The sequence below is a fragment of the Pristiophorus japonicus genome, chromosome 6, assembly GCF_044704955.1.
Source record: "Pristiophorus japonicus isolate sPriJap1 chromosome 6, sPriJap1.hap1, whole genome shotgun sequence".
Taxonomy (NCBI): Eukaryota; Metazoa; Chordata; class Chondrichthyes; family Pristiophoridae; genus Pristiophorus; species Pristiophorus japonicus.
In genome coordinates, this window is record NC_091982.1 from 237,395,263 (window position 1) to 237,467,351 (window position 72,089).

The 72,089-nt window shown below is 46.5% G+C and overlaps 1 protein-coding gene across 1 annotated transcript; it reads right to left on the bottom strand.

Moving 5' to 3' along the window:
• Window positions 1-20,321: 20,321 nt before the first annotated feature.
• LOC139265418 (succinate receptor 1-like) lies at window positions 20,322-60,660 on the bottom strand. Its single transcript, XM_070882416.1, has 3 exons — window positions 60,588-60,660; window positions 27,675-27,822; window positions 20,322-21,344 (listed from the first exon to the last, which is right to left on the bottom strand). Exons 2-3 carry the CDS (start codon window positions 27,675-27,677, stop codon window positions 20,322-20,324), a joined length of 1,026 nt encoding a protein of 341 aa, XP_070738517.1. The 5' UTR covers window positions 27,678-27,822; window positions 60,588-60,660.
• Between the last annotated feature and the right edge of the window lie 11,429 nt (window positions 60,661-72,089).

Here is a 72,089-nt window from a genome sequence, read left to right on the forward strand (position 1 = left end):
TTAAGTTCTGGACCATGGTCTCTGAATTAACTGTTTCATTCTCCATCCTAATGCAGAATTCCACCATATTATGGTCACTCTTCCCCAAGGGGCCTCGCACAACGAGATTGCTAATTAATCCTTTCTCATTACATAACACCCAGTCTAAGATGGCCTCCCCCCTAGTTGGTTCCTCGACATATTGGTCTAAAAAACCATCCCTTATGCACTCCAGAAAATCCTCCTCCACCGTATTGCTTCCAGTTTGGTTAGCCCAATCTATGTGCATATTAAAGTCACCCATTATAACTGCTGCACCTTTATTGCACGCACCCCTAATTTCCTGTTTGATGCCCTCCCCAACATCACTACTACTGTTTGGAGGTCTGTACACAACTCCCACTAACGTTTTTTGCCCTTTGGTGTTCTGCAGCTCTACCCATATAGATTCCACATCATCCAAGCTAATGTCCTTCCTAACTATTGCCTTAATCTCCTCCTTAACCAGCAATGCTACCCCACCTCCTTTTCCTTTTATTCTATCCTTCCTGAATGTTGAATACCCCTGGATGTTGAGTTCCCAGCCCTGCTCATCCTGGAGCCACGTCTCCGTAATCCCAATCACATCATATTTGTTAACATCTATTTGCACAGTTAATTCATCCACCTTATTGCGGATACTCCTTGCATTAAGACACAAAGCCTTTAGGCTTGTTTTTTTAACACCCTCTGTCCTTTTAGAATTTTGCTGTACAATGGCCCTTTTTGTTCTTTGCCTTGGGTTTCTCTGCCCTCCACTTTTCCTCATCTCCTTTCTGTCTTTTGTTTTTGCCTCCTTTTTGTTTCCCTCTATCTCCCTGCATTGGGTCCCATCCCCCTGCCATATTAGTTTAACTCCTCCCCAACAGCACTAGCAAACACTCCCCCGAGGACATTGGTTCCGATTCTGCCCAGGTGCAGACCGTCCGGATTGTACTGGTCCCACCTCCCCCAGAACCGGTTCCAATGCCCCAGGAATTTGAATCCCTCCCTGCTGCACCATTGCTCAAGCCACGTATTCATCTGAGCTATCCTGCGATTCCTACTCTGACTAGCACGTGGCACTGGTAGCAATCCCGAGATTACTACTTTTGAGGTCCTACTTTTTAATTTAGCTCCTAGCTCCTTAAATTCATTTCGTAGGAACTCATCCCTTTTTTTACCTATGTCATTGGTACCAACGTGCACCACGACAACTGGCTGTTCTCCCTCCCTTTTTAGAATGTCCTCCACCCGCTCCGAGACATCCTTGGAACCGGTTCTGGGAGAGGTGGGACCAGTACAAACCGGACAGTCTGCGACTAGGCAGAACCGTAAGCAATGTCCTCGGGGGAGTGTTTGCCAGTGCTGTTGGGGAGGAGCTAAACTAATATGGCAGGGGGATGGGAACCAATGCAGGGAGACAGAGGGAAACAAAATGGAGACAGAAGCAAAAGACAGAAAGGAGATGAGTAAAAGTGGAGGGCAGAGAAACCCAAGGCAAAAAACAAAAAGGGCCACTGTACAGCAAAATTCTAAAGGGTCAAAGTGTAATAAAAAGGCAAGCCTGAAAGCTCGGTGCCTCAATGCGAGGAGTATTTGGAACCCAGGAGGGGCTCTGAGCTAGTTAGAGTGGGTGAGAGCTCAGATGAACAGGACCCCAAGAAAGAATGCAAAGGCAGGAGGCAACAGAGCAGAGTAGCACTGGGGTAAGGGTAAACCACAAGGTGATAGGAAGGGACAATATGTATGAATATAAAGGGGCTGCAGGAGGGGTCAAAACTAAAAATCATGGTTTAAAAACTAGTATTAAAACACTCTACCTAAACATTTGCAGCATTCGAAATAAAGTAAATGAGTTGATGGCACAAATCATTACAAATGGGTATGATTTGGTGGCCATTACAGAAACATAGTTGCAGGGTGGCCAAGATTGGGAATTAAACATACAGGGATATCTGACAATTCGGAAAGATAGACAAGAAGGGAAAGGAGGTGGGGTAGCTCTGTTAATAAAGGATGATATCAGGGCAGCTGTAAGAGATGATATTGACTCTAATGAACAAAATGTTGAATCATTTTGGGTGGAGATTAGAGATAGTAAGGGGAAAAAGTCACTGGTGGGCGTAGTTTATAGGCCCCCAAATAATAACTTCACGGTGGAGCGGACAATAATCAAGGGAATAATGGAGGCATATGAAAAAGGAACGGCAGTGTCATGGGGGATTTTAACCTAGATATCGATTGGTCAAATCAAATCGCACGGGGTAGCATTGAGGAGGAATTCATAGAATGCACACGGGATTGTTTCTTAGAACAGTATGTTACAGAACCTACAAGGGAGCAAGCTATCTTAGATCTGGTCCTGTGTAATGAGACAAGAATAATAAACGATCTCCGAGTAAAAGATCCTCTCGGAATGAGTGATCACAGTATGGTTGAATTTGTAATACAGATTGAGGGTGAGGAAGTAGTGTCTCAAACGAGCGTACTATGCTTAAACAAAGGGGACTACAGTGGGATGAGGGCAGAGTTGGCGAAAGTAGACTGGGAACACAGACTAAATGGTGGCACAGTTGAGGAACAGTGGAGGACTGTTAAGGAGCTTTTTCGTAGTGCTCAACAAAAATATATTCCAGTGAAAAAGAAGGGCGGTAAGAGAAGGGATAACCAGCCGTGGATAACCAAGGAAATAAAGGAGAGTATCAAATTATAAACCAATGTGTATAAGGTGGCCAAGGTTAGTGGGAAAATAGAAGATTGGGAAAATTTTAAAAGAATGACTAAGAAAGCAATAAAGAAAGGAAAGATAGATTACGAAAGTAAACTTGCGTAAAACATAAAAACAGATAGTAAAAGCTTTTACAGATATATAAAATGGAAAAGAGTGAATAAAGTAAATGTTGGTTCCTTAGAAGATGAGAAGGGGGATTTAATAATGGGAAATGTGGAAATGGCTGAGACCTTAAACAATTATTTTGCTTCGGTCTTCACTGTGGAAGACACAAAGACCATACCAAAAATTGCTGGACACGGGAATGTGGGACGGGAGGACCTTGAGATAATCACTATCACTAGGGGCGGTAGTGCTGGACAGGCTAATGGGACTCAAGGTAGACAAGTCCTCTGGTCCTGATGAAATGCATCCCAGGGTATTAAAAGAGATGGCGGAAGTTATAGCAGAGGCATTCGTTATAATCGACCAAAATTCTCTGGACTCTGGGGAGGTACCAGCGGATTGGAAAGCAGCTAATGTAACGCCTCTATTTAAAAAAGGGGGAAGACAAAAGGCAGGTAACTATAGGCTGGTTAGTTTAACATCTGTAGTGGGGAAAATGCTTGAAACTATCATTAAGGAAGAAATAGCAGGACATCTAGATCGGAATAGTGCAATCAAGCAGACGCAACATGGATTCATGAAGGGGAAATCATGTTTAACTAATTTACTGGAATTCTTTGAGGATATAACGAGCATGGTGGATAGAGGTGTACCTATGGATGTGGTATATTTAGATTTCCAAAAGGCATTCGATAAGGTGCCACACAAAAGGTTACTGCAGAAGATAAAGGTACGCGGAGTCAGAGGAAATGTATTAGCATGGATCGAGAATTGGCTGGCTAACAGAAAGCAGAGAGTCGGGATAAATGGGTCCTTTTTGGGTTGGAAATCCGTGATTAGTGGTGTGCCACAGGGATCGGTGCTGGGACCACAACTGTTTACAATATACATAGATGACCTGGAAGAGGGGACAGAGTATAGTGCAAAAATTTGCAGATGACACAAAGATTAGTGGGAAAGCGGGTTGTGTAGAGGACACAGAGAGGCTGCAAAGAGATTGAGATAGGTTAAGCGAATGGGCTAAGGTTTGGCAGATGGAATACAATGTCGGAAAATGTGAGGTCATCCACCTTGGAAAAAAAAACAGTAAAAGGGAATATTATTTGAATGGGGAGAAATTACAACATGCTGCAGTACAGAGGGACCTGGGGGTCCTTGTGCATGAATCCCAAAAAGTTAGTTTGCAGGTGCAGCAGGTAATCAGGAAGGCGAATGGAATGTTGGCCTTCATTGCGAGAGGGATGGAGTACAAAAGCAGGGAGGTCCTACTGCAACTGTACAGGGTATTGGTGAGGCCGCACCTGGAGTACTGTGTGCAGTTTTGGTCACCTTACTTAAGGAAGGATATACTAGCTTTGGAGGGGGTATAGGGACGATTCACTAGGCTGATACCGGAGAAGAGGGGGTTACCTTATGATGATAAATTGAGTAGACTGGGTCTTTACTCGTTGGAGTTCAGAAGGGTGAGGGGTGATCTTATAGAAACATTTAAAATAATGAAAGGGATAGACAAGATAGAGGCAGAGAGGTTGTTTCCACTGGTCGGGGAGACTAGAACTAGGGGGCACAGCCGCAAAATACGGGGGAGCCAATTTAAAACCGAGTTGAGAAGGAATTTCTTCTCCCAGAGGGTTGTGAATCTGCGGAAATCTCTGCCCAAGGAAGCAGTTGAGGCTAGCTTATTGAATGTATTCCAATCACAGATAGACAGATTTTTAACCAATAAGGGCATTAAGGGTTATGGGGAGCGGACGGGTAAGTGGAGCTGAGTCCACAGCCAGATCAGCCATGATCTTGTTGAATGGCGGAGCAGGCTCGAGGGGCTAGATGGCCTACTCCTGTTCCTAATTCTTATGTTCTTATGTTCTTATGTTCTAATAGCCAAGAAATGAGTCATTGATATTAGAGGACAAACGCAATGGATCTGTGTAAAATTCCACTCCCCACTAAAACAGCAGCCAATGGAATACTGTATGAGCATGTTAAACATTCATCTGGTGAACAACATCACCAGCAAATTCCAAGCTGATAATTTACCAGAAACAAAACTATTCAAATAAGCTGTAAAGTGCTTGAGATTAAAAAACAGAGGGAAAATAAGGAGCAGCATTGTGTGGATAGTTGGAAAACAGTTTAAGAGAAGCAAGTTTCCATAGCAGCATGTAAATTGGCCAGTAGAAGCAAATTAATTGCGGTAAACGGAACCATTGTAAAGTTTCCCAAGATGAGATACCATGTTTGACTTTACAGATACTAAGCATGTTTGGAGGAGCTCAGTATCAGTAACTGTGTGCCCACACACATTGTAGGGAGCAGGGGGTGTGGTGGCGGGGGGGTGGGGTGGCGGGGTGAAGGCACAGATTAACCACGGGGCGGATCGGGCTGCAGCCCCAGGCCCACCAAATAAATGTTGGATGAGGTCTCCCAATTAGGCTGAATAGAATAGACAATGAGAGGAAAAACAAGCCCGAGGAAACTATTGTATATTGGCCGAACGTGTACATATCTATTTTTGCAGAGACAAGGGTCTCTATTTGCGCCACAATCGGGCGCTGTTTTTTTGGCGTCCGCTGGTTTTTTGAGCAATCATGATTTTGCAATTTTCCTCCAAGTTTGTATGACGGCAGCAACTGCCAGCACCGGTTTCTTGTCGCAAGATTTGTTGCAGGTCTGGTTGAAAACTGATTTCCGCGCCGTTTTTGGCCTTTAACTGATTTTCGGCAACAACAAATGTTTTCAGCACGGCGCACAGTGGCCTTAAGTACCGGTCAGAAAAACCCTACGTTAACTTAAGGAAATCGGGGCTGAGTATATTTCTGAGTTTTTGGAGCGAGGGAAGAAGACAATTTAAAACACAAATTCATGATGATTTTTACAGAGGGAATTCGGAAAATAACTCGGAAAGTTCATTTTTCCCACAGAATGTTTTTCAGAGTGGAAAAATTGTGACTCCACCCCTGCTCCACTACGGAATCTCTGCTCACCGGGCTCCAGGCACGGGTCGGAGGAGTGCCGGCCGGCTGCAGGATTGCTCCCTCGGCCGGACACAAGCACAGGAACTCGGCGCTTGGATTCCACCCACAACCTCCCCCACCCCAAGCCCCCGGGCTCAGCTTGTAAAGAAGAATAAAAATTAAGGGTGCACATTTTACTATGCCTCATGTATCAAGGTTGGTTTACATGCATGGCATGGCATATGGAGGCGACGGAACACACCACGACGCCGTCGTCGCACAAACCAGATCGCTCGGGCATTATTGGGGAGCAGGCCATACCCTGATCGAATCTACAGGGACAGGCGCTCATACCTACACCTGAGTGAGGCAGACTGCATTCGCAGGCTGCAATTTAGAAAGGAGGTCATCACCGAGATCTGCCAGCTAGCCAGGTCAGCCATACAGCCAAGAAGTGGCAGGAGGACTGCCCTATCTGTGGAAGTGAAGGTCACTGCAGCACTTGCCTCCTATGCTTCTGGCTCATTTCAAGCAGCAACTGGGGACATGTGCTGCATCTCGCAGCATGCCACATATTGTTGCATTCAACGCTGCACTGTATGCCAAAAGGGACCAGTTCATCAATTTCCCTGTGACCATGCAGGCAATGCGAGACAGGGCTGTGGGCTTCTCCAGAATTGCTGGCTTCCCAAAGGAACAGGGTGCGATCAACTGTACCCACATCACCTTGAGAGCACCCTGACGACTCTGATGTTTATCGTAGCAGGGTTCCATTCCCTAAATGTGCAGCTCGCCTGCTGCGATCTGCATCGGATCATGGCCATCTCTCCTCCCCCTTATTCAATGACCTTAGCGCTGTGCGCCCCTCTTGCCCCTGTTGTTGCCTCTACCCCTACCCATGCCCGTTGTCTCAGAATTCTGCTTCCTCACCCTGAGCCCAAGGGTTTTTCTGCGCGAAGGCACATTTGTTGTTGGTGGGGTTAGACAGGGACAGACCTAGCAGACAGCATCGTGGAAGGCCCAGGTTCATCGCCGGACTCTTCTTCAGCCTGTGGATGAACCCGTGGCACACTACCTGAGGTTGGTCTGGAGATTGGAAGGTGAGTGTCAGCAGTTGGTGCTGCCAATTGCTGTTGGGCAATGACAGCCTGGATGTGTCCACTTATTGCAGCAGCCATCTCCGACATTCCCTCTTTAATCTGTCCCGACACTGCACCAGCTGCCTCTGACATTCTCTCCCTAATCTCCGACATCCCCTCCCTCATCTCCGACATCCCCTCCCTCATCTCCGACATTCCCTCCCTCGTCTCCGACATTCCCTCCCTCTTCTTCGACATCCCCTCCCTCATCTCCGACATCCCCTCCCTCATCTCCGACATCCCCTCCCTCATCTCCGACATCCCTTCCTTCATCTGTCTCGACACTGCTCCCATTCCTACAGACAGTGTTGCTACTTCCACTGAAAGTCCCCCGAATTCTACCCTCACCCCACGCATGGTGGCCAGTAGCAATCCGGTTAGCTCCCTACTCATTCGCATGATCTGTCCTATGTCCCCTGCATCCTGCATTTCAGGTTGAGCTCTCCTTCCCACCCTCCTCGGCCGTCTCGCAGGTGTGGCTTGCTGCAACCCACTGGGATTCGCAGCCTCAGACTCTACCCCATGAAATGTCGCGTCAGTTGTATCGCTCAGCAAAGGGCTTGGCATCCTCATGGGGTTCACTTGTAACCATCTCGTCATTGGGGTCTTCCTGATACCCTTCATTGTCCAGCTCATCCTCGTCCTGAAGTGGATGAAGAATATCTAGACTGACGGCTTCCTGATCTTCTGCTTCAGCTTCTGTCTCTTCCTGATGCTCAACATCTGCAAAACATAACAGAGCTGATGCTTGGTTAGCAGCAGGGAAGTGGGCAGAGGGGGCAGGGTGATATGAGTACCTAAGAACATATGAACATCTCCTTCTGGTCATACATCAGAAGGAAAGGCTGAACAAGAACAAAGGCCTCTTTTCAACAACCCTATTACTCCCCTGCAGTGGCCAAAGGGGAAGGAGAAACGTTAAAGTCTTCCACTGGTTGGAGATGGAACTCTGTGTCTCTCCCGTCCTTGGAATCTCATCTCCTCATAACCTACCAGTACTCTGGAACTTTTGTTTGGCATCTTGTGGTACAGGGGAAGCCACTTTCAGTTGCACCCCCTGCCCCCCCCCCACCCCCAGCTCCCCCCCACCCACCCCTCCTCAGTGGCGTGGAGAAACATTCATGTTTCTGTCCATGCTCAGAACCAATAGGAAAGTAAAGTTAAACAAACTGTGATAAAAAGAAAAATGAAAACTACGTGTGAGAAATGTATGAGGTGCTAACTTTCAAAAGTTTGAAAAATTAGCGGCAGGCGATAATGCTTTCAAATTTAAAAAAAAATTGGCGTTAGCGCTCCAGGAAGGAAGTGGATCGCTAAATCAAGCGCTCCACTTCCTGCCTGGAACGCCAGAGGTAGCAGGCGGGGCGGTAGGTGTGCAGCCCTGCTCACTGGGCCCTTAAAGGGAAGGGGCATCGCTGCAGGCTCTGCAAAAGAAGGACTTACCTTCGCCCCGCCAGCAGCCGCGATCCGGCCTGATCAGCCGATGCACTGCAGCAGGCTGCCGGGTTGATCGATTGCGGGCAACAAACAGAAAAATAAATTAAACCAGAGGTTTGAAATTGTTTTTTACTTACCTCAGCCACCTCGCCTCCTGACGAATGCCTGCTGCAGCTGCGGGTGTTTTCAGAGGGGTCAAGTTTCGGCCTGAGTTGCTCCTGTTTTTTTGGACCAACTGGTTTAGACTGGAGTATCTTAGAAATTGCAGTTCTCGGCATTTAGTTTGCTCCAGTTCTAGTCAGTTAGAACAGTTTCAGTTTGGAACAGAAGTTTTCTTTTCAAAAAGGGGCATATCCGGCCACTTACACCCGTTTTGAAAGTTTAGGCAGTGAAAACTTATTCCAAACTAACTTAGAATGGAGTAAGTGTAGATTTTTGTACGCTCAGAAAAACCTTGCCTACACTTAGAAAATCAGGCGTAGGTTACAAATCAGGCGCAGGGAATGGTGGGGGGGTGGGGGTTTAAAGGGAAGTTTACAAACATTAAACACTTCAGTTTTACAAATAAAGAGCCATCATCAATAATAAATGATAAATACATTAATAAATCAACCAATAAATCAATCAAAAAAAATTAATAAAAAGTTTAAAAAATTCAAAAATTAATAAATAAAACATTTTCTACTTACCGACTGCAGCACCAGGAGCCCTCCAACAGCGTGCTGGGACACCCCCCCAGTGTGTCTCTGTCAGTGTCTCTATCTCTCTGTCTGTGTGTGTATCTCTCACTCTCTGTCTGCCAATGTCTGTGTTTCTGACAGCGAGGGGAGAGGGAGGGGGGGGGAGGGGGAGGAGGGGGTTGGAGGAGGGGAGGAGAGGGGGGTGGAGGGCGGGTGGAGGGAGGGGGAGAGAGGGGGGTAGGGGAGAGGGAGAGGGGGAGGGGGAGGGAGGGAGAGGGAGAGGGGGAGAGGGAGGGAGAGGAGGGGGAGAGGGAGGGAGGGAGAGAAGGGAGGGGAGGGAGAGAAGGGAGGGAGGGAGGGGAGAGAGGAGACGGAGGCTGAACAGGCCGGGCCCGGCTGGGCCCAAGACTTGATTTAAAGGTAAGTGGCCAGAGGTCGGGCCGGGTCCGGGGGCGGGGGGGGGGAGCAGGGGTCTGGTCGGGTCCGGGGTCGGGGAGGGGGGGGGGTGGGGGTCGGGTCCGGGGTTGGGGGGGGAAGCGGGGGTCGTGTCCGGTCCGTGATCGGGGGGGAGCGGGTCCGGGGTCAGGGTCAAGTCGGGTCCGGGGGCTGGGGCAGGGGAGTGGAAGTCTGTTCAGGTCGGGTCCGGTCCGGGGGCCGGGGGGGAGCGGGGGCCAGGTCGGGTCCGTGATCGGGGGGGGTCGGGTCCGGGGTCGGGGGGGGGGAAGCGAGAGTCATGCCCGGTCCGTGATCGGGGGGGGGGCGGGTCCGGGGTCGGGGTCGAGTCGGGTCTGGGGGCTGGGGCGGGGGAGTGGAAGTCTGTTCGGGTCGGCTCCGGTCCGGGGGAGGGGGGGGGAGCGGGGGTCGGGTCGGGTCCGGGGTCGGGGGGAGGGAGCAGGGGTCGGGTCGGGTCCGGGGTCGGGGGGGGGTCGGGTCCGGGGTCGGGTTTGGTCCGGTCCGGGGGAGGGGGGGGGAGCGGGGGTCGGGTCGGGTCCGGGGTCGGGGGGGGGTCGGGTCCGGGGTCGGGTCGGCTCCGGTCCGGGGCAGGGGGGGGGGAGCGGGGGTCGGGTTGGGTCCGGGGTCGGGGGGAGGGAGCGGGGGTCGGGTCGGGTCCGGGGTCAGGGGGGGGGGGTCGGGTCCGGGGTCGGGTTGGGTCCGGGGGCGGGTGGGGGCGGCAGTGGGAGTCTGTTTGGGTTGGGTCCGGTCCGGGTCGGGGGCTGAGTCGGGTCCGAGGGCTGGGGCGGGGGAGTGGAAGTCTGTTCGGGTCGGGTCCGGTCCGGGGGCGAGGAGGGGGAGCGGGGGTCGGGTCCGGTCTGGGGGCGGGGGGGGAGCGGGAATCGGGTCCGGTCCGGGGTCGGGTCCGGGGTCGGGTTGGGTCCGGGGGCGGGGGGGGGCAATGGGATTCTGTTTGGGTTGGGTCCGGTCCGGGGGTGGTGGGGGGGAGTGGGGGTTGGGTCCGGTCCGGGGGCGCAGGGGGAGGTCGGGTCCGGGGTCGGGTCGGGTCCGGGGGTGGTGGGGGAAGCGGGAGTCGAGTCGGGTCGGGTCCGGTCCGGGGTGGGGGGGCAGTGGGGGTCAGGTCCGGGTGGGGGGAGAGTCGGGTCAGGAGGAAGCAGGAGCTGGGCGTGGGAGGTGCAGCCTGATCCACGCAGCCCCAGTAAGGCCATTCGGCCAGGGCTAGGGGCTGCGTGCTTCGGGCCCCTCCCACTCAGTTTTGGGCGCCTGGAGCTACTGCACATGCGCGCCCACTGTAGCGCGCCTGTGCAGAGGTCCCGGCACTGTTTTCAGCGCAGGGACCTGGCTCCGTCCCCCACAGCTCGTGCTGCGCCGCATCCAGCTCCAGAGGGCCTGCAGGGAGCTGGAGAATCGGTAAGTAATTTTTAGGCGCACTTTCTGGCGCGAAAAATGGGCGTCCAGGTCAGGGCTGTGCCGTTCTAGGCGCGGCCCGAAACTTGGGTCCTTAACCCAACTTTGGGTCCAGGGCGCTACTAGGGTGGTGCGCGCGGCGATGACGTCACAATCTCTATGCGAAGTAGATCGGGGCGCAACGCTGTACCGCCTCTGCAAACCTCCCGCCGAATATTAATGGAGTCGAACTTCTCGCCGCGCCCGGTCGATAAGTCGTTATCATCCCCCGGAGGCGATAACGGGAGGCGCTAAGGAGGCTAATCTCTAGGCCAAAATCTTACAGTTAATCTGGGCACTATCAGGTTATTAAATCATGTGCACACTTGGCAGAGCCGCTACTGTGTTTGCTGAATTTTTTCACCCATGATATAGCCAAATCAATCTTTTCATTGGGGTATGCCGATTGGCTGAAGACAAGCATTAAGGCTGCAGATTTATCGCAAGAGAACACCGCCCCATGAATGTAACCTTTGCTTTTCCTGAATCTCACTGGGAAGAGTGGCACTGCCTTCACAGTATTCATTTTCCAATCAATTTTTTGTTTAATACCGAGAGGCATGAAGATCCATTTAACTCGGACTTGTGAGAACTGGAGGGCATGAATACAATTAACAAAAGCTTCAAGCATCAATAGAAGAATTCCCCTTTCCCTTCCCACCACAGAACGTTATTTCCAATGCATAGGATAGATATTTAATGTGCTGCCCACCTGTAAAGCTCACGTTGCCCATCGGCCGCTCGAGACACCACCCGATTTTAATTTCTCTGGTTTCAATAGAATCATAGAATAGAATGGTTACAACACAGAAGTGGGCCATTCAGCCCGTTGAACCCATGCTGGCTCTCTGCAAAGAGCACTTCAGAATGGAAAATCAGGCTGTTTCTGTAACTTAGCGACCCGTCTGTTTTACACCCTGGGCACCAAGATGAAACTCTACCCCAATGTGTCAAATCACATCTTCGAAACGTACTGGGTGAAGATCTGGTTCGGAACACGACTGAGACAATAAAGGTTAAGCCCAGATACTGTTACTCAATGCTATAGAAAAAAGGCGACGTCTAAACTGATGAGATTTTGGAAATACCTGGGTTGAAGATATGACAATGAATGCAGTCATTTCACTATTTTAACAATATTTTTATTGGCTAACATATCACAGTGCAACTTGAACTGTCAAGAAACACAACTGGTCCGGGATGAATAATAAGATTATAAGAAATGCCAGAACAACACACAAGGCCATTTGGTCCATCTCGTTGACACCATTATGACTCCATGCTTGATTATTCAAACATGAACCTTTCTCCCACACCAACTGCTGTTCCTCTGCTTCAGGAATACTCAGTTCCTTCTGTAACTTTTCTGGAAAAGGAAGTGAGCAGCGTCCTTAATATCTCTAAATCTCTCCCGGTTTTTCAACAGATGTTGATCCAGCTCCATTTTAAAAGGTACCAATTGATCCCAATTCAATCACCAGCTCCGGATATCTGTTCCACACGTCCACTGTCCTGTGGAGGAACAGAACAGTGTTTTCCTGTTCTCGAAGCTGGCGTGAGATGATGTGAAATGATATGGGTTGCGTAGAGTTTGCCACAAGATGAATGGTTTATGAACTGTGGAAGGAATGGGTATAAGTTTACACAATTTCACGATCGAGGCACAGCAAGAGGCCATGGACTAAAAATGGTTTAAAAGAAACCTTTGGGACTGTTGGACTGGAAAAAGGGCACTAGCCTGAGGTAGGAGTGACTCATCACTGATTAATGCAATTTCTGCGGTCAAGAGTGGGACCTGATTAAACATCGAGACAAAAGGTTTTGGTACAATCAAGCGGTGGAGCTCCTGGATTAATTGGCCGGATGGGAAAAATCAGTTCCCTATGGAGACTACAAGTCTGCGAAAACCCAGGACAACAAAGGATCCCACAAGGCATGCACTTTTGGATAATGGGTCACAAAAGATAAGGAATTATCTTTTGCCCTGCCGATTCCATGCACCGAAGTAAGTGTGAATTGTGGCCATCCAAACAGATCCAGACCCATCATCACAGCCATCGAGACTCATCCAGACACATTGACTGAAAAGCAGTCCAACAGGAGATGTATTCATCAAATGGATATATATGTAAGAGCTGAGAACAAGAGCTCGGGTTGAGAAGGAGAACATCAGATCAACAAGCAGAATGAGAAGGAGGGAACATCAGAGAGGAACAGCAGGTCAAAGGAACAACGACCACAAGCCTACAATCGACAACAGCAGCAACTGGCTGGATGGGTGATTGTGTGTTTTCGATCAATTCTCTAAGAAGTCTTGTGCTGTAATTTTTAGTTGGTTTTTGTGTAATAAACTAACAGTTGGGTTTAAGCCTAAACTTTGGGTTACGTGGAGTCCTTCCTGTAATTCCCGAGGTCCAGGAATCAAAGTAGAGTGGAAAACGAACACCCTACATGGGTGGGGTACATCTGATGGCCTTTTGCAGTTCCATGCTCTGAAAATTCATCTCAATATATCAACTCCAAATGAAGGACAAAGACTAACAAAAATGATTATGCTTGCACACAAGTAATACACCAAAGCTTCCAACCAGCAAATTGTCATTTATTTTAATTCAACATCACAATCGTTTTTTCGGACCATATTAATGTGCAGATAACTGAGTTAGAAAACTAAAGCTGTATATCTATAATATTCCCAAATGGAAATCTTCAAATTACAAAAATATTCTTATCTTATATTTTGATTGCACTGAGATTAGAATAGATAGCTTTGGAGGGCAAGGGAAACTGGAGGCTAAAAGCCAGGATAGGATGGCCTTCATCTATGCCAAGATGTCTAAGATTCTATCATCTGACATGCTACGATATAACACAAAACAATTTGACATCACTGTGTCACATCATCGCAATAAATATCATGTATAGCTGTTCCTATTCCTTAGTAATCTGAGTTAGTTGGATAGTTATACTGCTGCGATATATATACATTATTAATTATTTGCTGCTAGTTACTAGTGAATGTCATGACAGTGTTCTCTCCTTCAAAACTATCTGTATTTGTATTGTTTAAAATATTCATTTGTTTTCCTCTTTTGAGCACTCTTTTTTAAAATTAATTCACGGGATGTGGGATGTGGATGTGGGCATTGCTGGCAAGGCCGGCATTTGTTGCTCATCCCTAATTGCCCTTGAGAAGGTGGTGGTATAAGTTTACTAATCTTCAGAAAGATGCAGACCATGAACTAAAAATTGATTGATAAAAACTTTGGAATTAAACTGGACAATCCTGGGGTCAGGAACCAAAACTGACTTCATGCATAACAACAATGGAGTTGCTACGTGAGGCCCTGAACTTGATTGACCAGGGTGGGGAAAACTGCCAATGCGTAATCAAATTTTGTGCCAAGTGTTGTCCTTTCCCACTATAAGTTCCGAGGTCTAAGAATCAGAGTAGAGTGAACAAAACAAACACCCTACAATGGTGAGCCACCTTCTTGAACCGCTGCAGTCCGTGTGGTGAAGGTGTTCCCACAGTGCTGTTAGGGAGTTCCAGGATTTTGACCCAGCAACCGTGGCGGAACGGCAATATATGTCCAAAGTCAGGATGGTGTGTGACTTGGATAGAATCTTACAGGTGATGGCGTCCCCATACGCCTGCTGCCCCTGCCCTTCTAGGCGGTGGAGGTCACGGATTTGGTAGGGGTTGCCGAAGAAGACTCCTCGGCGAGTTACTGCACTGCATCCTGCAGTTCATTCTGTTGGCAGCCACGGTGCGCCGCTGGTGGAGGGGGTGGAGGGTTCTGCGTGTTTTTGTTTAACAAATGAGCTGATGTCCTGGGCCAATAATGATCACTCAATAAACATAAACGAGCAGCGTCGGAGAGGCGACCGTGGGGAGGCCTATAAAGGCCCATCGTGGGTGGGAAGCGACAGTCAGAGCAGCGTCGGACAGGCGAGCATGGCTTGGCCGATGAAGGCCCAACATAGGCGAGAGGCGACAGTCAGAGCAGCGTCGGACAGGCGAGCGTGGCTTGGCCGATGAAGGCCCTACATAGGCGAGAGGCGACAGTGAGAGCAGCGTCGGACAGGCGAGCATGGCTTGGCCGATGAAGGCCAGCTGGTGCAGCTGCAGGGGGAAGGCAAAAACGAAGTAGAAAGAAATCGAAAGGTGACGTCACAGCCAAGGGGTTAAGTGATTGGCTGGTGATTGGTAAGTAGTTTTTCTTTTTCTTTTCTTTATCAGTAAGTGACCTTTAGCATTGTTGTTGCCAATTTAAGTTTATCGAAGGGTTAATTCAGGGCAGGACAGCTCGGACACATGTTATGCTCCTCCTGTACTATTTGGGAAGTCAGGGACGCTTCCGGTGTCCCTGACGACTACATGTGTGGGAAGTGTATCCGCCTGCAGCTCCTAATGGACTGCATTGTGGCACTGGAGCTGCGGGTGGATTTACTCTGGAGCATGCACGATGCTGAGAATGACGTGAATAGCAGGTTTAGCAAGTTGGTCTTACCGCAGGTAAAGGGTATACAGCCAGATAGGGATTGGATAACCAACAGGAAGAGCAGTGCGAGGAAGGTAGTGCAGGGGTCCCCTGCGGTCATCCCCCTGCAAAACAGATACACCGCTTTGGGTACTGTTGAGGGGAATGACTCATCAGGAGAGGGCAGCAGCAGCGAAGTTCATGGCACCGCAGGTAGCTCTGCTGCACAGGAGGGCAGGAAAAAGAGAGGGAGAGCTACAGTGATAGGGGATTCAATTGTAAGGGTAATAGATAGATGTTTCTGCGGCCGCAACCGAGATGGTATGTTGCCTCCTTGGTGCAAAGGTCAAGGATGTCTCAGAGCAGGTGCAGGGCATTCTGAAAAGGGAGGGTGAACAGTCAGTTGTCGTGGTGCATATAGGTACCAAAGATATAGGTAAAAAAAGGGATGAGGTCCTACAAGACGGATTAGGGAGTTAGGAGCTAAATTAAAAAGTAGGACCTCAAAAGTAGTAATCTCAGGATTGCTACCAGTGCCACGTGCTAGTCAGAGTAGGAATAGAGGATTGCTCAGCTGAATACGTGGCTTGAGGAGTGGTGCAGAAGGGAGGGATTCAAATTCCTGGGACATTGGAACCGGTTCTGGGGGAGGTGGGACTAGTACAAACCGGACGGTCTGCACCTGGGCAGGCCCGGAACCAAAGTCCCAGGAGGAGTGTTTGCTAGTGCTGTTGGGGAGGAGTTAAACTAATATGGCAGGGCGATGGGAACCTATGCAGGGAGACAGGGGGAAGTAGAATGGGGGCAGAAGCAAAAGATAGAAAGAAGAAAAGTAAAAGTGGAGGGCAGAGAAACCTAAGGCAAAAAGCAAAAAGAGCCGCATTACAGCAAAATTCTAGAGGGACAAAGTATGTTAGAAAGACAAGCCTGAAGGCTCTGTGCCTCAATACGAGGAGTATTCGGAATAAGGTGGACGAATTAACTGCGCAGATAGCAGTTAACGAGTATGATGTAATTGGCATCATGGAGACATGGCTCCAGGGTGACCAAGGCTGGGAACTCAACATATAGGGGTATTCAACATTTAGGAAGGATAGACAGAAAGGAAAAGGAGACGGGGTGGCATTGCTGGTTAAAGAGGAAATTAATGCAATAGTAAGAAAGGATATTAGCTTGCATGATGTGGAATCGGTATGGGTGGAGCTACGGAATACCAAGGAGCAGAAAACGCTTGTGGGAGTTGTGTACAGACCACCAAACAGTAGTAGTAAGGTTGGAGACAGCATCAAATAAGAAATTAGGGATGCATGCAACAAAGGTACAGCAGTTATCATGGGTGACTTTAATCTACATATTGATTGGGCTAACCAAACTGGTAGCAATGCGGTGGAGGAGGATTTCCTGGAGTGTATTAGGGATGGTTTTCCAGAGCAATATGTCGAGGAACCAAATCGGGAGCAGGCCATCCTAGACTGGGTGATGTGTAATGAGAAAGGACTAATTAGCAATCTTGTTCTGTGAGGCCCCTTGGAGAAGAGTGACATAACATGGTAGAATTCTTTATTAAGATGGAGACTGACACAGTTAATTCAGAAACTAGAGTCCTGAACTTAAGGAAAGATAACTTCGATGGTTTGAGGCATGAATTGGCTAGAATAGAATGGCAAATGATACTTAAAGGGTTTACGGTGGATAGGCAATGGCAAACATTTAAAGATCACATGGATGAACTTCAGCAATTGTACATCTCTGTCTGGAGTAAAAATAAAATGGGGAAGGTGGCTCAACCGTGGCTAACAAGGGAAATTAAGGATCGTGTTAAATCCAAGGAAGAGGCATATAAATTGGCCAGAAAAAGCAGCAAACCTGAGGACTGGGAGAAATTTAGAATTCAGCAGAGGAGGACTAAGGGTTTAATTAAGAGGGAAAAATATAGTACGAGAAGAAGCTTGCCGGGAACATAAAAACTGACTGCAAAAGCTTCTATAGATATGTGAAGAGAAAAAGATTAGTGAAGACAAACGTAGGTCCCTTGCAGTCAGATTCAGGTGAATTTATAATGGGGAACAAAGAAATGGCAGACCAATTGAACAAATACTTTGATTATGTCTTCATGAAGGAAGACACAAATAACCTTCCAGAAGTACTAGGGGACCGAGGGTCTAGTGAGAATGAGGAACTGAACGATATCTTTATTAGGCAGGAAATTGTGTTAGGGAAATTGATGGGATTGAAGGCCGATAAATCCCCTGGGCCTGATAGTCTGCATCCCAGAGTATTTAAGGAAGTGGCCCTCGAAATAGTGGATGCATTGGTGATCATTTTCCAACAGTCTATCGACTCTGGATCAGTTCCTATGGACTGGAGGGTAGCTAATGTAACACCACTTTTTAAAAGAGAGGGAGAGAGAAAGTGGGTAATTATAGACCGGTTAGCCTGACATCAGTAGTGGGGAAAATGTTGGAATCAATCATTAAGGATGAAATAGCAGCGCATTTGGAAAGCAGTGACAGGATCAGACCAAGTCAGTGTGGATTTATGAAAGGGAAATAATGCTTGACGAATCTTCTGGAATTTTTTTGAGGATGTAACTAGCAGAGTGGACAAGGAAGAACCAGTGGATGTGATGTATTTGGACTTTCAAAAGGCTTTTGACAAGGTCCCACACAAGAGATTGCTGTGCAAAATCAAAGCGCATGGTATTGGGGGTAATGTACTGACGTGGATAGAGAACTGGTTGGCAGACAGGAAGCAGAGAGTCGGGATAAACGGGTCCTTTTCAAAATGGCAGGCAGTGACTAGTGGAGTGCCGCAAGGCTCAGTGCTGGGACCCCAGCTCTTAACAATATACATTAACGATTTAGATGAAGGAATTGAGTATAATATCTCCAAGTTTGCGGATGACACTAAACTGGGAGGTGGTGTGATCTGTGAGGAGCATGCTGAGAGGTTGCAGAGTGACTTGGACAAGTTAGGTGAGTGGGCAAATTAAAGCCTCCGTGATAAAGTGCAACATCCCCACCGACACCTGGATCCCTAGCCAAAGACCACCCGAAGTGGAGGAAGAGCATCCGGGAGGGTGCTGAGCACCTCGAGTCTCGTCGCCGAGAGCATGCAGAAAACAAGCGCAGGAAGCGGAAAGAGCGTGCGGCAAATCAGACTCCCCACCCACCCTTTCCTCCAACCACTGTCTGTCCCACCTGTGACAGAGACTGTAATTCCCGTATTGGACTGTACAGTCACCTGAGAACTCACTTTTAGAGTGGAAGCAAGTCTTCCTCGATTTCGAGGGACTGCCTATGATGATAACTGAACTCTAAAGGGATTGGAACATAGGAATTGCTGGATGAAAAAAGACCTGGACCAGTCTAGTTCGTCTTCTACCATCTTGGTAGTCACATGCTACAACAATAATGGAGTTGTTGATCGATCACAGCAATCAATCTCTGTCAATGAGTCTACAACTGACCCAGATATGAGGTGAGGAAAACCCCCAGTGGGGGACAGCTTTGGGAACCACAGGTCCAAAGCCACCAGTTCCCCCCAAGCTCGCTACCCTCACCACACTCAAATTACTCACGTAATGTATCCCAATGTACTATTTCCGAAAGAAATCTATTGAGTTTGCCTGTGAATGGATCAGTACTGACTGCTTCCATTGTCTCCCTAGGGAGCCTATTCCGTAGCTTGACCGATTGCTCACTGAAATTCCCAGTTTTCATTTTCCGCCCCTCCCCTCCCCCCTTGAAGCTCTGGTTCTACTGATTTGGACAAAGTGAGATAGCTTGTTCTGGCTATAAATATTGTTATTTTTTTACATTTCTAGAACTATTGGGCAACAATCAGAAAACAGAGTGTCAGGATAAACGGGTCATTTTCCACTTGGCAAACAGTGACTAGTGGGCTGCAGGGATCGGTGCTGGGGCCTCAACTATTTACAATCTATATTAATGACTTGGATGAAGGAACCGAGTGTAATGTAGCCCAGTTTGCTGATGATACAAAGATGGGTGGGAAAGCAAATTGTGAGGAGGACACAAAAAATCAGCAAAGTTATATTCACAGGCTAAGTGAGTGGGTAAAAATTTGACAGATGGATTATAATGTGGGAAAATGTGAGGTTATCCACTTTGGCAGAAAAAAAATAGAAAAGCAAATTATAACTTAAATGGCGAAAAATTGCAAAGTGCTTCAATATTGAGGGACCTGGGCATCCTTGTGCATGAAACACAAAAAGTGAGTATGCAGGTACAGCAAGTAATCAGGAAGGCAAATGGAATGTTGGCCTTTATTGCAAGGGGGATAGAGTATAAAAGCAGAGAAGTCCTGCTACAACAGTACAGGGTATTGGTGAGGCCACACCTGGAGTAGTGCTTACAATATTTAAGAAAGGATATACTTGGGTTGGAGGTTGTTCAGAGAAGGTTCACTTGGTTGATTCTGGAAATGAGGGCTGACTTATGAAGATAGGTTGAGTAGATTGGGCCTATAATTATTGGAGGTCAGAAGAATGAGAGGTGATCTTATCGAAACATATAATTTGGATGCAGAGAGGATATTTCCACTCATGGGGAAATCTAGAACTAGGGGGCATAGTCTCAGAATAAGGGGCTGCCCATTTAAAACTGAGATGAGGAGGAATTTCTTCTCTCAGAGGGTTGTAAACCTGTGGAATCCTCTGCCCCAGAGAGCTGTGGAGGCTGGGTCATTGAATATATTTAAGGCGGAGATAGCAGGTTTTTGAGCGATAAGGTAGTAAATGGTTATGGGGAGCGGGCAGGGAAGTGGAGCTGAGTCCATGATCAGATCAGCCATGATCTTATTGAATGGCGGAGCAGGCTCGAGGGTTTAAATGGCCTACTCCTACTCCTATTTCTTATGTTCTTACGTTATTAAATAATGGTTGCATCTGAGCCTGTATTTGGCCCAGTGTGTCTGGTGGAACTGTCTTCTTTCTGATTGGGGACCTTCAGCTTTCTGAGGAAGATGTCTTTCAGTTTGTTGAAGAACAGCTCCCTGAACCTATCCCCCAACATGAAGTAGAAAATGGGGTTTGTAACCGAGTTGAGGAAAGCTATGGGCCGAGTGACAGCGTAGAAAGCCTTTACACCTAATTTGACACACTTCGACATGTTGATGTTCTCTATTCTGGACGCGATGCGTACATTGCGCATTATGTGATAAGGGGTGAAGAGCGTCAAGAAAATGGCGATGGCCAATATGACCAACGTCAGGGGTTTTTCCACCTGAATCTTGGTGCGCTGTTGCCTCAGTTCCTTCAGGGCGTGGGCAGTGCGGATGTAGAAGGTAAGCATAACACAGAGAGGCAAGAGAAAGCCAAAAACTGTGAGGTACATACTGTAAATCAGATTCCGCGAGGCATTTCCTGAGCTGGCATAGTCAGTACACTGGAGAAAGGACTCATTCTCTGTGCTAGTGCTATTATCAGCACTGATAAAACGGAATATGGGAATTAACTCCAGTGCAACAAATACCCAGATACTGCCACAGATGATAATGGCATTCAACTTTTTCTGGAAAAGATGACATTTCAGCGGGTTCCTCACCAACAGGTACCGATCGAAACTGATACAACTGAGGAACAAAATGCTTGCGTACATGTTAGCGTGAAGGACGAATCTGTTTAACTCGCACATTACCAGACCAAACGTCCATCTGTTGCAGTTGCCATAGTAGGCGATGAGCATGGGTAGCGTGCAAATGACTATCAGGTCACTGATGGAAAGGTTGAAAAGGTAGATGTTGCTGCACTTCCACTCCTTCAGGCAGAATATATAACCCCATATCACTGAGACATTGCCTATCAGTCCAAAGATGAACTCCAGTGCATACATGGTTGGAAGGTAGTACTTCTCCAGCTGAGGATTGATGTCCCAGCATGTGGTGTTCACTGTCTAGGAATGAGAAAAAACACATTATAAGCATAGAAAAGCGGCTTGCAATCTGTGATACAACATCTTATAGTATTAGAGAAAGAGTTGTGATATTCCAGGCTGAATTATGTGAAGCTATGCTTATTATTTAAATTTTTCATTATACAATGGGCCGTTAACTGCGGCCTCTCCGAGTGCGTACGATTTGCCCTCGTGCCTGAAGAGGTCCTGCAACTTCTGACTTCAGGCGTGCACTGTGCATGCGCCTAAACCCAGCACTTGCGATCTGTCAACATTTCTTTTGACAGAGCGTACGAAGGCGAAAGTAAAGGGCCTCCGCGGGTGGAGAATTGAGCTATTTGCCCAACTCCTGCCCAGCAAATGTCCTTAAGACTGTTACGCCTGGTAAAATCATGCGTAAGGCTGGCTTTTACCAACGTAAGAGTTTTAAAAGATATAAAAAATAAATGTTATGATTCATTTTTATGTTAAAAACCCTGTCCGTTAAGGGAACTTTATTTTTAACACTATTAAAACATTTTTTTTTTTAACTGCTTTTCTAAAAACATTTAATTTATTTCAGTTTCTATTCATTTTAAATAAGTGAAATAAATTTTTTTTAATATATGTAAAGTGTTTTCTTTGTTTTTGGAGGTATAGGTGCGACTTCCCAAATCCGGAGTTCCAAACTCCGGAATGTTCCAAAATCCGGACATCATGCATATGAGTGGAGGGGTTGTCCAAACTCCGTAAAAATATTCCAAAATCCGGACATTTTTTTCACAACAGTAAATATCCCCCCCCCGCCCCACACACATGCACAGACACACACACATACCAAAAAAAATTGCAAAAAACAAAAAATAAAACACAAAACATTCACAAGACACTTCACTATCGAATCGGTGCAAAAGAATAAAAAAATAAAAAATTAACTTACCTTTTTTGCAGGTCTTCATACCGACTGCTGTCCCAAGGACTGCAATGCAGGTTTTTCCCGGGGTAGTTTTTTTCTTACTAACTACAGGTCATAGGCTTCCGGATTCGGGATGTCGGATTTAGCCTCCGAAATCCGGAAATACCCGAACCTCGGCCCAGGAGTTTCCGGATTCGTGAGGTCGGAAATATGTTCCAAAATCCGGAAATACCCAAAATCCGGAATGGCCTCGGTCCTGAGGTTTCCGGATTTGGGAGGTCACAGTAATGGCAGCTCTGTAGAACAAGATTGTGGAGTTAAACAAAATCGTGGGCGTGGCCTATTCAAATTAACTTTTATGGCAGGTCTTGTGGGCGGGACTATTTTCCAAATGATGCCATTGGCTTAGCGCGTGCAGCGCTCCTGGGCGGCGTGACATCACGCGCTGCCCAGGACCTTGCCGGTTCCAAACGGAATGCTCCGTGTGTGCAGGGACGGTAGGTTGGTGCGCATCGTATTCGCTGGGCAGAGGCTTGCGTCCGCGGGAAGCCTTCGACTGCCATTTTTGGCCCAATAATTTTACTGTATCAGGAGATAACTGGCTCATCATTACTCAATTGACAGATTCAACAGTTGGCTCCACTTACTTAGAACCATAGCACACTAGAGGTTTACAACACCGAAGAAGGCCATACGGCCCATTATATCCGTGCCAACTCTCTGATGCAACAATCTAAAAACTAACCTCTGCCCCTATTTTATCACATGGCAGCTGTTGATATTTCTGCCATTCTTGACCCATCTTTTGTTTCTTTACTTGTCCCACTACCATCTCCTTTTGCTTTGTACTATCATCCCTTTTGTCTCTCTAATCTTTCCTGCCTTCCATCCTATCACAGACCTTCTCTTTAGTTCTTTCCACCCCTCCCCGCTTTCCCTGCCCCTTCACTTGCTTAAAAACCTGTTACATCTCTAACTTTTTCAGTTCGAACAAAGGGTCATTGACCTGAAATGTTGGCCCAGAAATTCCGGCCTCCCCGGGTCGTATGGAGTGTGTACGGACCCGGAAAGGCATTGCAAAAGCCGGTTTTCAACGCAAAATGCGCATGAGCTGAAAACTGGCTTTTCCGATCTGTCAAGCTGGAGCTGGAGCTCGACAGATCCTCTGTATATTGGGAGCGAGGACATTTGCACGGGCAAGATTGCGGGATTTACCCGTATCTTGCCCGGCAAATGTCCTGAAAACTCTTGCGCCTGATAAAAGCAGGTGCATAGCCTACTGTTACAGGCGTAAGAGTTTTAAAATACACAAAAACATTTTAAAATAAAATTATAAAAACACATTTTATTGTTAAAAACCCTCCCCACTATGGTAAGTTTATTTTAAATCATAATTAAAAAAACGTTTTTAAAAATCGGAAATATATATGTTTTTTATAATACATAAATAACTTTAATTTAAATGAATAAAAATATGTGGTGTATTTTTTCTATTTTTTTATTAGAGTTTTGTGTGTTGGGGGGGGGGTTCTCATTAATAATAATGGGAAATCCTTACAGAGTTCCCATTATTATGAATGAGAACATACTTTACTTTGAATTGAGTGTAATATCTCCAAGTTTGCAGATGACACTAAGCTGGGTGGCAGTGTGAGCTGTGAGGAGGATGCTAGGAGGCTGCAGGAGGACTTGGACAGGTTAGGTGAGTGGGCAAATGCATGGCAGATGCAGTATAATGTGGATAAGTGTGAGGTTATCCACTTTGGCTGCAAAAACAGGAAGGCAGAATATTATCTGAATGCTGACAGGTTAGTAAAAGGGGAGATGCAACGAGACCTGGGTGTCATGGTACATCACTCATTGAAGGTAGGCATGCAGGTACAGCAGGCAGTAAAGAAGGCAAATGGCATGCTGGCCTTCATAGCGTGATGATTTGAGTATAGGAGCAGGGAGGTCTAACTGCAGTTGTACAGGGTCTTGGTGAGACCACACCTTGAGTATTGTGTGCAGTTTTGGTCTCCAATCTGAGGAAGGACATTCTTGCTTTTGAGGGAGTGCAGCAAAGGTTCACCAGACTGATTCCCGGGATGGCAGGACTGACATATGAAGAAAGACTGTATCGACTCGGCTTATATTCACTGGAATTTTGAAGAATGAGAGGGGATCTCATAGAAACATATAAAATTCTGACGGGATTGGACAGGTTAGATGAAGGAAGAATGTTCCCGATGTTGGGGAAGTCCAGAACCAGGGATCACAGTCTAAGGGTAAGGGGTAAGCCATTTAGGACTGAGGGTGAGGAGAAACTTCTTCACTCAGAGAATTGTGAACCTGTGGAATTCTCTACTACAGAAAGTTGTTGAGGCCAGTTCATTAGACATATTCAAAAGGGAGTTAGATCTGGCCCTTACGGCTAAAGGGATCAAGGGGTATGGAGAGAAAGCAGGAATGGGGTACTGAAGCTGCACCACCATCATATTGAATGGTGTTGCAGGCTCGAAGGGCCGAATGGCCTACTCCTGCAACTACTTTCTTTGTTTCTATGTTTACCTTGATTGGCTGCCCAGAGCCATGTGACTGCAGCTCCAGGCCTGCGCACGTCCTGACGTGCACGTGCAGCGACGTGCAGTCAGTGGAGGCCTCAGGACTGGGAACTCACATGGGTGCAGCAGCTTCAGTTAGGTGCGCATCTTTTTAAAGTTTTTCCCTCGATCGCCAGTACGAAGCAGCCGACCGGGATTTCTGGGCCTTTTACTCTGTTTCTCTCTCCACAGATGCTGCCTGACCTGTTGAGTATTTCCAGCATTTTCTGGTCTTATTTTAGATTTACAGCATCCGCAGTATTTTTCTTTTGTAAAAAAGCTAACCTCCCCACCCTGCTCTTTCCCAGTAACCATGATGTATCTTCTTCTGCTTCAAATTTTTACTCTCACTGATCCCTTAAAACATGCATTGATCCCTGCCTCAACTATTCCATGCTCCAGGTCTCCTAACTTTACACAAGGTTAGGACTCACAGGATTGGGGGTAATATATTAGCTGAAATTTAAGATTGGTTAATGGACAGAAAACAGAGAGTAGGAATAAACGGGTCATTTTCGGGTTGGCAGGCTGTAACTAGTGGGGTACCGCAAGGATCGGTGCTTGGGCCTCAGTATTTACAATCTATATTAATGGCTTAGATGAGGGGACCGAGTGCAATGTATCTATGTTTGCTGACGATAAAAAGCGAAGTGGGAAAGTAAGCTGTGAGGAGTACACAAAGAGGCTGTAAAGGGACATAGACAGGTTAAGTGAGTGAGCGAGAAGGTGGCAAATGGAGTATAATGTGGGAAATGTGGTACTCACTTTGGTCGGATGAACGGAAAAGCATATTATTTTTTAAAAGGTGAATGATGAGCAACTGGTATTCAGATGGATTTGGGAGACCTGCACACAAATCACAAGCAAGTGCAGCAAGCAATTAGAAGCAAATGGTATGTTAGCCTTTATTGCAAGGGGTTTGGAGTATAAGGAATTGTCAGCCTTTATTGCAAGGGGTTTGGAGTATAAGGAATTGTTAGCCTTTATTGCAAAGGATTTGGAGTATAAGGAATTGTTAGCCTTTATTGCAAGGGGTTTTGAGTATAAGGAATTGTTGCTGTAATTATATAGGGCCTTGGTGAGACCACACTTGGAGTATTGTGTACAGTGTTGGCCTCTTTACCTAAGGAAGTATAAACTTACCTAAGAGGGATAGCAATGAAGGCACACTAGATTGATTCCTGGGGTGAGAGGGTGTTCTTATATGGAGAGATTGAGTAGAATGGGCCTATATTCTCTGGAGTTTAGAAGCATGAGAGGTGATCTCATTGAAACTTATAAAATTCTTAGAGGGCTTGACAGGGTGGATGCTGAGAGGCTGTTTTCGCTGGCTGAAGAATCTAGAACCAGGGTTCATAGACTTAGGATAAGGTCCGGCCATTTAGGATTGAGATGAGGAGGAATGTCTTCACTCAGTAAATCATTGGAATTCTCTACCCCAGAGGGCTGTGCATAGGCAATTGTTGAGTGTATTCAAGACTGAGATCGATTGACTTTTGGACAATTACGGCAATCAAGGGATTAAGGGGAAAAGACGAGAAAGTAGAGTTGAGGCAGAAGATCAGCCATGATCTTATTGAAACATAGAAACATAGAAAATAGGTGCAGGAGTAGGCCATTCGGCCCTTCGAGCCTGCACCACCATTCAATATGATCATGCCTGATTATTTTTGCAACTTTAGTTCCACATTCCTGCTTTCTCTCCATACTCCTTGATCTCTTTAGCCGTAAGGGCCACATCTAACTCCCTTTTGGATATATCTAACGAACTGGCCTCAACAACTTTCTGTAGAGAATTCCACAGGTTCACAACTCTCTGAGTGAAGAAGTTTCTCCTCATCTCGGTCCTAAATGGCTTACCCCTCACCCTTAGACTGTGACCCCTGGTTCTGGACTTCCCCAACATCGGGAACATTCTTCCTGCATCCAACCTGTCCAATCCCGTCAGAATTTTATATTGAGTGGGGGAGCAGGCTCGAGGGGCCAACTTGTACTCCTATGCCATATGTGCTTATGTTCTTAGTAATCACTCTCCTCACTATATTGATCATAATTTCAGATTGACAACTTTCTTGTAATTAATTCGTCAAGCAGAGGGAATAAGCCTTCCCTATTGGCTCCCGGTTAAACAACGCCTTGATTTCAAAATTCTCATCCTTGTTTACAAATCATTCCATGGCCTCGCCCCTCCCTATCTCTGTAAATCTTTTTCAGCCTCACAACCCCATAAGATGTCCGCGCTCCTCAAATTCTGCTCTCTTTAGCATCCCTGATTATAACTGCTCAACCATCGGTGGCCGTGCCTTCAGCTGCCTGGGCCCTAAGCTCTGGAACTCCCTCTCTAAGCCTCGCTGCCTCTCTACCTCTCTATCCTCCTTTAATATGGTCCTTAAAACCTACCTCTATAACCAAGCTTTTGGTCACCTGCATAATTTCTTCTTTTGTGGCTCGGTGTCAAAATGATCTGTTTTGTCTTGCAACACTGCTGTGAAGCGCCATGGGACATACAAATTTATCATAGTGTCTTAATTTGTGTACTCTATGTATCTATTTAGAAGACGTTGATTGAACGCAGCCTTCATTCAAAGAATGGGTATTAAGTGTCAATTCAGTAGATAGTATATGGCCTTGGGGATGGGTGCAGTGCTGTCGATTCACCGAATGATAGCAGGGCTAAAAGGGTTAAATTATGAGGTCAGGTTGCATAGACTAGGCTTGTAATTGCTGGAGTGTAGGAGATTAAGGGATGATCTAATTGAGGTGTTTAAGATGATTAAAGGATTATGATAGAAACAATGGAGAAAAATCTTTTGTTACCACAGTGCTGAAGTTAGAAAATAGACGTTATCTTACCATATTGGGGTGTAGTTTCCCCCAATTAGTCAGAGGCTGCGAGGCTGAAAAAGTATACTGCAGTGGGTAGACCACACCTCGATTACTGTGCCCGAACTTTGGTAAGAAGGTCGTGTCCCAGAAATTCACGATGTGCTGGTTTCGGAACCTGGAAGGATGAGATATAAACTTTTGTATTAGAAAATCCTAATACAAGCAACTCTCGATTATCCGCACACGGATGCAACGGGAAACCGTTGTAACGGCATTTAAAATTCCGTGTGTGTGCGCGCTGCTGCAGCGCCTGTCTCTCGCGGCTGCCGCAGATGTTGGAGCCCTTTCGGCCTGGGAAGGCATCGGGCTGGTACGTTCGGAGACCTTTCGGCCTGGGAAGGCAGCGCGCTCCGGAACCCCGGAGCTAGACAGTCTCCTCCTCGAGACCACCTGCATGCATGCTGGTAATGTCCATACTTAACTGCCTTGTTACTGTTTGTAGCTGATTGCACAATATTTATTCATTGATGTTTTAACTTTATAATGTCAACTCACTCTAACGGAGAAATTGTTTACCCGGCATAGCCCAATCCCCGAGGGACCCGGATAATCGAGAGTTGTCTGTATGATTAGGCAAAATCAACATGGTTTTATGAAAGGGAAATTGTGCTTGACAATGTTTTTTGAGGATGTAACTAGCAGGGTAGATAAAGGGGTACCAGTGGATGTCGTATATTTGGATTTTGAAAAGGCAATTAATATGGTGCCACATAAAAGGTTGTTACGCAAGCCAAGGGCTCATGGGGATGTGGGTAATGGCCTAGAGTTTGCGATCTGGATGACGGTGAACTGGCAGCGTTTGCCGTTGTTCCGCCTTTGAAACTGACTGCAACTTCGGGATTTGGCGCATGCGCAGGCGCGTATGGAAATCCTGTCATTTACAGCTCCGACACAGGCTACTCTGTGGCTCCATAAAACTCTCAGAGCCGGCAATCAAAGTGTAATCACTTAAATCCAGGGAAACTGATGAAAACTTCGGCTCCTCCGCCTCCTGTCCCGACGTCTACGGGGTCTCCTCAGTCGTGGCCCGACATGGCCAACAGCCCTTCTATCTTGACACCGTCGATCTAGAGCACGTAGAAGGTGACGTTGGAGAGCTAGTAATGCACCTATTAAATTGTCAAACTCAAGTTGCTACGAACCTGTAAGGTCAGATAAATCTGCCGCTGCAAAGTAAGAGGTTCACGCACCGTGCTCTGTCGAAATGTTGCACTCACTGTGACCTCCGATGAATCCGGTTGCTCCTCCCTTTAAATAGCTTCCAGGTATAGCCTACGGAAGGTGGGACCACCTGTTTTCTCTGGCGTGATTAGTGGCTGGCGCTAAATGAAGCGGACCGCCTAATTTTGTGAGCGCAGCACACGTGCTGATGTCATGATCTGACTGAAATCACGTGGCGAGGCGGTACCGTTTTGCGCCGCCGGTAAACCTGAACCAAATTTCCCGGCGGACGGTACAATCTGCGTGGCCGGGTGGTAAGCTATTCAAGACACATTAACGCCCCTCCAGGGCGCATGATGAGGCCCTACACAAATGAATTTCTCTCCCACAGCATTCTGGCTAGTTTTAAACGCTTTGGCCTAGATTTGGGCCAACTTTGTGACCATCTTTTCGCCGCGATTTGACACTCCGCGGCGAAAACCCGGTGGGTGGGATCCTCGGCCCCCTCTTTGTGATGGCTGGGGAGAGGTGCACTGAAGTGCAACGATGCAAATTGCATTTGCATTGGACTTTCGGCACTGTCCTGACCCTTCCGCCACGCCCAGAATACCGACAGGGTCAAACCTGTCAGTACAATCCCCTTCCAGCAGCGGTAAGTGTGAAGACCTGCAAAAAGGTAAGTTAAAGTTTTTTTATATTTTTTATTATTTTGCAGCGATTTAGTAGGTAAGTGCTTTTTGAAAGTTTTGTGTATTTTATTTTGTTTTTTGCAATTTTTGTTTGTGTTTGCCCGCTCCCAAGGCCTCTCTCGCAGCACGAAGGGCCTCGGACTAAAGTTATCGAAATTCGCGGTTTGCCGTAATTTTGGCGTAAAATTACCGTTTTCGCTGAAAACCGAAAATCTAGCTCTTTATATTTCACATTTGGTGCATTTTAATTCAAATAAACAAGGAAAAAGAGAGTGACATTTAGACCACCCGCAATGTCACTTTGCCAAAACAGTCACCATCCCAAAAATGATCTCCGGTTCATAGAAACACTGCAGCTCATCCAAATCCCCATCTGTTCAGACAACCACTCTTTCCTTCTCTAATCCTCACAGTTTATACTGGAACTCTTCCCCTACTTCCCTTTCAATTTAAGCTGGCAGTCTCCTCCCTCCAACCCATTCAAGCTGGCACCATTATTTTCATTATAACTGCTCAACCATTGGTGGCCGTGCCTTCAGCTGCCTGGACCCTAAGCTCTGGAACTCGCTCCCTAAACCTCTCCGCCTCATTATCTCTCTTTCCTCCTTTAAGACGCTCCTTAAAACCTACCTCTTTGACCAAGCATTTGGTCATCTGCCGTAATTTCTTCTTATGTGGCTCAGTGTCAAGTTTGTCTGTTTTGTCTTATGGCACTGCTGTGAAGCGCCTTGGGACGTTTTACTACATTAAAGGCGCTATATAAATAAAAGTTGTTGGTGTTGTTGTTCAAGTTGATAGGCTTCTTTCCCCCCTAGTTCAATCTTTTCACATTTTTCTTTCCTCCAATCCCCTCAATTAATACTGATACTCATCCCTCCCCAGTCCAGCTCTGTTAAAGCTGGCATGCTGTTTCCTCCACACCCTTACAGCACACTCGCAGCTCCCCCCAACCCAAAGCTCCATTCCCTCTCCCCTTCATTGCCACCCATTCCCTCTCTGATCCTTGTGGAGCATCACTACTCACTTTCCGCCAATGTGAATAGTTACCTTTTACCCCTACTCTCTGCTTTCTGTCTTGAAGCCAGCTAGCTACCCATTCTGTTACTTTTCCCCTGACTCTGCATTCTCTTACCTTGTTCATCAATCTATTATAGGGTACCTTATCGAATGCCTTTTGAACATCCAGATAAATTACATCTACTCCTTTACCATTGTCTACTCTTTCTGTTACCTCTTCAAAAACTTTAATGAGGTTGGTCAAGCAAAACTTTCCCTTTTGAAATCCTTGCTGTCTATTCGTTATTATATTTTTGATTTATTAATGCGCCTGTAAAATATTTTTATTCATTTGTTTTATGTTCCTTAATAATTTAATTTTGTAGACCCTGTCTATCCCTTAATGGCCCTATTCCTATCCCAACCTTTCTATTTTATTAATGTGCCTGTAAAATATTTTTACTGTTTTGTTTTATGTTCCTTAATAATTTAATTTTGTAGATCATCTTTGCATTCCTAATTGTTTTTGACTTCTCTCCTAATCTTTTCATAGTCTCCCTTATCATGCATTCCCCTGCAGTCTATGTACTTACTGTATGCCTCTTTCCTTACCTTCAATTGTTTGCTTATGGCTTTATTCATCCATGGAGTCTCATTAGCATTTAGTTTGTTCTTTCCTTTTAGCGGAAGATACTGTTCCTGCACTCTGTTGAACACTGTTTTAAATGTTTCCCATTGTTGCTCTACATTGTTTTTTGTCAATATTGTTGTCCATGTTATTTTCCCAAGTTCTATTCTCAGCCCCTCAAAATCAGTTTTTCTCCAATCTATTAACTTGGTTTTCATCATACTTATATCCTTCTCAATTATCATCTTAAAGCATATTATATTATGGTCACTATTGCCTAGATGTTCCCCCACTTTTACTTCTCTTGTCTGCTCTGATTCATTCCCCATTACTAGATCCAATAGCGAATCCTCCCTGTTGGGCTTTTTACATATTGGGTTAGAAAGGAGTCCTGTACACATTTTAGGGACTCCATTCCCTTATCCCCTTTACTTACCTCTTCTGTCCAATTAATATCAAGGTCGTTGAAATCCCCCATGATTATTATTCTATGTTTTTTACTCATTTCCATAATTTGTCTGCATATTTCTTTCTCCACCTCCCTCTCACTATTAGGTCGTCTGTAGACTACACCTACTACCATGATTGATCCTTTATTATCTTTCCATTCCCTTTCACTTTCATTGCCATCCATTCTTTCCCTTCCCTCTCCCCTCATTGCTCTCCATTCTCCCCCCTCCCTCTCCCTCTACCTTCCATTTCACTCCCTAGTGCTACTGTTAATGGAAAGAATCATTAAATTTTCAGGTATTCCTGGCCTTCCAAGAGTACCTTTCTGTAGTGTGCAGAGGAGCAGTGCAGAGGGGAGAGATTCTGATGCATTAGATGCAAGATGCACTGCAGTAACCCGCCATGGCATCTCCGACAGCACTTCCCAAACCTGTGACCTCTACTACCGAGAAGGTCAAGGTCGGCAGGCGCATGGGGACACCATCACCTCCAAGCTCCCTTCCAAGTCACACACCATCCTGACTTGGAAATATATCGCCATTCCTTTATCGTTGCTGGGTCAAAATCCTGGAACTCCCTCACTAATAGCACTGTGGGAGGACCTTCACTATATGGACTGCAGTGGTTCAAGACAGCGTCTCATCACCACCTTCTCAAGGACAATTAGAGATGTGCAATAAATGCTGGCCTTGCCAGCAATGCCCACATCCCATGAACAAAAACAACAAAAAAAATTGGTGCAGAGCTGAGTGAAGTGGTTCTGGTCCATTGGGAGCAATGCTGATGGGAGAGGTACTGGTTTTTTGGGAGCAGTGTTGAGGGGAGAGGTTCTGCTCCATTGGGAAAATGTTGAGGTAGAGGTTCTGATCCACTGGGAGCAGTACTGAGGGGAGAAGTTCTGACCCATTTGGATTAATGCTGAGGGAAGTGGTTCTGATCCATTGAGAGCAGTGCTGAGGGGAGAAATTCTGGTCCATTGGCAGCAATGCTGAGGGGAGAATTCTAATCCATTGGGAGCATTGCTGAGTGGAGAAATTCTGGTCCATTGGGAGCAGTGCTGAGGGGAGAAGTTCTGATCCACTGGGAGCAATGCTGAGGGAAGCGGTTCTGATCCATTGGGAGCAGTGCTGAGGGAGAACCACATGCCTTTTCAAATCCTGAGAATTGAACATCACTTCTATCCTGAAATAAAAAAACGGGGCAATATGGTACATACCCATGAACACACTCCACTACATGCCGTTTAGGTTAATATTTCCTCCTTTCAAATATGCATTTCCCTTCTCCAAACCACTTTGCCCACCCCAGCTGTGCCAACAGGTGGAATTGCCTTTACCAAGGCCACGCCGATTCAAACTGCGAGAAGGCATGCAGGGCCAGACCGTGGATGACTCTTCTTCTGACTTCAATGGTAAAGAATATTGGGCGGGGTGCGAAATAGGCTGCCGATTGGCTATCGCTCATTCTGCGCTGCATCTCAGGTCAAATTTCAGCCCTGTTATATGGTCCTTGTGGAACATTGTTGTGCGCACATTGTTTCCGTAGATTATAACAGTGAAGGGTGTTGATAGACTAGATAAAGAGATACCGTTTCCACGGGCAATGGGGGCAGTAACCAGATGACACTGATTGAAGATAAATGGTAAACCAATCTGTACTTTAATAAAAAAACAGATTATCTGGTCATTAACACATTGCTGTATGTGGGAGCTTGCTGTGCGCAAATTTTCTGCCACGTTTTCCACATTACAACAGTGACTAAAGTCCAAAGGTACTTAATTGACTGTAAAGCCCTTTGAGACATCCAGTGGTCATGAAAGATGCTATATAAATCCAATTCTTTCTTTATGTATATAAGGTCCAAGATAAGGGCTGCCACAACTATGCAAAGAGTTACTTGATCTTAGTTAATAGCTATGACATTTCAACACTGAAATGAACATTGCCAGAAGGCATGAGGGATTACTTTCCAACATCCTTCACAACTGGAGAACCAGTTCTGCTGTTGCCTTGCCTCGTACGTTGCACGTTCTTTCCTGCAATTGGCGACCTTCTCCAACTGCTGCTGTTTTACTAGCGTGCCCTGCACTGACTACCGTAACCATCGACCAGAAACGGTAACCCTGTTTCTCTCTCCACAGACGCTGCCCTGACCTGCCGAGCATTTCCAGCATTTTCTGCTTTTATTTCAGATGTCCAGCATCAGCAGTATTTTGCCTTTGTGTAAGAAACACCTTGTTGAAATGGACTAAATGGGATTCTATCTAAAATTCTTAATGCAGTAAGCAGAACAACTTAATTTTATATTCCATTCAGATCTAAGCTGCCTATTAGTTTGCTACTTTCATTCTCGAGAGGAAACAGTTTGACCTTATTAAGCCCAAGTAGCCTTGCTGTGCAGTCGGTGTGATGAGAGTAGAATGATAAACAGCCCTGTTGCAATAAAGAGCTGGTCTCAGTAAAAGTGACCATGAAACTGTCGGATTGACGTAAAATCCCAACTGGTTCACTTATGTCTTTTAGGGAAGGAAACCTGACGTCCTTACCCGGTCTAGGCTATAGGTGACTCCAGTCACATATCTACTTGGTTGATTCTCAAGTGGCCAAGTCAGCCACTCAGTTGTGTCAAACTCAGGGCAACGAGGGATGGGCAATAAATGCCGGCCATGCCAGTGACACCCACATCCCGAGAATTAAAATTTACAGTCTGCACAGGGATAGCAAGTTTTTAAACAGAAATTAGGGAAGTAAGGAGCTGATAATGAGAAGCTGCTGAAAATAATTACAAATAAAGAATGAAAATCAACAGACTGCCTGAGCTTCCTTATTGACCAAACCCACAGCTTATGTCCTGTTTACTGACTTTGTGATTGGCTGAATTATTTTGTAACAAAGCGTTGGGGTTTTGTATCTAGAACAATAGAATTGAAAAGCAAAGAAATTACCTTAAACATATGTAGAACCTTGATTAGACCACACTTGGAGTACTGTGCATAGGTCTGGTCTTCAGATTATAAAAAGGATATATAGGCACTGGAGAAGATGCAAAAAAAATTCACATTCAGTAGTTGAGAAGCAGTTGAGGCAAATAGCATAGATGTATTTCAGGGGAAACTAGATAAGCACATGAGGGAGAAAGGAATAGATGGTTATGCTGATAGAGTTAGATGAAATGGGGTGGGAGGAGGTTCGTGTGGAGTATAAACACCGGCAAAATCTTGCGGAGGCAGAGCTGGTGATAATTCTCCAGCGATTTGAGGTGTCTGCTGTATATAGTCCATATCTATGAGCCATATATGAGGGCGAGTATCACTACTGCACTGTAGACCATGAACTTAGTGCCAGATTTGAGGTCCTGGCCTTCAATCACTCTCTTCCTCAGGTGACCAAAGGCTGCGCTGGTGCACTGAAGGCAGTGTTGGATCTCATCGTCAATGTTTGCTCTTGCTGACAGTAGGCTCCCGAGGTATGGCAAATGGTCCACATTGTCCAAGGCCTCATCATGGATTTTGATAATCGGGGAGCAGTGCTGCGTGGCAGGAGCGGGTTGGTAGAGGACCTTTGTCTTACGGATGTTTAGCATAAGGCCCATGATCTCGTATACCTCAGTGAAGGTGTTGACGATGGCTTGGAGTTCAGCCTCCGAGTGTGCGCAGACGCAAGCGTCATCTGCGTACTGTAATTCAATGACAGAGAATGGGATGACCTTGGATCTGGCCTGGAGGCAATGAAGGTTGAACAGGTTCCCATTAGTTCTATAGTTTAGTTCCACTCCAGCGGGGAGCTTGTTGAGAGTGAGATGGAGCATTGCAGCGAGGAAGATCGAGAATAGCGTTGGTGCGATGACACAGCCTTGCTTGACCCCAGTCCAGACATGGATTGGGTCTGTGGTGGATCCGTTGTTCAGGATCACAGCTTACATGTCATCGTGGAGTAGACGGAGGATGGTGACAAACTTTTAAGGGCAGCCGGACTATATACAGCAGACATCTCAAAACGCTGGAGAAGTATCTCCAGTGCTGCCTCCGCAAGATCCTGCAAATCCATTGGCAGGACAAACGCACCAACGTCAGTGCTCTCGCTCAGGCCAACATCCCCAGCATTGAAGCATTAACTATGCTCGATCAGCTCCGTTGGGTGGGCCACATTGTCCGCATGCCTAACATGAGACTCCCAAAGCAAGCGCTTTACTCTGAGCCTCGATACGGCAGGCAAGCCCCAGGTGGGCAGTGGAAATGCTTCAAGGACACCCTCAAAGCCTTGATAAAATGCAACATATCCACCGACTCCTGGGAATCCTTGGCCCACGACCGCCCAAAGTGGAGGAATAGCATCTGGGAGGGCACTGAGCACCTCGAGCCCCATCACTGAGAACAAGCAGAAACTAAGAATAGAGAGCGGAAGGAGCGTGCATCAACCCAAGCTCCCCGACCACCCTTTCCTTCAACCACTGTCTGCCCCACCTGTGACAGAGATTGTAGGTCCTGCATTAGACTCCTCAGTCACCTGAGCACTCACTTTTAGAGTGGAAACAAGTCTTCCACGACTCCGAGAGACTGCCTTTGATGATGATGAACCAGTTGGGCTGAATGGCCTGTTTCTGTGATGTAAGTTCTATGTAACAGGGCTAACCACCCCATATGCATAATTGAAATGAAGGGAATTTCAGAAATCAGCTATTCCTCTTTATGTTTGTTTATTTATTATTTCTTCCCAATTTTTTCTCATGCCCAACTTTTCTGAAGACTTCCTGACCAAGTGTTCGTAGTCTAGTCTAGGGACATACCCTGCTCCACCACCCTCTCAGGCAGTGCATTCCAGATCCTAACCACTCGCAGCGTTAAAAAGTTTATCCTCATGTCGCCTTTGGTTATTTTGCCAATCACTTTAAATCTGTGTCCTCTGGTTCTCGACCCTTCCACCAATGGGAACAGTTTCTCTCTATCTACTCTGTCTAGACCCCTCATGATTTTGAACACCTCTATCAAATCTCCTCTCAACCTTCTCTGTTCCAAGGAGAACAACCCCAGCTTCTCTAGTCCACTTTCTTTTTTGGTATTGAGCGTTGCAGACCAGACAGGTCCCTGGTTCTATTCATATCCTGTATCGAATCAGACAATTTTCTCAGTGTCCATGGACTAAAGAAAAGTCTTTGTACCCATGGGATTAGAAAGAGGAACAATTAAAAATGCTAAAGGGATTCGATAGGCTAGATACCAAGAAACTATTTCCTCTAGTGCGGGAATCCAGAACAATGGGACATAGTCTTAAAAATTAGAGCTAGGACATTCAGGAGTAATACCAGGAAACATTTCTTCACACAAAGGGTAGCGGGAATCTGGAATTTCCAAAGCCAAAAGGCTGTGAATGCTGGGCAGGTCAACTGAAATTTTTGAGATTGAGATCAAAAAACTTTTGTTAAGGTTATCAAAGGATATGGAGCAAAAGTGGGGAAATGGAGTTGAAGTTCCTTTCCGCCTTGATCGAATACAATGGCGGAGCAGGCATGAATGGCTGAATAGCCACCTGCGACAGAGTAATCAATGCTGAATTGAAAGAGGTGGAGAGGTGGTGTAACTGGAAGGGGTAAAAATAACCACCACTCCTGCTGCAGACAAACCTTTACAAGAGTTACACATCTCCTTAGCAATAATGTTACATAGCTGCTCAATACCGAGTATTAAGTTATGTAATGTGAGGGCAGTCTTGTATCTTGGCGTGCCAGGGGATTTTATTTTGTTTTAATCCCATTGATCTATTTTTTTAACTTAACTTTTACTTTTGGCAACTGATGACTGATTTAAAACAGTTGCACGAGGTGGTTCATTGTTTTTAATACATGGTATACATTTGCTATTTTGTGACCAGCTATGCAGACCCTGCTCACTTCCCAGTCGGATGGGAAAAGAAACATAGAAAATAGGTGCAGGAGTAGGCCATTCGGCCCTTCTAGCCTGCACCGCCATTCAATGAGTTCATGACTGAACATGCAACTTCAGTACCCCATTCCTGCTTTCTTACAATACCCCTTGATCCCCCTAGTAGTAAGGACTTCATCAAACTCCTTTTTGAATATATTTAGTGAATTGGCCTCAACAACTTTCTGTGGTAGAGAATTCCACAGGTTCACCACTCTCTGGGTGAAGAAGTTTCTCCTCATCTCGGTCCTAAATGGCTTACCCCTTATCCTTAGACAGTGCGCAACACATATGAATCTTTGTACCACTGTCTGTCAGTGTTGAGGCTGACTGGATGCTTTGGTCTGTACAATATGTAGAGCTCAGATCTCTTACTCCATGGCTCTCCCTCAAATGGAATGCCATCGAGCCAGAAAACTTAATGGAGAGATACACCCGAGAACTGAGATCCTTTTTAAGACGCAGTTAATAGTGAGATGGCAGCCCTCTCGTGTACAATTGGCTGCCTTCAGCTGGAAATGAATCTTTTCTTGATAAGTAGGGACCCTCTCATTCTATCTCATTTGGGAGTCTGCCTCATTTTGTCTTTCCTCTTCCATGGCATAGGTAGATCTTTCTGAGTTTTCTCCTCTTCACTCATGAAGTCATTGGGGGGGGGGGGGGAAATTGGGCACAGGCAGGGGGCTACCCATTCTACAACATGGCTGATATTTAGTTCTATTGATAGAAAGAAAGGCTTGCATTTATATAGCGCCTTTCACGACCACCGGCCGTCCCAAAGCTTTTTATTTACAGTCAGTGAAGTACTTTTTGAAGTGTGTAATGTAGGAAACGCATTGATGTCAGCGAAGCTGAGTATCGGGCAGGAGGGTCTGACGGGCATCCGAAACGATTGTGCCTGTTTAGTGCCCCTGCCCATGTCGAATTTCACAACCCTTGCTGGCTACGGTTTAATCAGCGCCAGTAGCCCTCTGGTACCTCACCCAAGCGAATGGGGGTAACTTTCAATGTCACTGCCTGCGTGGTAATGGGCCAGAATGGATCACCCACCTGTTATGGAGCCCACCCGACTTTCATTGGCATCGAAAGCAATCAAAATGAAAATCAACCGGATTCGATAATGGGCAGACGATCCACTCCGCCAGCTCACCGCTCAAGCATCAGTCTTGATGTACTTCCATTTACACAGCACCTTCAATGTAGTCAAACGCCCCAAGGCACGCCAAAGGAGCGTAAGCAGATAAAATTTGATACTGAGCCGCGTAAGGAGATATTAGGATAGGTGACCAGAAGCTTGGTCAAAGAGGTAGGTCTTAAAAGAGGAGAGGGAGAGGTCGAGAGGAGATGAGGTTTAGGGAGGGATGTCCAGAGTTTTGGGCCTTGACGGTTCAAGGCACGGCCACCAATGGTGCAGTGAAGGAAGTCCTTCCATTGCCATTGCAACAGAAATGCTGGCTGCTGGTTTTCTCTTTGAACAACTCTTTAACGGAGGGAAGTACCCTCTCAGGGTTATCTGCGCTTCTAAATACCCTTTGAACATGGCGGACCTGAAATTCCTTGAGGCTTCCACTTGTCTCCTACTGGCAGGAGACCAGCAGAACCTCTAGTGCAACAGCGGAGACCCGTTTGCGCAGTGTCCGCGTGGTGCGATGTGATGAAAGTCTCCGCTCTGTCAGCCGTAAGGGAGTCCTTTGTGAAATGAGCCTCAATCTAATGGGACTGGAGCGACAGCGCGAAACTGTTCCTCGGTCAGCAGTAATTGACAGTCTCCCTCAGAGAGGCCACAGGAGGGAATGGTGTGGGACATTGAACACAAAGTCACACCCTGCGACAGTTGGAGGTCGTCTTCCAAATTCAGGGATTCTTCTTAGGGCAAAGTAGAAGAAGCTTCACTCTGTAGCTAGCTTTGCTATACCAGACCCAGGAGTTCTTGATGCTGACACTGGGCGCCAGAGAAAACATTCCATTCCTCAGCACTAAGATGCTCAGCACAAAGAATTCAAATTGAGAAAGTATTTTGTAACTGCTTCATTTTTGACGCTGTCCTTGTCATTCTCTAATGCTAGACTTTGAACAGTGGCCTCCAGTGGAATACAATGGTATCTGTTGCATTATACGACCAGAGAGAAAATCTGGATAATATATTTGTGTGCCTGTGCAAGGTTAAGGACAATTACTTCTGAGCACCAATTCATCATTGTGTTACGATTTCCAGTCAAATGCGATGCAAAACTAACTCACTATGTCAATCAGATATGAGTGCGTTATGTTATGCTATTTTATATGAACTGATATCTGTTCGTAAATACAGGGAATAATCAGTCCCGGCTCTTCCGCTTCTCACCGTCTAAAATGATTTCAATTACACAAGTTTTTTATCAAGTGAACTGGTGTCGGATGTCAGTTCCTTCATTTCATCATTATCAAAACTACTGTTTTTGAGGAAGCAACACAATTGTGACAGTCGTCAAAAATATGTCATGAGTACCTTACTTTCCGAGTACCTGTTTGTTGACAATGTCACAGTAATACTGCAAGCAGTTTGGGGTGTGTCAGTCATGGCTCAGTTAGTATCACTCTTGCCTCTGGGTCAGAAAGTTGTGGGTTGATAGCCCTCATTCCAGAGACTTGAGCACATCATCCAAGCTGACACTCCAGTGTGAGTACTGAGGGAGTGCCGGTCTTTTGGGTGAGGTGTTAAATTGGAGCCCCGCCTGCCCTCTTAGGTGGATGTGAAGTGATTGAAGAAGAGCAGGGCAGTCCTGTCAATATTTATCCTGCAACCAACATCATTAAAAAAAAACAGATTACATGAACATTTATAAACTATTTCAAGAAGGGAGGTAGGAAGGCAAAACTGGGTTTGGGAGAGTGTTTTAAAGGACAGGGGAGTAATGGCTGAATGATTACCCTCTACTGGTAGAAGGAACAGAAGACTCAAAATAATACAATATCTGCAGGGTTCAGGGAATTTGTATGCGGAACTTTTCCTCAGGAGATTTAATGAATGGGGGTTCATGATAGGATAAATTGTGTGTTTCCTGGAGACAGAATGGGCTCGAGAAGCCAACTAGCCATTCATCGAATCCTAGAATGGTTACAGCACAGAAGGAGGCCATTCGGCCCGATGAGCCCGTGCCGGCTCTCTGCAAGAGCACTTCAGCTAGTCCCACTTCCCTGCCCTTTCCCTGTAGCCCTGCAATTTTTTTTCCTTCAGGTACTTATCCAATTCCCTTTTGAAAGCCGCGATTGAGTCTGCCTCCACCACCCTCTCAGGCAGCGCATTCCCGATCCTAACCACTCGCTGCGTAAAAAAGTTTTTCCTTATGTCGCCTTTGGTTCTCCTGACAATCACCTTAAATCTGTGTCCTCTGGTTCTCACCCCTACCGCCAATGGGAACAGTTTCTCTCTATCTACTCTGTCTCGACCCCTCGTGATTTTGAACATCTCTATTAAATCTCCTCTCAACCATCACTGCTCTAAGTAGAACAACCCCAGCTTCTCCAGTCTATCCACGTAACTGAAGTCCCTCGTCTCTGGAACCATTCTTGCAAATCTTTTCCGCACCCTCGCTAAGGCCTTCACATCCTTCCTAAAGGATATATATAATAGATGTCCGTGGATTGTGAGGAACCCCAGCCCATTCATTTCTTAACGCCCCAGTGATTTTTTTTGTGCTGGGTGTTGCTCACAGCATTGTCCAGGAGATTAATGTTTAATTCCTGGAGCGTTTAGGGAAATCCTGGAGGGTTGGCAACCTTGGTGTGGAGATGTCAGGTGAGCTTAGCGTCCATCTCATCTCTGAGATCCTCATATCTGGGAACACAGATGACCGGGTACTGGAGGGCAGCTGACAAATAAGCAAAGGTACTCCTGCAAGACCCTCATTGACCTTCAGACATGGAAAGGAAGAAAATGTAAAAAAAGAAGAGAATATTATTTAAATGTATCTGGGACATCAAAACAAAAATAGAAAAATAGAAATAGAAAATGTGCGCACAGGCTCGAAGAGGCCCCGCAAGTTCCTGGTTTAGACCCACAAAGCATGTGCACCAAAATCCGGCACTTGCGAACTTCTTTGACAGATCCAACGCATACAAAAGTAAAGGGTCTCTGCGGGTGGACATTGGGCTATTTGCCCAACTCTTACCCAGCGAATGTCCTTAACACATAAGGCCTGCTTTTACCAACGTAAGAGTTTTAAAAGATAGAAAAATTAAATGTTATAATTAATTTTTATATTAAAAATCCTGTCCATTAAGGTAAGTTTATTTTTAACCCTATTAAACCATTTTTTAAATATTTTCAAAAATATAAATTTTTTTCCTAAAACATCTAATTTCATATGTGAGGTTTAAAAAAAAATTTATTGTGTTGTGTTTCTGTGTTTTCGGGCTATTCTCGTTGCTAGTATTGGGAGCTCGTACAAACGGAACTCACCATTACTATCAATGAGAATATTACATTGTGATTGGTGGTCCAGGCCCACATGATCCCAGGTTGTGCTTACGCTCGTGGGATGCATGGGGCTCTGCGCTGTGCTGTGTATCTGGACCTTGGACTGGAAGTGTTCGTTCCTCGGGGACCACCAGGTACTTTTGTAAAAAAAATTTTGGTCGGAGGACAGCAGCTGGCGCAATTTTTGGCCCAGGTGATTTCACATCAGTACAGCAGTAGTTCTCCAAAACTGGCTTGACCTCTACTGGTGCATGAGAGCTATCTCAAAATGGACTCACTAAAAGAGCTGAAAACAGGACTGATACTTATAAAGGGAGTTTGGTTCTCCTTCACCACCAGGTAGCTAAGTCTCACAGCTGACTGACCCTTCCCTCGAGTCAGCAAACTCACCACATGGGCATTTTGGTCAACTTTAATTTAACTCACAGGCTGCTCAGCAACCATCATGTGCGAGCCAATCTGCCGAACAAATCTATTTTTGTGTTATCTGCATTCTGCTGTCAGGCGGTGGCAGAAGCTTGTTTAAACATTTATCAAAGTAATTATCCTGGATTAAGATGTTTTCAGAGATCAGCTTACTCCTTCATCAGTGCGCAGTGATACTGCTGGGAATGGTAGCATAGAAACATAGAAATTTACAGCGCAGAAGGAGGCCATTTCAGCCCATCGTGTCCACGCCGGCCGACAAAGAGCTGCACGGCCCTCGGTCAGCAGCCCTGAAGGTTACATATAAACCTATGAACACTGAACAATGGCGGAAAGGTAAAGAGCCACCGGCCCAACCAGTCCGCCCCACACAACTGCGACACCCCCTGCACCGCAACATTTTATACTCCACCCCAACTGGAGCCATGCGATCTCCTGGGAGAGGCAAAAAAAGCAGATAAAAACCCAGGCCAATTGGGGAATAAAATCTGGGAAAATTACTTTCCGACCCATCCAAGCAATCAAAAATAGTCCAGGAGATCACCTTGGCCGTATTTGATTCCCTGCAGTACTTAGCATCGTATCTGCGCCAGCCAACAAGAGGTTATCCAGTCTAATCTCACTTACCAGCTCTAGGTCCATAACCCTGCATGCTACGGCACTTTAAGTGTCCATCCAAGCACCTTTTAAATGTGGTGAGGGTTTCTGCCTCTAGCACTTTTCCAGGCAGTGAGTTCCAGACCCCCACAACCCTCTGCGTGAAGAAGCTTCCCCTCAAATCCCCTCTAAATCTTCCACCACCAACCACCTTAAACCTATGCCCCCTCGTAATTGACCGCTCCACCAAGAGAAATAGGCTCTTGCTATCCACTATAACCAGGCTCCTCAAAATTTTATACACCTCAATGAGGTCTCCCCTCAGCCTCCTCTGTTCCAAGGAGAACAAACCAAGCCTATCCAATCTCCTCTGCACCCTCTCTAGTACAATCACGTCTTTCCTATAATACGGTGACCAGAACTGCACGCAGTATTCCAGCTGTGGCCTAACCAGAGTATTATACAATTTAAGCATAACCTCCTTGCTCTTATATTCTATGCCTCGGCCAATAAAGGCAAGCATTCCGTATGCCTTCTTAACCAACTTATCAACCTGGCCTGCTACTTTCAGGGATCTGTGGACAAGCACTCCAAGGTCCCTTTGTTCATCTACATTTTTAAGTGGCCTACCGTTTAATGTGTATACCCTTTCCTTATTAGCCCACCCCAAGTGCATTACCTCACACTTCTCCGAATTAAATTCCATTTGCCACTGTTCTGCCCACTTGACCAGTAGATTACATAAGAACATAAGAACGTAAGAAATAGGAACAGGAGTAGGCCATACGGCCCCTCGAGCATGCTCCGCCATTCAATAAGATCATGGCTGATCTGATCATGGACTCAGTTCCACCTCCCTGCCCGCTCCCCATAACCCCTTATCCCCTTTGATATCCTCCTGCAGTACATGACTTTCCTCATCACACAGCCAATTTTAGTGTCATCTGCAAACTTCTTAATTATACTCCCTAAATTCAAATCTAGATCATTGATGTATACCACAAAAAGCAAGGGACCCAGTATTGAGCCCTGCAGATCCCCACTAGAAATATCCTTCCGGTCAGAAAAACATCCATCAATCATTATTCTTTGCTTCCTACCTCTGAGCCAATTTTGGATTCAACTTGCCACTTTGCCCTGGATCCCATGGGCTTTAACCTTTGTGGCCAGTCTACCATGTGGGACCTTATCAAAAGCTTTGCTAAAGTCCTATACACTACATTGTACGCACTACCCTCATCTACCCTGGTCACCTCCTCAAAAAATTCAATCAGGTTAGTCAAACACAATCTTCCCTTAACAAATCCGTGCTGACTGTCCCTAATTAATCCTTGCCTTTCTAAATGTAGATTTATCCTGTCTTTCAGGATTTATTCCAATAATTTTCCCACCGCTGAGGTTAGGATGACAGGCCTGTAACTACTTGGCCTATCCCTTTCTCCCGATTTAAACAAGGGTACAACAGTAACAGTCCTCCAGTCCTCCAGCACCATGCCGAAATCCAAGGAGGACTGGAAAATGATGGTCAAGACTTCTGCTATTTCCTCTTTTACTTCGCTCAACAGCCTGGGATGCATTTCATCTGGAACTGCGGACTTATCTACTTTCAAAGCTGCTAAACCCCTTAATAACTCCTCTCTCACGATGTTTATTTCATCCAGAATTTCACACTCCTCCTCGATAGCAGTATCTGCATTGCCCCTTTCCTTTGTGAAAACAGATGCAAAGTATTCATTAAGAACCTGACCAACATCTTCTGCCTTCACACAAAGATTACCCCCATGGTCTCTAATTGGCCCTACCCTTTTTTTAATTATCCTCTTGCTCTTAATATATTTATAGGACATCTTTGGGTTTTCCTTAATTTTATTAGCCAAGAAATTTTCATGTTCTCTCTTAGCATTCCTAATATCCTTTTTAATTTTACCTCTGAACGCTTTATATTCCTCCAGAGATTCTACAGTATTTAGCCGTCGGTATATGACATACGCTTCCCTTTTTTTCTTTATCCTCCCCTGTAAGTCCCTAGACATCCAGGGGGCTCTCGAATTGTTATTCCCACCCTTTTTCTTTAAGGGCACATGTTTGGCCTGAGCCCTCCAGATCTCCTCCTTGAATACCTCCCACTGTTCCGACACTGATTTACACACAAGTAGCTATTTCCAGTCCACTGTGGCCAAATCACTCCTCAACTTAGCAAAGTTAGCTTTTCCCAAATTTGGGACTTTTATTCCTGGTCTATTCTTGTACTTATCCATAACTAACTTGAATCTGACTGAATTATGGTCAAAGAATTGATTAAAGAAACTATTACAGCGGTGAGGAGGGATGATATGTCAGAGGAATCATCAAGTGAGACCATATGGGTTGAATTGAAAAATAAAAAAGACCCCCAAACAGTGGGAGGGAGATAGAGGAGCAAATATGTAGGCAAATTTCTGTGAAGTCCAAAAACCATAGGGCAGTAATAGTAGGGGATTTTAACTATCCTAATATTGATTGGGACAAATTTAGTGTGAAGGGTATAGAGGGTATGGAATGATTAAAAAGCATTAAAGAGAACTTTTTTATTCAGTATGTGCTACCCAACTGCTTTCCCACTAATACCCCTTCTACCTGCCCAGCTTCATTCCCCAAAACTAAATCCAAAACCGGCCCCTCTCATGTTGGGCTTGTTACATACTGACTAAAAAAGTTCTCTTTAATGCATTTTAATAATTCCATACCCTCTATACCCTTCACACTATATTTGTCCCAATTAATATTAGGATAGTTGAAATCCCCTACTATTACTGCCCTATGGTTTTTGGACTTCACAGAAATGTGCCTTCGTATTTGCTCCTCTATCTCCCTCCCACTGTTTGGGGGTCTTTTTTACTTTTCAATTCAACACATATGGCCTCATTTGATGATCCCTCTGACATATCAACCCTCCTCACCACTGTAATAGTTTCTTTAATCAATACCGTGACCACCTCCCCCCGCCCCCAACCTGCTTTTACCCCACTCTCTGTCTTGTCTAGAAATCCTGTAACCAGGAATATTGAGCTGCCAAACCTGCCCCTCTTTCACCCATGTCTCTTTAATGGCTATAATATCAAACTTCTATGTATCTACCTGCGCTCTTAGCTTATCCACCTTATTCGCTATAATCCTTGCATTAAAGTATATACCATTTAGCACAGGAAGACCTCCTTGATTATTGTTTTCTAACCCTTGTTTCCTTTGCCTTACAGAGTCACTTTTTAAATTCTTGCTATCCAATTTTAGCTTTACTTCCTTCCCTATTGAATTTGTTCCCAGGTTCCCATCCCCCTGCCAAGCTAGTTTAAACTCTCCCAAACAGCACTAGCAAAACTCACTGCGAGGATATTGGTCCTGGCGCTGTTGAGGTGCCATCTCCCCCAGAAGCAGTCCCAATGCCTCAGGAATTTAAAGCCCACCCTCCTGGCACAAGAACTGTCAATGTTTGGAAAATTTAGAATGAGCCTTTGCACATGGCAGCATGAGGCAATGGGCGGACGAAGGGAGGGTTCTCCTCTTTACCAGGTTTCCCCCTTCGTGTCACTGCCAGTCATCGTTTAGTGGGTAGCATTCTTGCCCCTGAGTCAAAAGATTCAAGTTCCACTCCAGTGGCTTGAGCACAAAATCTAGGTTGAAACTCCAGTGCATTACTGAGGGATTGTTGCACTGTCAGAGGCACTGCCTTACATTAACCATGCTCTCTCAGATGGATGTAAAAGATCCCACAGCACTATTTCGAAGAAGAGCAGAGTTCTCCCTGAGGTCCTGGCCGATATTCATCTCTCAGTCAACATAGGGTTGGATTTTCCAATCCTTTACACTCCGGGTTTCGCTCCGGAGCAGTGTGAAAGGCAAGGTTCAGGTCTCCCCTGCCCCGGCGCAATTCTCGGGTCGGGTTTTGCAGCGGGCGCTCAGCAGCACCGCCAGAAAGAACTGCGCCGGATGTGCAAAGCCTCTCGTTGCAAAACCGGCAGTAGTTTGGCCACTTGCCCGATCCGTCCGCCCGGAAGTGCGCCCGCAATGACCGCCTGGGAAATCTGTGCGGTCCAGCCATGCTGGCGTGCAGAGGAAGCAAAGTACACCGAAGGTAAGTGCGAGTGTTTTTAGGTTCCAACCCCCCAACGCCCCCCCTCTTCACTCTCCACAGTGTAAAGCCGACCACGTGTTATAGAAACCACCTGATTTTTACTTCCATTGAATTTACTGCCCCTTTGCAGTATGGCCATAGTCCAGAACCACCTCCAAAGTTACTAAACTCCACTACCTCCCTGCAATTGCTGCAAAATGCAACTCCCCGTCTGCCCCCCACCCCCGCTCCTGCCTCCAACTATTGCTTCAATTTGCTTCGTGTTGCCTATCATCATTCTGAGTATTCTGGGCTTTAAAAAGGTAAGATGTGAAAATTAAATAAACATATAAGCCTGGAGTCTGCGCTCAGTCGCGCTGTTTTTTCTGGGGTGTAATTTTCCCAAGGTTGGCGTAACCGACGCAAATGATCGCGGAATTTTGCGTTCAGCGCAATTCAAGTTTCCTCCATCTTTTGTGCTAGTTTTAAAAATACCCCACTAGAATCAGCCCCCGCCCACAAAACAAGCCCCTGCCACAAAGCTGGCCACGCCCCTAGGGTGAATAAATCACCATTGGGAGTTTCCGCTAATTGCATGCGTTTGTGGGTGCAAGGACAGTAATCGGTACGTTCTGAAAGATTTTTAATATATTTTTTTAAATTTACTAATGAACTCATTATTGTACCCCAATCTAACTAGAAAATAGTTTTCAACATGTTTTTTTAAAGTCATCTTTAGCCATTTAAAATTGGATCACTCACAGGTGCTGGATTGACACTGTGATTTAAAATACTTATTTTTTTTTGATAAACCCATTTTCAGCTGTATTAATCAAACTTTTCCAAGTTACCACTCTTAACTATATCAAGCAATATTTTTGAAAGCAACATTTAAAAAAAGAAATGATGGTTTATAACATTGCCCCACTTGCTGGCTCATGGCAGATTTTGCATTCGACGATTTGCAGATGAGTTTGTGCAGGAACTTGGGGGAAAAAAAACACTTTTTAAAATGGCTGCAATTTGGGCGCCAGAATAGCCGATTGCGCCAAAAGCAAACACCCTGCCCCTTATTATTACTGACACTCCATGGTCTCGTCCCTCCCTATTTCTGTAATCTCCTCTAGCCCCACAACCCCCACCCCCGAGATATCTGCGCTCCTCCAATTTTGGCCTCTTGAGCATCCCTGATTTTAACCATCCACCATCGGTGGCCGTGCCTTCAGCTGCCTAGGCCCCAAGCTCTGGAACTCCCTCCCAAACCTCTCCGCCTCTATACCTCGCTTTCCTCCTTTAAGACGCTCCCTAAAACCTGCCTCTTTGCCCAAGCTTTTGGGTATTTGCCCTAATGTGTCTCAGTTTTAAATTTTGATTGATAATGCTCTTGTGAAGCACCTTGGGACGTTTTACTCTAAAGGTGCTATATAAATGCAAGTTATTGTTGTTAATGGTTTTGTGACAGAGTGACAGAGACTGTAACTCCAGTATTGGACTGTTCAGTCACCTGAGAACTCACTTTTAGAGTGGAAGCAAGTCTTCTTCAATTTCGAGGGATTGCCTATGATGATGCAAATAGTTTTCACTGAAAAATTAAGAGTTGGAAAATTCGATTCCCAAAACACTGGAAACAAACATTCCAGAATATTTTTAATAAAAAATACATTTGATTCATTGATGCAGATACTTGTCATTTGTGTTTGACTCATTAGATAATTGCCTGGGTGGAGAGCATTGCGAAAGATTGGGTGTGGTGTATCGCATGCCTGCCAAGAGGTACGGTAATGTAGTGGTATGTTATTAGACTAATAATCCTGAGGTCTGAACCAATAAGCCAGAGAACATGAGTTTAAATCCCACCATGGCAGTTTGAGAATATGAATTCAGTTACAAAAAATTACCTTGAAATAAATAGCTGGTATCAGTACAAGTGACTGCCGTCCTTACCCAGTCTGGGCCTATATGTGACTCGAGTCGCACACCAACTTGGTTGATCCTTAGCTGCCCTCTGAAGTGGCTGAGCGAGCCAATCAGTTGTATGAGGGTGACCAGGGATGGACAATAAATGCCGGCCTTACCAATGATGCCCACATCCTAAGAGTGAATTTAAAAAAAACATACCTGTAATAAAACCTGCCCAATTTTCCATTCATTATAGTGCGCTCACGTAATCCCATGGGCGATGGACTATATTACCTCATCATCATAGGCGGTACCTCGAACGAGGATGAATTGCTTCCACACCAAAAGGGATGAGTTCACAGATGTTTCAATGAAGGGCCCGCTGTTCCAGTCCTGAACTCCAACTGAGGGGGTGGAAGATTCCTGTGCGTGGATTTTTTTAACGTGTGATGACTGTTGCACAGCAGACACCACACGGGCTTGACAGAGCTAGGTCTTGGTCCAGTGGCAAGGGTTAACCAGGACGACTGGAGACCAGCTCTGCCGCACAGACCTAGTGAGCACACATAACGCAGTGTGGGCTGGCCTGTGCTGCCTTTAATACCTAATCATCTGTCGAAACACTATTTATTTACTTTGCTTAAGTTCCCACTGATGATTCAATGAGCAACTGCACAATGCAAAATGGCTGGGGCCAAACACATCAGGCAGTCTCTAAGTTTGAATCCCAGGTCTGAAACAATTATAACATGGTATTCTTTGTACAAGTATTTATGATTTTGCTGTAAATAGTGAAAAGTCTAATCCACAGGTGTCCTTATTGACTGTTGTCACGGTATCACCGAGAATGAAGTGAACTTATTTGAAATGTGGGACTCCCAGTGAGACTGGAATTTCCCTGGTCTACAAGATAATGTTGTCATTTTGCAATTACATGATAGTTGATTACGACTTGTTTTTCATGCCAAGTGCTGGGAAAAGACACCTAGATAAATATTCAGTGAATCACAGATCTGATTTCATTGACCACAATATCATCAGAGACGCACCCTAGATACCATGAGACAATGAGTATAAACATGCACAATTTGTGTTTTCCACATGAGCACACATGATACGACTGATTTAAAGGTGTTGCACAAGATGATGGTGATGCTTGTGGATACTAGGGCCTTTTAAACATCATACACCGGTTGCCAGTTCTGATAAACAGCAACTTGGCTTGCTGCTGGCACAATGGAGATTAGCATCTTAACAAGCCAAAAGTAAGATAACTAACAAGAGAGCAGGAAGGCATTAGTCTAGCTATATTGATTGGAAAAATCGACAACTATGACAGAAAAGCTTAAGGAGGACCCGCAATGAGGATCACTAGATTTGCTTGAGGACAGCCTAACCCACGACCTCTACCACCTAGAAGGTCAAGGGCAGCAGGCACATGGGAACACCATCACTTGCAAGTTCCCCTCCAAATCTCACACCATCCTAGAAATAAATCGCCGTTCCTTCATTGTCGCTGCGTCCAAATCCTGGAACTCCCTCCCCAACAGCACTGTGGGAGCACCTTCACCACACGGATTGCAGCCGTTCAAGAAGGTGGCCCATCACCACCTTCTCATCAGTGGTCCCAGTATTGATCCTTATGGAACACCATTTCTCACCATTTGCCACTCTGAGGGCTCAATTTTGGCCCACCCCTTTTTTCGGCGCGCTTACCGGAGATGCGGCGCTTTTCTCCGTTGATAAATGCGCCGAAAATATCGCTCCTCACTTTGACCACTGTCTGGTCTCTCCTCGGTCATCACGCAGCGTGGCCAGTCAAGTCGGGGGCGGAGCCAGCGTCCTGCGTTGAAAACAGTGCTGGGACGTCTGCACATGCGCATTGGAGTCGGGTCGCGATGTCTGCGCATGCGCAGTAGCGCCGAGATTTGGCAATTGGCCATTTTTAAAAGGAATCATAGCTGCTTGTGTTTTGCCCTTGCTGCAGCCTGTTGCAGCTTGTCCAGTGAGTTTGCTCCTTGCAGCCTGTGTGTGCCTTCCCGGACTGAGTTTTCGGATGAAGGTGGGACTAAGTTCTATTTTTTATTTCTTCTTGAATGCTTATTATTTTTTGTGCTTTGTTTCGTGCTTTACAAGTCTTGGTGCAAGGTCCTCTCCGCTTCCCTTCCCGTCCCTATCCCAGGCCGAATGGCCTCCGATGTACCTACCTGCGCTGATTTCTTAACTCTCTGCAAGGGTTATCTGAAGTGGCCACATACGCTGGCCTAAGTAGATTTGGAGTAACTATTAGCTGGCCATAGTGGCCTAAATGGACAAAATTGGCGTAGGTGGCTGGTAACGCCCCCTTTTGAGAGAAAAAAACAAAACGAAAAAAAGCGTAACTAACTCACGTACACTGGCGCAAATTGAATGTGCAAAATGGGGATTTTTAAGATACTCCAGAAAAATCAAGTTGCTCCAAAAAAACGGAGCAACTCCTTGCCAAAATTGAGCCCATAGTAAGTATCTTTAATCCCTTCTCTCTGTTTTATAGCCAGGTAGTTGCGGAGTTGAAGTTATAGAGGATTACACAGGATATGCGGCACAGAAGCGGGCCATTCAGCCCAACCAGCCAAAGCTGTGTTTATGCTCCACTCGAGCCACCTCCTGTCTCTCCTCATCTAAATCTATCAGCATAACCCTCCATGCCCTTCTCTCTCATGTGTTTGTCGATGTTGGAGTGGTGGAGCTGGGTGCCATCAACATGCGATGATGTTATTAGCATGTAGGCGAGAAACAGTGAAGAAGTCAAGGATGAAACTGTAGAGCACCTCCAGTGTCGAGCCAGCGGAGAAGACATAGTAGGAGATGTATTGGAAGGTTAGAGTGTAACCAATCCAGGGTGGCCCCACGGTGAACTATGGAGGAGAGACAGTAGAGAAGGATGTAACTGTCGATGTTATCGAATGCTCTAATGAGGTCAAAGTGGATGTTAACATTCACAGCATGGTATCAATGCTATGAAAAGGTCAGACTCAACAGAACGGATGCAAACACATTTGAAGTTACAGCAAGTTTTGAGTTGATGAGGATGCCGCAGTTGAAGATGGGATGGGGTGAGGCTGATGGAATTGATGGGTGGGGAACAGTTTCTGTGGAAAGGAAGCTGTTGACACAGTCATTTAGCATTTGGCCCAGGAAAGGTAGCTTGGTGTCTCTGCAGGAGGGTATGAAGAGTACCAGACGTGAATTTTGTGGGGAAGTGAGCCTGATGAGGCAAGATGGAGGAAAGCTACAACTGAAGTTGGGGCTGGGAGACTGAGGACAGTTCTGAAGGAGGAGGCTGAGGAAAGCCAAAGGCTAGTCTCAATTTTCAAAACGGACAAGTCCCCGAGCTTCGCGCACTTGGCATCGGGGAGGGCGTAGCATAGGAGGGCACCGGAGGAGGTGGCTGGTCATTCAGAAGAGCAAATTGGTCCTTCTCTTCCAGTTTGGGGACAGTGAATGTACGAACTCCTCTTAAGTAATAACCTTACCTTTACTTTACAATTACAATTCATCAAACCATTAAAAAGATGCAGTTGCCATAGTGAAGTATGTATTTTTAATGACTGACATCCCCATCATTAAGAGGTAACAAGTGCCCTCTTCTTAAAGTGGGACAACCAATAAACAGTAAATTATGCAAATTTTAAATGAAACTTCTACAATCAGGTTAAATTTAATCCCGGGGAGGGTGACAAAGCTCTCCATCCCTCCGGTGCCCACCGGTCACGGAAAGCATCATGCGTGCAAGTGGACACCGCGCGCTCCCTCTCCAGGAACGCCCGGATGCGAACATAGCCGCGGAAGAGAGGCAGGCGCTCGGGCCGGACGACCCACTCGGCCACGCGGTGCCGGGGCCTATGAATGGCCACCTTTCCAGGCCCAGGAGCAGCACTTGAACTGGAAAACAAGGAAATGTAACGAACGGAACTGCCGTCAGCACCCAAATAATTGTGTATGGGATTGCTGACCGCAGCTAAAGGTAGTGAAATGCCTTTGAATGTACTGTACAGATTTTTTTATGAATAAAGTATATTTTGAAATTTAAAAAAAAGACCCATCAAGGAGGTCCTCCGACTTGCCCGCTCAGCTCTGCACCGGGAAGCCAAAGATCAGGAGCATGGGACTGACGTGCAGAAGTGTGTTGCACTGTTGTCATAGTGAAGTGCGTTGCACTGTTGCCGTGGTGGTGTGTCGTGCACTGTTGCCATGGTGAAGTGAGCACTGTGTTGCCATGGTTGACAACTGCAACATGGTGGGCGACGCAGTGACATCACTGCGTCAATGGTCACATCTGCCACTAGAATCACAGGTTCAATAAAAACTGGAAATAAAAAACAGAAACAGCATTGCACAAACTTGTATTGCAACAGGTTCTACTAACTGAGCCTCTGGCACCCTTCCCAATACATAGAAACATAGAAACATAGAAAATAGGTGCAGGAGTAGGCCATTCAGCCCATCGAGCCTGCACCGCCATTCAATGAGTTCTTGGCTGAACATGCAACTTCAGTACCCCATTCCTGCTTTCTCGCCATACCCTTTGATCCCCCTAGTAGTAAGGACTACATCTAACTCCTTTTTGAATATATTTAGTGAATTGGCCTCAACAACTTTCTGTGGTAGAGAATTCCACAGCTTCACCACTCTCTGGGTGAAGAAGTTTCTTCTTATCTCGGTCCTAAATGGCTTACCCCTTATCCTTAGACTGTGACCCCTGGTCTGGACTTACCCCAACATTGGGAACATTCTTCCTGCATCTAATCTGTCAAAACCCGCCAGAATTTTAAACGTTTCTATGAGATCCCCTCTCATTCTTCTGAACTCCAGTGAATACAAGCCCAGTTGATGCAGTCTTTCTTGATATGTCAGTCCCGCCATCCCGGGAATCAAGCTGGTGAATCTTCGCTGCACTCCCTCAATAGTAAGAATGTCCTTCCTCAAGTTAGGAGACCAAAACTGTGCACAATACTCTAGGTGTGGCCTCACCAAGGCCCTGTACAACTGTACAAACACCTCCCTGCCCCTGTACTCAAATCCCCTTGCTATGAAGGCCAACATGCCATTTGCTTTCTTAACCGCCTGCTGTACTTGCATGCCAACCTTCAATGACTGATGTACCATGACACTTCCCCTTTTCCTAATCTGTCACCATTCAGATAATAGTCTGTCTCTCTGTTTTTACCACCAAAGTGGATAACCTCACATTTATCCACATTATACTTTATCTGCCATGCATTTGCCCACTCACCTAACCTATCCAAGTCACCCTGCAGCCTCATAGCATCCTCCTCGCAGCTCACACTGCCACCCAACTTAGTGTCATCCGCAAATTTGGAGATACTACATTTAATCCCCTCGTCTAAATAATTAATGTACAATGTAAACAGCAGGAGCCCCAGCACAGAACCTTGCTGTACCCCACTAGTCACTGCCTGCCATTCTGAAAAGTACCCATTTACTCATACTCTTTGCTTCCTGTCTGACAACCAGTTCTCAATCCATGTCAGCACACTACCCCCAATCCCATGTGCTTTAACTTTGCACATTAATCTCTTGTGTGGAACCTTGTTGAAAGCCTTCTGAAAGTCCAAATATACCACATCAACTGGTTCTCCCTTGTCCACTCTACTGGAAACATCCTCATAAAATTCCAGAAGATTTGTCAAGCATGATTTCCCTTTCACAAATTCATGCTGACTTGGACCTATCATGTCACCTCTTTCCAAATGCGCTGCTATGACATCCTTAATAATTGATTCCATCATTTTACCCACTACTGATGTCAGGCTGACCGGTCTATAATTCCCTGTTTTCTCTCTCCCTCCTTTTTTAAAAAGTGGGGTTACATTGGCTACCCTCCACGTGATAGGAACTGATCCAGAGTCTATGGAATGTTGGAAAATGACTATCAATGCATTCGCTATTTCCAAGGCCACCTCCTTAAGTACTCTGGGATGCAGTCCATCAGGCCCTGGGGATTTATCGGCCGTCAATCCCATCAATTTCCCCAACACAATTTCCCGACTAATAATGATTTCCCTCAGTTCCTCCTTCTTACGAGACCCTCTGACCCCTTTTATATCCGGAAGGTTGTTTGTATCCTCCTTAGTGAATACCGAACCAAAGTACTTGGTCTGCCATTTCTTTGTTCCCCGTTATGACTTCCCCTGATTCTGACTGCAGGGGACCTACGTTTGTCTTTACTAATCTTTTTCTCTTTACATATCGATAGAAACTTTTGTCGTCAGTCTTAATGTTCCCTGCAAGCTTCCTCTCGTGTTCTATTTTCCCTGCCCTAATCAAACCCTTTGTCCTCCTCTGCTGTGTTCTAAATTTCTCCCAGTGCCCAGGTTCACTGCTATTTCTGGCCAATATGTATGCCACTTCCTTGGCTTTAATACTATCCCTGATTTCCCTTGATAGCCACGGTTGAGCCACCTTCCCTTTTTTATTTTTACGCCAAACTGGGATGTACAATTGTTGTAGTTCATCCATGCGGTCTCTAAATGTCTGCCATTGCCCATCCACAGTCAACCCCTTAAGTTTCATCCACCAATCTATCCGAGCCAATTCACGCCTCATACCTTCAAAGTTACCCTTCTTTAAGTTCTGGACCATGATCTCTGAATTAACTTTTTCATTCTCCATCCTAATGTAGAATTCCACCATATTTATGGTCATTCTTCCCCAAGGGGCCTCGCACAATGAGATTGCTAATTAATCCTCTCTCATTACACAACACCCAGTCTAAGATGGCCTCCCCCCTAGTTGGTTCCTCAACATATTGGTCTAGAAAACCATCCCTTATGCAGTCCAGGAAATCCTCCTCTACCGTATTGCTTCCAGTTTGGTTAGCCCAATCTATATGCATATTAAAGTCACCCATGATAACTGCTGCACCTTTATTGCATGCACCCCTAATTTCCTGTTTGATGCCCTCCCCAACATCACTATGACTGTTTGGAGGTCTGTAACACAACTCCCACTAACGTGTTTTGCCCTTTGGTGTTCTGCAGCGTGACCCATATAGATTCCACATCATCCAAGCTAATGTCCTTCCTAACTATTGCATTAATCTCCTCTTTAACTAGCAATGCTACCCCACCTCCTTTTCCTATTATTCTATCCTTCCTGAATGTTGAATACCCATGGATGTTGAGTTCCCAGCCCTGATCATCCTGGAGCCACGTCTCTGTAATCCCAATCACATCATATCCGTTAACATCTATTTGCACAGTTAATTCATCCACCTTATTACGGATACTCCTTGCATGAAGACACAAAGCCTTCAGGCTTGTTTTTTTAACACCCTTTGTCCTTTTAGAATTATGATGTAGTGTGGCCCTTTTTGTTTCTTGCCTTTGTTTACTCGGCCTTCCACTATTGCTTTTTACCTTTCTATCATCTGTTTCTGACTCCATATTACTTCGCCCTATCTCGCTGCATAGGTTCCCATCCCCTTGCCATATTAGTTTAAACACTCCCGAACTGCATTCGCAAATGTTACCCCTAGGACATCAGTTCCAGTGCTGCCCAAGTGCAGACCGTCCCTTTTGTACAGGTCCCACTTCCCCCAGAACTGCTTCCAATGTCCCAGGAATTTGAATCCCTCCCTCTTGCACCACTGCTCAAGCCACGTATTTATCCTAACTATCCTGCTCCCTCTACTCTGATTAGCACGTGGCACTGGTAGCAATCTAGAGATTACTACCTTTGAGGTCCTACTTTTTAATTTAACTCCTAGCTTCCTAAATTCAGCTTGTCGGACCTCTTCCCGCTTCTTACCTATATCGTTGGTACCTACATGTACCACGACAACTGGTTGTTAACCCTCCCTCTCCAGAATGCTCTGCAGCCACTATGAGACATCCTTGCACCAGTGAGGCAACATACCATCCTGGAGTCTCGGTTGCGGCCGCAGAAACTCCTAACTATTCCCCTTACAATAGAGTCCCCTATCACTATAGCTCTCCCACTCTTTTTCCCACCCTTCTGTGCAGCAGAGCCAGCCATGGTGCCATGAACTTGGCTGCTGCTGCCCTCCCCTGATGAGTCATCCTCCTCAACAGTACTCAAAGCGGTGTATCTGTTTTGCAGGGGGATGACCGCAGGGGACCCTTGCACTACCTTCCTTGCACTGCTCTTCTTGCTGGTCTTACATTTCCTAGCTGGCTGTGGACCCTTCACCTGTGGTAAGACCAACTTGCTACACGTGCTACTCACGTCATTCTCAGCATCGTGGATGCACCAGAGTAAATCCACCCTCAGCTCCAATTCCGCAACGCGGTCTGTCAGGAGCTGGAGGCGGATACACTTCCCGCACACGTAGTCGTCAGGGACACTGGAAGTTTCCCTGAGTTCCCACATGGTACAGGAGGAGCATATCACGTGACCGAGCTCTCCTGTCATGACTTAACCCTTCGATTAACTTAAATTGACAACAACAATGCTAAAGTTGACTCACTGTTATCGAAGAGAAAAAAGAAAAACTACTCACGAATCACCAGCCAATCACTTACCCCCTTGGCTGTGACGTCACCTCTCTGTTTCTTTCTACTTCTTTTTTGCCTTCTCCCTGTAGCTGCACAAGCTGAGCCTTTATAGGCCTCTCGCCGACCCCGGACTCATGCCTCTCCACGCACCTCCGACGCTGCTCCACGCACCTCTGACCCTTTGCCCCTTTCACTGAGCCGGCTTTCTTCCCCTCGGCCTTTGCTCTTCCTTTGTACAGCCCTCCATTATCTCAGTCACGCAGCTATTCTCCAAGTGTGAGCACGGCCAGAGAACAGTGGCGGGCTCTGTTATGATGGTAATCGCCCAACACCGTCTTCACCTGGCATTCACACAGTGAGCAGCTTCTAAAAACTGCTTTTCAGCAGCAGACGGCCACCTCCCATTTAAATTTCACCCGCGGTAGCGGCCGCCAACCCGGTACGCGTCCGCTGAAGTTGTCGCTGTTAGCGCCCGGCACTGCTTCAGGGGCCGAAACCCAATTTTGGTGCTGGGGCGATGTCATGGTGATGACATCACGCTCTCCAGTTGCAGGAGATCGGGGCGCAACGCCGTAGCGCCGCCACCAAACTCCCGGCGGAATTTAGCGGGCGTCGTTAGCGACGCCGCGCCCGTTCGCAAAGTCATTCGCGCCGCGTTAGCGCTCCCTGGAGACACTAACAGATGCACTGACACTAACACTGGCAGCCCGGCTCAACCCGGGGGCATATTTTTCGTGCCGAAATACCAGTCGTCCGACAAAACAAAACATGGCGGTAGCGGCAGTGCGCCCTCCCCGTTAACAGAAGCCGCCCCGCCGTTGCAGAAGGCCACAGCCTCACTGGACCACCGGGAAAAAGGTTGTTCTGACACCGCCGGGCGGGCCAAAGATTTTCCGAGGGGAATGTCGCCGTTGGGGGGGGTTCGATCGGTGGTTTACACGGTGATGATCGGCAGCAGCGGAGCGGTAAGGAGGGGATCGGGGTGCTGCCGGAAAAACTCAGGAGGGTAATTGGGCTTTGAGTGGCCATTCCACCAAAGGTCGGCGGCCATGCCACTCCACAGCGTGGCTGCCGATTTGTGGTGGTAACAGGCCATAAAGGAAGGGGCAATTTCAGCCCCACTACCTTTAATCCCTACTTTCTGTTTTGTAGGCGGGTAGTTGTGGAATTGAAGTTGATTTTAGAGTGGTAGAGCTGGGTGTCGTCAGCATATTATGACATTATCAAGAGGTAGCTTGTAGGCGAGAATAGGAAGACATCAAGGATAAAACTGTAGGACACCTCCAAGGTCACTGTGTCGAGCCAGAGGAGAAGACATAGTCGGAGTTCTGACAAAGGATCATCAGCCTGAAACATTAACTCTTGTTTCTCTCTGCACAGATGCTGCCTGACCTGCTGAGTGTTTCCTCGCATTTTCTGTTTTTACTTCAGATTTGCAGCATCCGTAGTATTTTGCTTTTTTTTGTGTTCGTGTTTAATTCACTGCCACCTCTCTTCCAGGAATGCCCACCTTGGTGGTGAAATTTGATCCACTGTTGCCATAGTGAAGTGTGTTGCACTGTTGCCATGGTGAAGTGAGCACTCTGTGCAATGGTTGACAACTGCAACATGGTGGGTGACGCAGTGACATCATTGCGGCAATGGTCACATCTGCCACTAGAATCATAGGTTCAATAAAAAAAGGAAACAGCATTGCAAAAGCGTGTATTGCAACAGGTTCCACTAACAGAGCCTCTGCAACCTTCCCAGTACAGTGACTTTGCCCCTTTCACTGACCCAGCTTTCTTCCCCTCGCTCTTTGCTCTTCCTTTGTACAGCTCTCCATTATCTCAGCCACGCAGCTATTCTCCAAGTGTGAGCACGGCCAGAGAGCGGTGGCAGGCTCTGTTACAGTGGTAATCGCCCAACACCATCTTCACCTGGCTTTCACACAGTGACCAGCTTTTAAGAACCGCAGTCAATTTCCAAACCCTCTGCTTCCCTACTCCCAGGAAACTTGGACCGATCGCTCCGACAGCCATCCTTTGTTAACGTGCGTAGACCCGCGAGCGAGCCTAGGACCATCCTGCTCTGCCTCACTCAACACCGCAACACATGCCCAACCATTTCACTGCCATTTTTTTTCTCCTCCTTCATGCTTTCAATAATCACAATTGTGCTGAAGGAGCTGATAGGCTAGCTGCAGTCTTGGTTCATTGGCCTGCGCAGCTTTATGATTAGTCGCAAGGAGGTGTGCCTGACAACTCCCTTGGGGATGGTTGGTCTTCCGTTTGTCTCTCACCGCCTCACAACAGCAACACTGAGATCAAAATGACGGCCACAGACTGAGATGCAACCATGCGAGGTCACCTCGTTGCCTAGTATACGGGTGACATGGGGAGGTAATTTTCACCTTCATCACTTGGTGGTAAACTGATGGAACATATCACACGTCATAATAGAACGTGTTTCATTTCTACTGAAATCCGGCCAGTTTATACACCCAAATGGCGAATATGAACATTCATCCATGGCTCAGTGGGTTGCACTCTCGTCTCTTGTAGGCCAAAGATTGTGGGTTCCGATCCCTCTCCAGTGACTCGAGCACAAAATCCAGGCTGATACTGCCAGTGAAGTCAGCCTGGTGGGTGTGAAACGCTCCCATGCTATTTCGATAAAGAGCAAGGTAGTTCTGGCCAATACTAATCCCTCAACCAACATCATCAAAAAACAGATTATCTGGTCATTATCTCATTACTATTTGCAGGAGCTTGCTGTGCGCAAGTTGGTTGCCGCGTTTCCCTACATTACAACAGCAACTACACTAAAGAAAATGAATGCCAATCACATTGGGGCATCCTGAGGTCATGAAAGGTGAAAGTGCTTCCATTATTTATACCAAACTGGTGTCAAAGTTCATGCTGTTAAAATAGCAGAAACATGGAAAAATTGCGCTATTGCTTTACAGCAGAATTATCATTTCATTGTCTACTTTCTACTCTTTCAGCACTTTAAAGTCAGTAAACCACAATGGAAAAAAAAACACACACGCAGCCAAGAATTACTTACCGCACTGGAACAGATCCTTGAAAGAGCAGGCAGGTTACTCCAGGGTCACTATGGATCAGACCCTGTTGCAGTCCTGTTGTGTTTGAGTGAAGTCTCCACAGTGTATGTGAACAAGAGAGGAAGTGATAGGGCCAGGAAAGAGGAAATGGATGTGATGTGCCTGACGAGTGCTCCATTGGTAGTCTTTGCGCGCTGTCATTTAGGAACTGATAATGCATTCTTGTACCATGATTCCATGACCACTGCTTTCTCGGTGAGGCATGTATCTGACGTGCAGAGAACAGCCCTCACAATGGGACCAAATTTAGCCAGTACAGGTTTCTGGCGCACTCACCAGAGGTGCGCCGCTTTTGTAGAACTCCAAGGGCGCCAAAAATCTTCGGGCCGAGTTTGGCCGTTCCCCAGCCTCTCCTCCATGGAGGCGTAGTGTGGCAACTGGATTCGGGGGCGGAACCAGGCCCCAGCACTGAAAACAGTGCCGGGGCCTGTGCACATGTGCGCTAAATTGTGCGCACATGCGCAGTAGCTCCTAGCCCCCAGAATCTGAGAGTATGAGATGCAGGCTGTGTGGGAGGGGCCGATGCTCGGCATCCCTATCCCGGGCTGAGTGGCCTGTTGCACAGGCCAGCCGCTACCTTCCCGTGCTGAGGGCTACCAGAGACAGGTTGGTGGGGGGAAGAGTTTTGATCGGGGGTGGTGGGGAAGGCGAAGGGGAGGAGTTTTTGGGGAGGAGGGAAGGGGCAGAGTTTTGATCCGGTAGAGTAGGCCGGCTGTGGATTTCTTCCCCACCCCCCCACGTTAAGATGCCGCCTTCACCACCCACCACCCCCAGCTCCCCCCACACCCCCCAGCCTGCCGCGTTGAGCCTTCTTCCTCCCTCCCACTGTTCAGATGCCGCGTTCTCCCTCCCCTTTCCCAGGCCGAAGGGACTCTTGGCATGGCCAGCCGCTACCGAGTTGAGTTGAAGGTAGGATTTACTTCAGTTCTTTATTTGTTCATTTAATTATTTACTTCAGTTCTTTATTTTTTATTGAATGCTTATTACCTTTTGTGCTTTGTTTGGTGCTTGGTGGAGCTTTAAATGTAATTACTTGTGCCGGTTCCTTAACTCTAGGTAAGGTTTTCCTGTGCAGACAGAAGTGGCAACATATGCTGGCCTAAGGTAGTTTAGAGCAACTATTTGCTGGCCAAACTGGCTTAAATGGCCAAAACAGGCGTATGTGGCTGGGAACGCCCTCTTCTGAAAAAAAAACGAAACAAAAAATAAACCTAACTAACTCACTTACACTGGTGCAAATTAAATGGCTAGAATTACAACTAAAAAGATACTCCAGAAAAATCGAGTTGCTCCAAAAAAACGAAGCAACTCCTGGGGAAATTTGGGCCCGATACATTATGTGAGCTCAGCTCCCAGTGTCAATTGTGGCTCAGTGGGTAGCACGTTCGCCTCTGAGGCGAAGATTGTGGGTTTTGAGCACATAAATCTAGGCTTTCTCGTACCGCCTTTTGGGTGAGACGTTAAACTCGTCTTCCCTCTCAGGTGGACGTAAAAGATCCCATGGCACTATTTCAAAGAAGAGCAGGGGAGTTATCCTCGGTGTCCTGGCCAATATTTATCCTTCAATCAACATAACAAAAACAGTTTATCCCGTCATTATTACATTGCTGTTTGTGGGAGCTTGCTGTGCGCAAGTTGGCTGCTGCATTTCCCACATTGCAACAGTGACTACGCTCCAGTTCGGGGCCAGAAGAGGCGAGGGCCCAGGGGCAGCATAGGCCAGCCCACTCTGCGATATGTGTGCGCACTAGGTCATAGAAACATAGAAAATAGGTGCAGGAGTAGGCCATTCGGCCCTTCGAGCCTGCACCACCATTCAATAAGATCATGGCTGATCATTCACCTCAGTACACCTTTCCTGCTTTCTCTCCACACTCCTTGATCCCCTTAGCCGTAAGGGCCATATCTAACTCCCTCTTGAATATATCCAATGAACTGGCATCAACAACTTTCTGCGGCAGGGAATTCCACAGGCTAACAACTCTCTGAGTGAAGAAGTTTCTCCTCATCTCAGTCCTAAATGGCCTACCCCTTATCCTAATACTGTGTCCTCTGGTCCTGGACTTCCCCAACGTCGGGAACATTCTATCCCCATCTAACCTGTCCAGTCCCGTCAGAATCTTATATGTTTTTATGAGATCCCCTCTCATCCTTCTAAACTCCACTGTATAAAGGCCCAGTTGATCCAGTCTCTCCTCATATGTCAGTCCAGCCATCCCTGGAATCAGTCTGGTGAACCTTCGCTGCACTCCCTCAATAGCAAGATCGTCCTTCCTTAGATTAGGAGACCAAACTGAACACATTATTCCAGGTGAGGACTCACCAAGGCCCTGTAAGACCTCCCTGCTCCTATATTCAAATCCCCTAGCTATGAAGGCCAATATACCATTTGCCTTCTTCACCGCCTGCTGTACCTGTATGCCAACTTTCAATGACTGATGAACCTCGAAACCCAGGTCTCGTTGCACCTCCCCTTTTCCTAATCTGCCGCCATTCAGATAATATTCTGTCTTCGCGTTTTTGCCCTCAAAGTGGATAACCTCACATTTATCCACATTATACTGCAGCTGCCATGCATTTGCCCACTCACCTAACCTGTCCAAGTCACCTGCAGCCTCTTAGCGTCCCCCTTACAGCTCACACTGCCACCCAGCTTAGTGTCATCTGCAAATCTGGAGATATTACACTCAATTCCTTCATTTAAATCATTGATGTATATTGTAAAGAGCTGGGGTCTCAGCACAGAGCACTACGGCACTCCACTAGTCACTGCCTGCCATTCTGAAAAGGACCCATTTATCCCCAGTCTCTTCTTCCTGTCTGTCAACCAGTTCTCTATCCACTTCAGTATATTACCCCAATGCCATGTGCTTTAATTTTGCACACCAATCTCTTGTATGGGACCTTGTCAAAAGCCTTTTGAAAGTCCAAATACAACACATCCACTGATTCTCCCTTGTCCACTCTATTCGTTACATCCTCAAAAAATTCCAGAAGATTTGTCAAGCATGATTTCCCCTTCATAAATCCATGCTGACTTGGACCGATCCTGTCACTGCTTTCCAAATGCGTTGCTATTTCATCCTTAATAATTGATTCCAACATTTTCCCCACCACTGATGTCAGGCTAACCGGTCTATAATTACCCGCTTTCTCTCTCCCTCCCTTTTTCAAAAGTGGCGTTAGATTAGCTGTGCTTCAGTCCATAGGAACTGATCCAGAGTCAATAGACTGTTGGAAAATGATTACCAATGCTTCCACTATTTCTAGGGCCACTTCCTTAAGTACTCTGGGATGCAGAATATCAGGCCCCTGGGATTTATTGGCCTTCAATCCTATGAATTTCCCTAACATAATTTCCTGCCGAATAAGGATATCCTTCAGTTCCTCCTTCTCACTAGATCCTCGGTCCCCTAGTACTTCCGTAAAGTTATTTGTGTCTTCCTTCGTGAAGACAGAACCAAAGTATTTGTTCAATTGGTCTACCATTTCTTTGTTCCCCATTATAAATTCACCTGAATCCAACTGCAAGGGACCTGCGTTTGTCTTCACTAAACTGTTCTCTTCACATATCTATAGAAGCTTTTGCAGTCAGTTTTTATGTTCCCGGCAAGCTTCTTCTCATACTCTATTTTCCACCTCTTAATTAAACCCTCTGTCATCCTCTGCTGAATTCTAAATTTCTCCCAGTTCTCAGGTTTGTTGCTTTTTCTGGCCAATTTATATGCCTCTTCCTTGGATTTAACGCTATCCTTAATTTGCCTTGTTAGCCACGGTTGAGCCATCTTCCCCGTTTTATTTTTACTCTCGATAGGGATGTACAATTGCTAAAGTTCATCCATGTGATCTTTAAATGTTTGCCATTGCCTATCCACTGTCAACCCTTGATACTGTCAGTATCATTTGCCAGTCTATTCTAGCCAATTCATGCCTCAAACCATCGAAGTTACCTTTCCTTAAGTTCAGGACCCTAGTTTTTGAATTAACTGTGTAACTCTCCATCTTAATAAAGAATTCAAGCATGTTATGGTCACTCTTCCCCAAGGGGCCTCACACAACAAGATTGCTAATTAGTGCTTTCTCATTACACATCACCCAGTCTCGGATGGCCAGCTCCGTAGTTGGTTCCTCGACATATTGGTCCAGAAAACCATCTCTAAACACTCCAAGAAATCCTCCTCCACAACATTGCTACCCATTTGGTTAGCCCAATCAATATGTAGATTAAAGTCACCCATGATAACTGCTGTACCTTTATTGCATGCATCCCTAATTTCGTGTTTGATGCTGTCTCCAACCTTACTACTACTGTTTGGTGGTCTGTATACAACTCCCACTAGCGTTTTCTGCCCCTTGGTATTCCGCAGCTCCACCCATACCAATTCCACATCATCCAAGCTAATGTCCTTTCTTACTATTGCATTAATTTCCTCTTTAACCAGCAATGCCACCCTACCAATTTTCCTTTCTGTCTATCCTTCCTTAATGTTGAATACCCCTAGATGTTGATTTCCCAGCATTGGTTACCCTGGAGCCATGTCTCCGTGATGCCAATTTTATCATACCCGTTAACTGCTGTCTGCGCAGTTAATTCGTCCAACTTATTCCGAATACTCCTCGCATTGAGGCACAGAGCCTTAGGCTTGTCTTTCTAACACACTTTGCCCCTTTAGAATTTTGCTGTAATGTGGCCCTTTTTGCTTTTTGCCTTAGGTTTCTCTGCCCTCCACTTTTACTTTTTTTCTTTCCATCTTTTGCTTCTGCCCCCATTCTACTTCCCCCTGTCTCCTGCATAGGTTCCCATCACCCTGCCATAGTAGTTTAACTCCTCCCCAACAGCACTAGCAAACACTCCCCCTAGTACATTGGTTCCGATCCTGCCCAGGTGCAGACCGTCTGGTTTGTACTAGTCCCACCTCCCCCAGAACTGGTTCCAATATCCCAGGAATCCCAGGTCCTACTTTTTAATTTAGCTCCTAGCTCCCTAAATTTGTCCTGTAGGACCTCATCCCATTTTTTTCCTATATCGTTGGTATCTATATGCACCACGACAACTGGCTGTTCACCCTCCCTTTTCAGAATGCCCTGCACCCGCTCCGTGACATCCTTGACCCTTGTACCAAGGAGGCAACATACCATCCTGGAGTTTCGGTTGTGGCTGCAGAAACGTTTCTCTATTCCCCTTACAATTGAATCCCCTATCACTATAGCTCTCCCACTCTTTTTCCTGCCATCCTGTGCAGCAGAGCCACCCACAGTGCCATGAACTTGGCTGCTGCTGCCCTCCCCTGATGAGTCATTCCTCTCAACAGTAACCAAAGCAGTGTATCTGTTTTGCAGGGGGATGACCGCAGGGGACCCTTGCACTGCTCTTCCTGTTGGTCACCCATTCCCTATCTGGCTGTGTACCCTTTACCTGCGGTAAGACCAACTCACTAAACGTGCTATTCACTTCATTCTCAGCATCGTGGATGCTCCAGAGTGAACCTACCCACAGCTCCAGTGCCGCAATGAGGTCTGTCAGGAGCTGCAGGCGGATGCACTTTCCGCATACATAGTTGGCAGGGACACCGGAAGCGTCTCTAACTTCCCGGATAGTAAAGGCGGAGCATAACACGTGTCCGAGCTGTCCAACCATGACTTGATCCTTAGATAAACATAAATTGGCAACAACAATGCTAAATGTTACTTACTGATATAGAAAAGAAGAAAAAAACTACTTACCAATCACCAGTCTATCACTTACCCACTTGGCTGTGACAACCCCTTTCAATTTCTTTCTACTTTTTTGCCTTCTGCTGCACCTGCACCGGCTGGCCTCTTGTAGGCCTCACGAACTGCCGCTCCGCCTCCCGACTCCCTGCTGGGCCTCCCGACTCGACGCTGACCTCTTGTAGGCCTCACGAACTGCCGCTCCGCCTCCCGACTCCATGCAGAGCTGGTCTCTAGTCGTCTTGGGTAATCCTTGCCACTGGACCAAGACCTGGCTCTGTCAAGCCTGTGTGTTGGCTGGTGTGCAACGGCCACCCCAGGTTAAAAAATCCATGCACAGGCATCTTCAACCCTTCAACATGTAATTCGGGATCTGGAATATTAGGTCCTTCATTGAAACACCCGTGAACTCTTCAATTTTTGGCGCGGAAGCAAGTCATCCTCATTTCGAGAGGCTGCCTATGATATGATCACACTCCAAATGTACTTCATCAGCTATAAAGTGCTTTGAGACATCCGGTGGTCATGAAAGTTCACCAGACTGATTCCCGGGATGGCAGGACTGACATATGAGGAGAGACTGGATCGACTGGGACTGTATTCACTGGAGTTTAGAAGAATGAGAGGGGATCTCATAGAAACATTTAAAATTCTGACGGGATTGGACAGGTTAGATGCAGGTAGAATTTCCCCAATGTTGGGGAAGTCCAGAACCAGGGGTCACAATCTTAGGATAAGGGCTAAGCCATTTCGGACTAAGATAAGGAGAAACTTCTTCACTCAGAGAGTTGTTAACCTGTGGAATTCTCTACCACAGAAAGTTGTTGATGCTAGTTCGTTAGATATATTCAAGAGGGAATTTGATATGGTCCTTACGGCTAAAGGTTGGTACATCATATTAGTTACATAGTGAATACAAAGTATTTGCATACATGAGATCATTCCCGCCCACAGTCTTTGATGCGAGCTGATTACAGGTTAAGGCGACCCGGAGCCCTGTGTTCCCTGCTTGACCGTCTGAGTGTCGCTTCTGGCCTGGGTGAGTTGATTGGGCCACTGCTGTCTTGCAGCGCGATTGGTTGGGTTGGACTGTTGGGGATGGTGGGATCATCCTCGTGGTTGGCAGCGAGGTCTGTTGTCAATTGGGCATGTGTCGGTGGGTCGCTAAAGATAAGGTCCTTGTCCAGTGGTTCATGGTTATCTGTGAATCGTAATTTGGTTTGGTCCAAATGTTTTCTGCACATTTGACCGTTAAGCAGTTTGACAACAAACCCTCTGTTCCCCTCCTTGGTTAATACAGTACCGGCGACCTATTTGGGGCCCTGACCATATTTCAGCACAAATACAAGGTCATTTACAGTGATGTCGCGTGATACAGCCGTGTTTTGTTGATAACGCCTGGTTTCCACCTGATCAATGAGGTCAGGGTGTACTAAGGAGAGCTCGTTTCATTAGTAATTCTGCAGGGGGAACCCCGATAAGTGAGTGGAATCGTGTCCTGTAGTTGAGTAGTACCCGGGACAGGCGGGTTTGTAAGAAGCCTTCCGTGACACGTTTCAAGCTCTGCTTTATGGTTTGGACTGCCCGCTCTGGTTGGCCATTGGATGCGGGCAGATCTGACATGTTTGATGCCATTGCGGGTCATGAATTCATTTAATTCTGAGCTGGTGAAGCACGGACCATTGTCGCCGACAAGAATGTCGGGTAAGCCATGGGTGGCAAACATAGCCCTGAGGCTTTCAATGGTGGCTGCGGACGTGCTGGATGCCATTATTACACATTCAGTCTATTTGGATAGGTGTCCACAACAACCAGGAACATCTTTCCCAGAAAGGGGCTCGCATAATCCACATGGATCCCGGACCATGGTTTTGAGGGCCAGGACCAGAGGCTAAATGGAGCCTCTCTGGGAGCATTGCTCAGTTGTGAGCATGTGTTACACTGGTGCATGCACAACTCCTGGTCCAAGTCAAAGCCGGGCCACCAGACGTGGGACCTAGCGATAGCCTTCATCATGACAATGCCTGGGTGCGTGTTGTGTTGGTCACGTATGAAGGTTTCCCTGCCTTTCTTTGGCAAGTAACACGGTTGCCCCTTAAGAGGCAATCTGAATGGATCGACATTTCATCTTTACAACGGTGAAAAGGCTTAATCTCGTCTTGCATGTCTCTAGGGACCGCTAACCAGCTCCCATTGAGGACGCAACTTTTTACAAGGGATAGCAGGGGATCCTGGCTGGTCCAGGTCTTAATTTGGCGGACTGTTACGGGTGACCCTGCACTTTCAAAGGTATCCATGGCTAGTAGCAGGTTTGCAGGCTGCACCGTTTCCACACCAGTGGTGGACAACAGAAGTCGGCTGAGAGGATAGGCGCAGTTTTCAGTGCCTGGCCTATTGCGGATCACATAGTCATAGGTAGACAGTGTTAGTGCCCATCTTTGGATTCGGGATGAAGCATTGGTGTTTATGCCTTTGCTTTCCGAAAACAGTGAGATTAGGGGCGTGTGGTCCATCTCTAAGTCGAACCTGAGTCCAAACAAATATTGGTGCATCTTTTTTACACTGTAAACACAGGCTAAAGCCTCCTTTTCAACCATGCTGTAGCCTCTTTCGGCCTTTGATAGGGTTGTGGACACATATGCAACCGGTTGGAGCTTGCCCACTGCATTGGCTTGCTGCAAAACACACCCGACACCGTACGATGACGCATCACATGCCAAAACTAAACGTTTAAATGGGTCAGATAATACCAGCAACTTATTCAAACACAGCAGGTTTCTGGCCTTCTCAAAGGAGGCCTCTTGATTTTTACCCCAAGCCCAGTTGTCTCCCTTGCGTAACAGCTTGTGCAATGGTTCCAGCAAGGTGCTCAACCCTGGAAGAAAGTTATCGAAATAGTTGCGGAGTCCCAGGAACGAGCGCAGCTCCGTTACATTTCGTGCTGTGGATGCATTCTTGATGACCTCTGTTATATATATGTGTGGACTTGCATTTATTCTGTACAGCCACCAGAGGGCTCATTCCCCGAAGTCCCAAGGGATCCCATAATCCCTTGGGAGCACAGGTATTTAAAAGAAGGCTTCACAAGTTAGAGAGGCACTCTGGAGAACTGCAATAAAAGACAAAGATCACACTTTACTTTGAACTTATAATGTTCAGTCTGCATACAGAATAACTGGCGACAAGATACAGATAGCGAACCCAAAGATGCAGAGAACAGTGGGCATCCTGGAGAAATTTTCGGAAGGAGATGATTGGGAAACTTTTGTGGAGCGACTCAATCAACACTTCGTGGCCAACGAGCTAGATGGGGAAGAGAGCGCTGTCAAACATAGAGCAATCCTCTTCACCGATTGTGGGGCACCAATGTATGGCCTCATGAAGAATCTGCTCACTCCAGCGAAACCCACAGAGAAATCATACGACGATTTGTGCACACTGGTCCAAGAGCATTTGAACCCGAAGGAAAGCGTTCTGATGGCGAGGTACTGATTCGACACCGACAAAAGGTCTGAAGGCCAGGAAGTGGTGAGTTATGTCGCCGAGCTGAGCCGTCTTGAAGGACATTGCGAATTTGAAGGACATTTTGAGCACATGCTCAGAGACTTTTTCATACTTGCCATTGGCCACAAAACCATACTTCGCAAGCTTTTGTCTGTAGGGACCCCAACCTTGAGTAAGGCCATAGCAATAGCCGATGCGTTTATTGCCACCAGTGACAATACTAAGCAAATCTCTCAGCACACAAGTGCTGCTACAAGTACTGTGAACAAAGTGATGTTGTTTTTGAATTGTAACGTACGGGGCAGGACCTGCAGCTACACGTCCGCAGATGTCTCAGAGCCCACCATCAAGGGTGATGAATACAAGGCCATTAACACCTTGTTGGCGCTGCGGGGGTGATCATTGTTTCCATTCATGCCGATTCAAATGATACATTTGCAAGGGCTGTGGAACAATGGGACACCACCAACGAGTGTACAGGCGAGCTGCTAAGCCTGTTAAACCTGCAAACCATCACATTGCAGAGGGGGACAGGTCCACAGAGGATCACTACGAACCAGAGCCTCAGATAGAGGAGGCAGAGGTACATGGGGTGCACACATTCGGCACGAATTGTCCCCCGATAATGCTGAATGTTGAACTAAATGGACTCCCGGTATCAATGGAGCTGGACACGGGTGCGAGCCAGTCCATCATGGGCAACAAGACTTTCAAAGGATTGTGGTGCAACAAGACCTCAAGGCCAGTCTTAACTCCAATTCGCACGAGACTAAGCACTTACACTAAAGAACTGATTCCTGTAATCCTGAAATTTGTTTAAGATCTGGGCACACGAAGTGTCGTCAGCGGGCGATAGCGCTCGGATGTCGTCCCAGTTCCAGCGTACCTTTCCCAGCCAGCTCCTGCCGAGCAGCGTGGGACCATCGCCCGGTAGCGTAAAGGTTTCCTATGATGGAATGGTGCACAAGCTATCGCTCTGGGTGGTACTGGGCGATGGTCCCATGTTGCTCGGCAGGAGCTGGCTGGGAAAGATACGCTGGAACTGGGACGAAGTTCGAGCGCTATCGCCTGCTGATGACACTTCGTGTGCCCAGGTCTTAAACAAATTCCCTTCACTGTTCGAACCAGGCATTGGGAAATTCCAAGGAGCAAAAGTGCAGATCCACCTAATTCCGGGGGCGCGACCCATCCATCACAAGGTGAGAGCAGTACCGTACATGATGAGAGAAAGAGTAGAGATCGAGCTAGAACGGCTGCAATGAGAGGGCATCATTTCACCGATCGAGTTCAGCGAGTGGGCCAGTCCTATCGTCCCAGTTCTCAAGGGAGACGGCACCGTCAGAATCTGTGGTGATTACAAAGTAACTATCATCGTTTCTTCCTGCAGGACCAATATCCACTACCAAAAGCCGACGACCTCTTTGCAACGCTGGCGGGAGGAAAGACGTTCTCAAAGCTGGATCTGACTTCAGCCTACATGACGCAGGAACTGGAGGAATCATTGAAGGCCCTCAACTGCATGAACACGCACAAAGGTCTTTTTGTTTATAACAGATGCTCTTTTGGAATCCGATCAGCGGCGGCGATATTCCAGAGAAACATGGAAAGTTTACTGAAGTCAGTCCCACACACCGTGGTCTTCCAGGATGACATCTTGGTCACAGGTCGGAACACAGTCGAGCACCTGCAGAACCTGAATGAGGTTCTTAGTCGACTCAACCGTGTGGGGGTCAGGTTAAAATGCTCGAAGTGCATTTTCCTGGTGCCTGAAGTGGAATTCTTGGGAAGGAGGATTGCGGCGGACGGCATCAGGTCCACCAACGCAAAGACAGAGGCAATCGAGAACGTACCGGGGCCACAGAATGTGATGGAGCTGCGATTGTTTCTGGGACTCTTGAACTACTTTGGTAACTTCTTACCGGGTCTCAGCACACTGCTAGAACCACTACATGTCTTACTGCGAAAAGGGGGTGAATGGGTTTGGGGCAAAAACTAAGAAAATGCTTTTGTAAAAGCGAGAAAATTGTTATGCTCAAACAAATTGCTTGTGTTGTATGATCCATGTTAGCGTTTGGTACTAGCATGTGATGCGTTGTCATATGGCGTCGGGTGTGTATTGCAACAAGCTAATGCGGACTTAGAGTCCTGCGTTCACAGATGTAACACATGCTCGCAGTTAAGCAATGTACCCAGGGAGGCGCCGTTAAGTTTATGGTCTTGGCCCTCCA